Here is a 72,089-nt window from a genome sequence, read left to right on the forward strand (position 1 = left end):
ATTATGACTTTATAAAGATAAAAAACTATAAAAAGGGCACAGCCAGCATCACAAGCAGCAAAGAAAAGACTTATCAACAGCATCCGACAGCGATGCAGCAGACAAAAATTAAGCATTACACACAATTTGCTTAAAAGCTATTGCAAATCTCCTAAGACGCTCCGTTTCTTTACACTTGTTTAACACATATCTTACCGTATCTTTACGCCGCTAGGCAACAGTTCTAAAACTTTACGGCATTGTTCCGAACACTGCGTGAAAAGATGGGAATGTCTTCCTCCCGCGATACTTTCTCTATGAGGAGAAACGGTCCTGAGAACTAGTCTGAAACCTAAACTGTTACACTAGAAGCGCGCAAAATATAAAAGTATTGGTAACGTTTTTAATGTATTGTGTAGCCAAAATGGCGACCCCATATATGCTGCCAAGAACTTGAGGCTTGCAGTTCTCCTGCGGTGCAATACTAAAACTATGAGAACGCTTAAGTCGCTTTAAGATCGAAATGCGATGGGACAATGCTCCCAGTTGTTTCAGTTTCTATTCCTAGTTCTGTGTGTTTTTGGGTCAGTGTCATTTCAATTGTCGCCATACTTGGAAACGCCATACTTGGATTGCAAGCTGCAGTAGCAGGAACACGATATGCTGCAACGGTGCCGACATTTTCGTGCATCAAATTTTATTTATGATTTTAAATTGTCCATGTTCCTGTCTAGAAACTAGGTTGCTCAAACCCTAGGCCAGTTTGTGATGACGTCACAAGGTCACGTGACCGCTCTCGACTAGTCAACGATTTTAGTGGTGCCGGCCTTCGCCGGAGTTGAAATGTGGGGACAACTTCAATCCTTTCGCTTTAAAATTACTGCATCCCGTCTCTTCCTAAGCTTAACGCAAAAATACTACGCAAGTAGGCCTACACCGAACAGATTAACTAATAAAAGCGAAAATGCATTGTGGTCTTACTTCGCAGGGCAGTAAATCAGTCATACCCGGCGGATCCCTGGGAACAAGTTAGCCTCCTCGATCCCCTTACTCTCATAACGTGGCATTACTGTTTCGAAATACTTTGAGCTTCGAGACAGCGGTTTTCAGATCGACATCCGCTTGTCTGCGAAAATTCCTCCCGGCTGCTCCCACGAGTTCGCGGTGCTCTTACGTTTCGAATTCTTGTGTGCATCGAGAGAGCGGCATTGAGATGGCCGTCCGCAGCGTAGGAAAGTTCATCATGGCAATCCGCTTGAGTCACAGCGGCATGGTATCATCCGTCGAAGGCCATGTCGGGCACCAGTGTTCAGTGTGATTCACGGCGGAAGCAGCCGAAGTTGTTTACAGCGAGCCACGGCGCCTGAATACACGCCGCTCTGAAGAGACTTCTCCTCCTCCCCTGTGAGGAACTCTGCGCGCGAGTGCTGCTTCGACATTCCGTTCTCACGGAGAGCTGTGCTGCCGGTGTCTTACTTGCGCCCCACTTGGATCACCTTCCGTGCTCGTCATTACTGCTGCAGGAACAGCCTGGGCGCTGGAAGTGGCGAGTGTGTGTCGGGAACGTCCTGGTGGGTGGTTCCCGAATACAGGGAACGTTACCCAAACGATAGTGATTGGACGCTTTCCATTCAACCAAATTACCTAACCAGGGACCTGGGGACAGGGGATCGTTTTAAAACGAGCCGCAGTGCTCATTGTGAGGACCGAAATCTCTTTCATCACCATGTAAATAAATCTCTGTTAAGTCTCTCGATTGCTCGACTCGTCTCTGCATCGGCGTCAAACGCGATGCCCGAGTGCCTGCAGCCCGACTTCCGACTCGGCTCTTCGCTACTCGTTGAGTCCGCTATCGGAGCAGACGCAATGCAATAGCATCACTCACCGCGGCTTGGTCAGGCGTTGAGTTGCTCGCGCACGCGCACACCTTCCGGCCAACACGTGCGGTTTCTACACGCACTCCTGAACGTGCGAGGATAACTCATGAACAATAAGGAAACCTGAAGATTTACGCTAAAAATTAGGTACCCATAAAACACATAACTCATTGCGCGCCTAAATGCTCACTAAATACACGTTAAGAAAATGTCACTTTTTCTAAACTACATTTCATGCCATATGTTCGAAAGAAACCCTGTTTAACAGGTCATGTACAACTTGGGGAATGGTTGGAGCCCTTTCAGTACCTCTAAATGGGAGCTGTGCGAATATTACAAAATTTGTGATATCAAACTGAAAAACTTAATGTTTGATTTCCTGAACGAATCTCATAAGCTTAAATTTTGGAGGTTGTGTTCGCTGTCGTCAACGAAGTCGAAAAAATATTTTTTTTATAGTTCTTTGGTTATCGTCAGAAGACAGTTTTTGCATTGATACCTTGTTGCATGTCTCTACAGTGGTCATCAGCGTTCTGCTTTTCGACAACGACTGTTTCAATTAAAAGACGACGTCGCCACTAATGCTTCACTGTTTGACAAGAAATATTGGAGGAGGGGACACTTAAGCTCCACCTTAAGAGTATGACGGGATAGCTACTAGGTTAATGCCCATATGTGCGAAATTGGTCATTCTCTACTTAACATTCATAAGACCCTGGGAGTCCTCATACCACTCCTCCCGCAATGGTGCACAGCTTAAGGAATGCATCACTGGCCAACGATAAAGCGATGGCCGCACAAGACCCACCGTTGGCTTGTGCGACCATCGCTCAATTCCGTCACTTTCTGAGCAACCTCTCGCGATCAATGATTATTTAACAGCACCCGCGACGGTGGTAAGTTTGCTCACAGTTCGTTGGGCAGGTTTTGATGACGCCACAAGGTCACGTAACCATGACTCTAGACCACCCTGTGTTACCTCACAGCAAGGATGCAGGATGTTTTGATAAAACGGGCCTTTAACGCTACCGCGTTTATATTCTTTATGTACAAATTTTCGCGCAAATATCGAACAATCACAAATAATATTAGTTTCTTAATCGGTTCTTCTTCACCACAATACTCGTACTAAATTCAGCAGCAAAGCCAGCCTATTCTTATTTTGTTTTGTATCGAACAAGCACCCTACAATGAACAAAAAACTGCCAGCCGGCCAGGAGTAGCGCGGCTAGCCGTGACAGCTTTGTCGGGCTCCAATGCAAGCTCCTGTATGGTATTTAACGCTATTTCATTAAATTATTGTATGAATACGTGTGCTCAAAGTATTAATTAAGTTATTTTTTACTTGGTTTCACAATGAACTTTCCTAAGAAAGCACCGGCCGATATAAGAAATAGTAAACCTTCTACATTGGCTGTCGAGGGTATAGGTCATGTTTTGGTATCCATTTTTTGAGTGACTCAGCAAGGCCGTCCAATTGACAAATCGCAGATTACTCAGCTATATTAGATTAACCTTTATTCTAAACTATTCCCACCCCATTTCTCTGAACATATCTTGAAATTACACAGTGAGAAGTACGTAGGCACATTCCTTCTCGGCACCTTTTATGATTGATAGGTTACCGATTTCGCACTGCAGCAATGCAGGAGGTGTGCAGCTGCTACAGATATTTTCCCGTGACTCTACATATACCTCTGCTACACCTTGGCTCCGCAATGCCTGCATGAGTACTGAGGTTTTTAATGAGATGCTTTCTGAATTTCTATGGTGGCTATATAGAGCGGTTGCTTATGTTCTGCTAATTTATCTATCACTTGAATAAACGTTTGATTACAGCTGTAATTGAGTAGCCTTTTCAAAAGAAAACCTGGTCCTTTGGATAACTGAACTATGGAGATTTGATTAATTATATTGCTGGTTACCTTTGTACAACCTAGACAGCGGAGAACTATATAAGACCCGGCGTCACCTTCCTTGTGGATTAAGACAATGTTAGCTTTCCTCAAACATTTCAGTACGATTGAGGACCTGCGCCATCGCAGAGTTGCTCCGAAGAGAATCCCTCGGCTACCATAACTGTTTTATTCACATTGACAATGATATTGTGCTTTTTACATTGGTACGCACGTTAGATTTTACAGCGATAGCGTTGAGGCTCCCGTTCCTTGGTATCGCGTCGTAGTACTGTGCCGCTCTCTTCCGTTGCCTGGACGTCGGAGACATCGGCGTAACAGGCTGGTGCGTTGCCATGGGAACCACACTGAGGGTGGTTACTGTGCAAGTTGGAAGGTATGACGTGAGCGGAGAAATGCGCCACTGGTGAGTGGAGACCACAGGAACCAACTGGAGGGGTGATACCGTGTTACCCAACCGGAGGATGATTACACTGGAGGGAAGGGGGTATGGGGAGAGCGCAAGAAGGCGCAGCCAGTCGGCGATTTCCAAGGAAACCACACGGAGGGCAGTTACCCTGGAAAGACGAAGAGGGTTACTTTAGAAGGAGGCTTTATGGTGAGAGCGTAGGATGGGTAACCAGAAGATGGTTACAACGGTAACCGTCCTGAAGGCGGTTACCGCTGAAGGAAGTAGGGTATGGCGAAAGCGTGAGCAGGCGCACCTGGTACGTCGTTCCCATGGGAACCAGCCGGACGGTAGTTGCCCTAGAAGGACAGAGAGGGTTGCTTTGAGGAGGAGGGTTGGCGAGATGGAGTAGGTTATACAGATGATGTAGGAAGGCGTACGACGGTAACCATCCGGAAAGTGGTTGGATTCGAAGGAGGAAGAAAAGCATGGCGAGAGATGAGGAATATAGCATGGTCAATCTGGGACAGCTGCTGCGAAACACAACGCCAGCGGAGAGGATCATTGGCGGGGCTGCGTCTCTAGAACCGTGCACTAGACAGCAAACATAAACGAACAACGACTACGTGTGGAAAACTAAAAAGCGCTTTAGAACTATATAGATGTGAGATCGCTGTGATATTCTCTAACACAACTTATCATAATTCACAAATACCTCAAGAGCTGTCGCTGAATCATGGGTTAACCAGTGCTACCTCTCGGACAATTTTTTTACTGTATTCTCTCTTGGTAAATTTCAGGCTACCTCTTTCTTTTAGAGGATGCACATTATTTTCTATGTTACACTTCCTTATATCGCTTACCCTAGACTTATTGATTAGTTTTGACACTTATGCTATTTCTCATTGCTCTAAGGTGTTGGAGGCTTTCGAGATTTCGAGCTTCTTAATCTGATAATTATTTGGTAGAGAGGCTGTCAATATACGGTATAGCTGACTGCTACCAATGCGCACTTATTGTGCGCTTTTCCAGGCACCTTTAGAGTGTGTAAGGTTAAGGGTCTTGGTCTCAAAGGATATGCGTTCCACACCGCATGGAAATCTGCACCACAAAAGTGAAAAGAAAGGTAGCCGTTTGGTGCCCATCTTTAGCCGCACACAAGCCAAAGAATGGGGGCCGAGCCAAAGGTTCGCAAACTAAACAAGCTTTTTGTAGGAAAGAGATGATACAAAGGACTTACATACCAGACATAAGAGCACATACACCGTGCTGCCCAAAACAATGCGAACTATCACTAGAAAGAGGCTGCAATACGAATAAACATTTGCATCAACGGTGCACTAACACAAGACAGAGGCATACCGAAGAAGGCAATTTTCTCAACAGGTAATGCAGTAATCGGACTATCGACGACCAGAGAATCATGACTGGGGCCGTCATTCGTGGCTTGTCGAGCGATGTTAATTAAGAGAGATAAAGACGAACGGAAAGGCAGGGCAGTTCGCTCACTATTCTGTGGTGAAGTTGTTATGACGCTGCAAGGTCACTTGACCTAGCTTGCGCACCTACGTTGCTTCTCTGGGGTTGGCTGCCTGGACCACCCTATTAATCGCTCAGATCTGTGATGCTGACGCCAAATTTTGTGTGTAACGAGAATGATCTAAAGAATCTAGCCTTAGGTAAAACCGAGATGTGTGCTTTAAGAGACAAAGAGTGCAATGTCGTTAGCAAGATATGGAAGAAGTTAGCGCAAAACTTCGACAGAGAGAGAAGAAACACACAACACGACAGACGAGCGCTACTGTAGCGCTCGTCTGTCGTCTTGTGTGTTTCTTCTCCGTCTCTGTCGACGTTTTGCGCTAACTTCTTCCATATCATGCAAAGCCAACTTACCCGACAACACGCTCGTCGTTAGCAATAATGCCGCGAACCATTGTACTGTTTGTTCCCTCTTCAAAGCGGCCGCCGTGTCGCTTTATCACTTTGTGAATGCAAGACGGGGCCAGATTTATCTCGACCTGCCAGTACAGTATCCAATAACCGTTAGACCATCGCTGCAGCCGAACAGAGTCTAAATGTCATTCCATTGAACACGAACAGGTCATCCGGTGAGATGAATGCGGTCTTTGCTCTGCATGTTTCATCGACATCGGTTTGCCACTGGCTGTTCTTGAGATCATTCGAGACGAAGTACTTGGAGGTCCAGAGCCAGTCCAGCGTCAGCGGGGCGTCAACAGAAAAGTCGCAAAGCCCCAATCACCTGTATGGAGAGCGCCATAGAATGTGGCCGGAGTCACTACAGTGAAATCAGAGTTGGCGACGCTAGTCGGTGTCCCCCAGTGGTGTCCTTTATTTGGTGGGGCTTATTGAAACATTAGTAGATGCGTGGCCGGCTGTGGTCGTTGGGCCGGAACGTAGGTCTCCTGGCGTGGACTAGCGGGGGTGTGTTTGTCTACGTACCGCGGAGGCGTAAGTCATGGCGTGGAACTCTGCAGACTAGGCTTTCGCAGGAAAGACACCAACTCCTCTTGGACTTCCCCAAAAACGACGTCCACTATTGAAACGGTGTGGGGTGATGACTGTAGATGTCTGCGAAACTGCACCCGGACAACCTCACTTATGGCTTCCTGTAAATTTTCACTGGTTGTTGACCCGGTGCAAGGGCGGCTGTCGGAGAAGACGTTTAACTTCCGGTTGTATTAGCGAGGTGTTTTATTTAGTGTCCATTCAATTGTCGCCGCTTCCATCATGAATTCTGCGACGGGCAACGGTGGACTACGAACAACACCGGGGAAAAGAAGCTCCTAAACACCTCGAATTAGAACGCCCACCTTCGTCTCTTCGCTATTGTTGGGTGCATCTCCTGGTTTAAAAAGGCTTTTATGTCTTTTTTCACATACGCAGTCACGGTCTTATTTTGATGTTGAATTCGTGACTGCAGTAGAACCTCTGCTCTTTCTTTCCGAACGCAGCTGCTGAACCTCCCGTCTGTACGTTTCTTCAAGGTCTCCTAGGTCGTGAGGGAAATGTATTGGTTTTCAAGCCGCTATCTGGCTGGGCCGCCAAATACAAAGTAATCGTTGCCAAATTCGGCGTTGTCGTCCCGGGCATTCAGCACGGCAATATGGTAAACAGTTGCCTGGTGCGGCGATTGAAAGGAAGAACGAGGTGCGATGGAAGTTTGTCTGGATCGCTGGATGCAAGGGTTATTCGGTCATGAGGATCACTTGCATGAATGATCTCGAGAAGATGACAGCCGGCGAAGAGTGGAGAATCTGCCCTACATTTCTGCATGGCGCGCAACCAAGATGGAAACGGATATAAACTTCGAATACCATATTCGTGGTACTTTTAATTCATTCCTTGAAAGCCCATAAAATCGCCCGACAGTATTGCGTATAAATGCTCGCAGTATTCGCTATAAGCAATATAAACTGCATGATCAGATGGCATCATTCTCATTTTCAATTTATGTTCTACTTTTCTCTGAAACCTGGCTTTCATTGGGCGAGTCTCCCTCGCAATTTGTACAAAACAGGTATAATGGCTTAGTTCGTTCGAAAAATAAGGGAGGTGGTGTGGCCGTGTACATGCTGCAGTCTCAAAAACATGAGGCCATATCGTAGTTTTCAATGGCCATAAATGATGTTGAATGCCGCACGGTGCGCTTATTTGCAGCTGTGATTGTAGTATATCTATAGGCCACAATCAGCGAACAAGTCACACTTTTTTGAACAAGCTCTTCTTCATTACCTAAGTAGTTCAGGGCTTCCCTTCGCTATCATAGGTGATGTGAGTATTGACATGCTTCCTGACAACCCACTGGCAAGGCAACTGAATGAACTGAAAAATTCTTCTGCATCTGTGAACCTTATTACAAAAGCGACCCGACCCACGGCTGAATCTGCCACGCTACTAGATATCTTTTTTGTCTTTCTTTCTTCTTTCACTCCCTCCTTTATCCCTTTCCATACAGCGCGGTTGAGGTGTCCAGCGATATATCAGACAGATACTGCGCCATTTCCTTCCCCAAAAAAACTAATTATTATTATTAATATTACTAGATAACTGTATAAGTAATTTGAGTCCCCCCGATCACCTACCAACATTTTGTTCCATTCTACTTGTGCGCATTAAAAACAAAGAAAGAGAAGTTAAAGAATCATGTGTTAAAAATGGGCACGCTCTGGAAATGGTTCGCTCTGTTATCAGTACCACTGACTGGCAACATGTTTTAAGTGAAAAAGACCCGAACAAGGCGTACGATGTGTTTTCCGATAAACTTATGCGGCGCTACAAACAGTCTTTTCCAGTAAAGACGCAGAAGCGGCACAGTAAAAAAATAATAAAACTATAGTTCAGGAAAGCTATATTGAAGAGGATAAATAGAGAGAACAAGTAGTGTCATCCATGCCTTTGTTAAAAGTCGTTACCCGACAGAGTTTGCTTCCTACAAGATTATGTGGTTAACGCGCCGGTAAAACAAGCGAAAACTCAGTATTATGAGCAGCTATTTTCAAACATAAGAAGTAATTTTCTAAAATAAGGAAAGAAGTTAGAAATCTAACCAATGAACAGAAACCATGCGTAGACTTGAATGTTACAACGCCTAATGGCGTCTTGTCTGGGCTGTGCAGCTACAACAGCCATGAATAACTACTTTGTTTCTTCCTCTGAATGTACTGATCTTAATACAAAAACAATAACCCTTCTACCAGTTGCGCTGACCTTGCAAATTCGATAATGTTAAAGGTGAACTAAAAAGTAATCTGGACACGTATTTTTACCGCCGGAACACAATCTACACGTTCTGGGCATTCTTAGAAACTCCGAACTATTGTCTTGTGCGGCCGATTGCCCTAATTAAATCGGAATTACCGTCCTTGCTCCCGTCTTTTTTTTTTTTGAACCCAGCGCGGAGGTAGCAGGATTCAAGCAACGCGTCAGCCTGTCCCCAGGCGGCTTGCCGCTCAGCCATCGTCGGAGTGATGCGTAAATCAAAGTGCTCGCGTGCATTTTTATTTTAGCTGGCCTGATTTGCGGTTGTATTGTCTGTGACTGAAACTGTTTATTCACAAAAATCTAAAAAACAAGATAAAAGTGAAAGGGAAGCCACCACTGTACTGGCTGAAAGGCACTCCACGCTTTGCTTGACTCCGCCTACCTACCGCGTTGAGCTCAAAAAAAGGCGGGAGCCGGTACGTTTAATCCGATTTAGTTAGGGCAATCGTGCACAGAGGACAATAATTCCAAGTTTCTGAGAATGCCCGGAACGCGTAGAAAGAGTTCCCGCGGTAAGAAGGCGAATTCAGTTTCTTTTTTAGTGCACCTTTAACTCCTGGGCACCTTCTGAAGTGAAACCAATAATTAATACGTTAAAAAACAATACAGCGTCTCGCTATGATGGCATTTCATGTGAAATGATAAAATATTTCAGTGATTTATTATCTATTCCTCAAGCTCATATCAATTGTATGTTGGAGATCGGTGTGTTTCCAGACCGATTAATTATAGCACGTGTACATCCAATTTTTAAGGTTGGGAACCGCTATGCTTTGACAAACTGCCGACCAATTTCAGTCACATCGATACTGTCCAAGCTTTTTGCAAATCCCATCAACGTCAGGATACAAAACTTCTTCGATAAATATCGTGTAATCAGTATTATGCTGTGCGGATTTCAAAAAACAAATCTACAGATTCAGCCCTGCTTAACATAAAGAATGAGAGAACAATAAATTTTGAGCAAACACAATATACACTTCAAGTATTTCTAGATCTGCGCAAAACATTTGATTCTGTGTGTCACGATGTCCTTCTAGTTAAATTGAATAGTTATGGGATCTACGAAATACCACCAGAATTGATAAAAAGCCATCTTTCAAACCGCTAGTATATGTCAGTTAAATAAATATGCATCTCAAGTTCTGCCAGTTAAAACAGGCGTCCCAAGGGGATCTCTTCTCGGGCCTTTGCTGTTGATAACATACATAAATTATTTATGTCTATTCGTAATAGCCCAAAACTAATCATGTATGCAGATGATACAAACGTCTTTTTCTCTAGCCATTCATTCCCGGGTATTGAACATGCTGTCAATAACTGTTTGCTCCACCTATATACTTGGTTAAACACAAATAAGTTATGCTTTAACATTGAGAAAACGAAATACATATTGTTCGCGCCGCTAAATAAGTCTAGGAAGTCTGCCACAGAAATTTTGTTTGGTGGCTCAAAAATTTTTAGGTATGTAGCTTTGAACAAAACCTGTAGTGGAATTCTCATGTGAACAGTCTCATAGCGGACCTTAGTAAAACAATTGGCTGCCTCTTGAAGATTTGTCCACTAATCCCTCAATGATTGCGAACTGTTCTTTATTACTCACTCTTTTAATCCAAGCTTCCCTACTGTGCTTTAGTCTGGGGTACCACAACAAGTCACAATTACAAAAGATTAATTAGCCTGGAAAAAAAGTGTTCAGGAAATTTGAGCAATATCACGGCCCACCTGAATTACTGCGGTCAAGGCCCCTTTTCCTGAAAGACAAAATGTCAAAGGCCAATCAAATTTATTATTTCAAATTGCTTTAGTACATAAAAAAGCGAAGCTTTGCAGTGTACAAAAATCAAAAACTCCAACAACGATCACTTAATGGCACAGGTTCTAATGCAAGTTACTTCGTTAGGGATGCTGAATTAGAACAAGCAAGTCAACACCCATTGTAGATGGAACGTATAAATTAGCAGAGCTTCGTGCTTGGCAAGTTACGGCAGGCAAGTAGGAAAGATGACGTTTTTCGCTTAGTGTCCCAAGCGTCCTGCATTGCGTTATCATGTGATGGTCATGATGACGATGTCCTCATGCTTTAAGCATCTGTTCCACGCAATCTTTTTGGCCTCAGCTTTTACAGAGGAAACATATAGGAATCTATTCCATCCAGCTCAGTAGTAGGTTTCATAAAAGTAAGGTCATTGTTTCACGTTTAAATCTACACAAATTTCTGCTCTTTTACTTATTCTAGGCTTTCTTTTATTTCCGAAGGAAAATACTTTGTTCCTTTAGTTCGTTTATACATTTTTTTTGCCCCTTGCATTTGCAGGAACAACCAGTGCTGCCCAGCAACCAGCGGGCCTGGTTCCAGTGCCGTGCAGGAGTAATTACCAGCTATTCGATAGGAAAATACGTCCAAATAGCTTTTCGTTTTGCAAAAGGATACACGAGCCATTATAATGAAATCTTTAACTGCTGCGGATTACGGGAAATTTTGTACACACCGCAGACACACATGATTCATATAGTCTGCGTTTCTATTTCGCACTGCTTTAACAATCGGTTTAACAATCTGTATAGCCGCTGGTGCCTTTTGATGCAAAGGTAGTCCTTAAAATTCCTGTAACATTGAGCTTAACACAGATTTACCGAACATCATAGGAAGGAAACGACGATGAGAGCAAGTGCAGGATTCTTGGATGCCAATTTTATTTGTGACACAACTGGCGTAATTTGTACGGAACTGTTATGGAAATATTGAAGACAGTGGTCTAATCTCCCGATGAGTAACATGATTTAAAATTTGTTCATCACTCGCGTAGAGAAATTATGACTGCTTATAATACCAAAGGGGAACGTTTCAGATATATTCAAAACATTAGTAGCTAGAAAATTCCGGTCAGCAAGGGGAGATCTGCAGATAAATTTATTAAAACAGTGAAATTTTACAATTCATTAAAGGACTGCGTTAATAACAAAAATTCCAGTTGTAAACTGCGATTGTTCACAATTGCGGGATATGATGTAAAAGAAGCCTTGGGGAAGCTCTCTTTCGCAGTATATATTTTGTTTGGCCAGTGACCTCCAGCGCGTCAATCTCTATGGGTGCTGCGTGAGATTGAGTACTGAGTTATCGCTATCGTTAGGCGCGTAAATTAGGTATTGCTTTATAGGTGCTTCGCATTCAAAGCGTGGTGCCGGGATATTAATGCGATTCAATAGAGAACACGCTTGCACCACCTACAATACACAAAAGACACCTCTTGCGCTCCTGTTGGATTTACGTTACTTCGCGAGTATCGAGCGTGGGTATTTATACGCCATCTATATTTTGACATGAAATGGTGCGCCTTGCCCCTGCGTCCTTCGAAAGGCCAAATATAGGTACTATGAGTAGCCCTTAATTACCTTGCATTTCATCCTTAGCATCTAAGAAGGACTGTGAAATTCCTTTCATCTTTCCTCCTTTTCGCTTTCCTGTCCAGCACAACAAGGATATTCTAAATCGCATTATGCAAAACTGAGTAGTGGTGCCTTCAGCGGAATGGACTGAACTGTTCTCCTGGACAGCATTCTGAACAGCCTATTTACCAGGCTCAAGAGATTCGCAAAATATTTTACGTACTTAGCAAGCACCTAGCACGTAAAAAGCTATCAACTGCGCTCGACGAGAGGGAGGAAAGCTGAAAACGGCCAGGCTTATCAGCTTTTTCTACCTCCACGCTGAGGTATTTCTCCGCTTCGTCCTCGACAGAAAGCACGTGACAATACTACTGAAGTTCTTCTGATGTGATCAGAGGGACATATTGTGTGTCATCGATGTTTTTATATTAAATCTGCCATTCGGGCATACTGATACGTGCTGATCAGGCTGATTAAACATTGTTTCTAAAGAGAAGATTATAATATGCTTGATCTGTATAGAAATCTGTTGGAATTTTTTTTTGGTTATTGGAGAAGATAAATAATTCCTAAAGCTTGTGAAAGGCCCCTTGGTGCGTTAAGCCATTATGACACTAGGCGAAACAGGCGCCAAAGGCAACTATTTAACCGTATATGTCAGTCTCGACACTCACAGCAACTGCTTGAGCCAAGCACCGCATTTATGAACATGCTGAAAATTTCATGACCTTTTCAGGCTCTCATGCGAGAAATCCAGTGCACCTACATAGGCATACGCGTCTGGCATTCGACATTGTGGTTACAAGATTGCTCGGCGAAAATAACGAATTTCAAATCGCTGAGATGAACAAAGAGCATGATCTGTCTTTTTGCTCTGTGCAAAGCACCCGAGGTATTTCGCGATTGTCTAACTTCTTGTATGTATGAGATAAAGGCAAGAGCAAGGGCAATACCTTAGATTCTCTATCAGCATTTTCTGAAAAACACGCATGCTGCGTTCCTCTGTAGAAAAGGCAATATAACTGAAGCTGTAGCATTAAATGTGCGCGCAAAGTGACAACTGATTTAGAAGGATTTGGTTGTAGGCCAGTTGGTAGGACATCGTGAGGAGAAAAACCTCAAAACAGGACGGGACTGAGGTCTGAGGACAGGACTGTGTTGTCGCCTGCCTCAGTCCCGTCCTGTTTTGCGGTTTTGCTCCTCATGACGACTGATTGACCACAGATAGCAAGAGGCCAGATTTGGGAAGACCGAAAGAAGGAGCATAGCGATGTCCTGTTATGACCAAAGAATGTCACTAATGTGAACTACCTCAATCAAATCGCTACACTCTGGGGTGCACGTACAATGTAACATTCTGGGCTCCGCCCGCTCTGGAGCAGCGTGAAGAGGAGCAATCATTCTTGTAGTGGGAAAGCAAAACCTTTAGCGACCGAATAATGGAGCTCGGCCTGAATGCTGATTCAAAAGCAGTCTGTCATTTACTTAATAAAGAAAAGCAAACAAAACCTCGCATTATCTTCAAAGAGAGATGTAGAGATTTTTTCCTGGCAAAAAACGCCTAAGAGGTGCAGTTAGAACACGTACATGCCTCTGCTCCTATATATGCTGGTTGATCCTGCAATTCAGCCATCGCAGCTCAGGCTTTCATAATGAACGCAGCGAACCCACTATATGCCTTGTCACCTTTTTTCATTGCTTTTGTTTTCAGCTTTCCCCAAAGTGGAACGGCTAGTGGGTGGCGTGAGCCAGAAGACCTGTTCAAGGTATTATTTGTATTCCTTCTTGCTTGCTGTTAGGAACCACCATTCTTTTGTTCATGACTAAAAAAAGCACCTTAGCCGTTAATCGTTAGAAATCAACAACTAATATTCTGAATGAGCCAGGACAGCATCAGCGGCAGTGCTGACTAGCAGCGTTTAGAGAATACACCGTGCCTACTGCCAGATTCTTCCTCCTAGATTGCGTTCTTCTGTTTGTCTGGCTGTATATTGTCACGGACTAGAAGGAGACGAAGCAGGCAGTGGCGCGGACAGGAGCGCTCGCTCAAGGCACGAAGCCATGAAATCACGCCATCACTGTCTGTCATGTCCATCTGTCTTGATCGGCTTGCCGTAAAGTAACATTTAGTGTGCGATGCGGGGTATCCCATCATACTGGTCCTGGAACTCCGGCGCCCTGCGCATGTCGTGGTCGTCAGCCGCGTGTACTAGTCCGCGCTTCCTGGGATGTGCGCAGTCTGCCAGACTAGAACTTATGTCGCCGTCCACCCCAGCCTGGTCCTCTACCCCGACCAATAGACACGACTAACTTACGACACCGCAGAGGCCAAACCTTAGGACCCCACCGACCCAAGAATCTAGAATTGCATTGTTCCACATCATCCAGAAAATGTGAAGAAAAATTCATTAAGGCAAAAATAATAAAGGGGAAAATAAATTCTCAAATACGCCCTGTAGTCTGCATGCAGACGGTTTTGAAAGGAAATCTCGTGTGGCGAATTCTTAATGCAAGCGACCTTGCATTTCTCGGAACTGGTAAGCCAAGCATTTATATTGTTTCCCTGAAGAAATTTTATTGAGCAGACGAATCATCCCATGAGTTCCGCTCGATCGTTTGAAAAGTGAGGAAATACACCTGATATCACTTTGAGTTTCAGTAAGTACCTAAAGCACAGTGAGCATTCTTGTATATGTCAGGTACGAAATCAATGAAGCTGCGATCGAATCTTGCACTAGGATTTACATTCAGTGCTTTAACACACTATTTGGGACTTTCATAAATGTTCGTTTTTTCATGCTATGCGACGTTATTTTCTTTTCTGTCCTTTAAACGCTGAAGAGCTTTGTTTATCCGACTATAAAGTATTACGCTTCATTTCTTACGCGAAAAAGCACATCCACTGTACTTTTTTTCCTCGCACCTGGGGTTAGTTCATGCTTTGCGGGCGCTCACTGTTTCTTCTGTATTATGTGTTCAGCAATGCCAGTCGATGTTTTTGAATGGTCTGCGTTTCGCTCTTCGCTTGATAGTGCTTCACATAAGTTAGCTGTTGCCTTTCAGTACGAGCGCCATGATTCAGGAAGACTGTAGCGAGAGTAACAGAAAAAGAATTCGAAAGAAGAGAGCACAAGCAAAAACCAGTGAGCTCAAACCATTTACATCTGATCTTTGCAGTTTTTTTCTCCCGATGTGGAACGAGGCCTACGGAGGCCGCTGCAACCAGGGCTCAGGAGCACTTGATACGACATTAGGCTATTTCGTGTTCACTTACAGCGCACAGCACACGTACATTATTCATCTGTTGTTAGAAGATATGAAGTGAATTTGTCAACAGAAGACAACGAAGAGAAAGCGCGCAGTACAAAGGGCTAGCAGTCGCGCTCTGGATGTGACACCTCACTGCCTGCGGACGGCACCGCCCCATCAAGTGCTTTGGAGGGGGTGCTGACCCGGCATAGGAAGAATACAACTGGGCTGGGAGCCGCTTCGCTGCCTTTGGACTATCGCGTGTCCTTCTTCTGCAGTTGAGGCACGGAATCGGCGGTCTCAGTAGCGCCAGCGACATTTAGCCGTTCCAAATATTGGCAAGCACTGTCACCGATGACCAGTTTGCATCTTCGAGGCACCAATAGGTGTCTTGTTAAGGAGAAAGGCTTCGACAGTGGACATCACGGCCCATAGGCCGCCTAGGTACAGCAGCTTGGAGTGATTTTCACGTTTGCTGTAAAAAGTTTGCTCGATGTGCTCAGTTAGATAGCGGAATTCTGTGAGCCTATCTGAAAGCCGTAAAATATTTCTTTCTGTAATATGCTTCATCTGTGGCATTGGAGCGTATGTTTGTGGCCACGCTCGTCAATGCTTTGTTGCGTTTTCTGTGTGTCAAGGATTTTTGGTGCATTTTTTTTCTCAATCTACTGCGATAAACGCTCCCGTTTGATGCAGCGCGGACCAAAAAGGGCAGCTGTTCTTTGCTAATAGGGAGGCTTGTAAAACTCTGTTTGAATACAATAATTCACAATATTGAAATTTTCGTGAAATAACCTGCTTTCACTGCATTTATATTTCTCCTCTTCAAAGGCACAGAGCCTCTGCAGAATATTACCCTAATTCATTTCTATATTTCCAGTTTGTGAACACAACTGAGAAAATATGGGTGTATAACTCATCTGAGCTAAGCAATGTTCTATGCAAAGTGGACGTGATGGACCACATAAACAAGGCGAAAGACGACTATTACTTCAATCGAACGATTTACATGACTGACGGGAGGTATGTCTTTAAATATTTCGCTAATACGAAGTATGCCTCACAAAAGTTGAAATTTTGCTTTCTTTCAGAAACTCATCTTCATATCTTTGGGGCCTTGTTTTTGGAAACAAAATGCTCGTTGGACCCCCAGGTATGTTGACATGCTGCAATGTCTTCTATTTTTTAATTCCGTTCCCGTCGTATTTAAGACCATCCTGACGTTAAATTATCCTAAAATGTTACTTTTTAAATGTGTTTAAGGTAAACTCGGTAATCAAACTAAGTTATTTTTTCTATATAGAATCACGCTGCTCGGTGCTAGGTTGGACTAAGCTAAGACTGTAAGCGCCAATAACCCAGCGCCATATGACAAGCGTACTATCGTACTGTGAGGTACTACAGCGACCAAAATAACGAGTGTTCCTAAATAAGTTTCGTGTCTATTGCACTAGCTTTTTATTTTGTGTGTGTGTGTGTGCGAAAGCACTATTCCGATGAGTGGACCGCGAGCAAGATCTTCCGGTGTTTTTGGGTTTGTCCCATCACTGCCGACTGTAGCGCCATCCCACGACACCATTTAACAGTTCTAGCGCCCCATTTTGCCTATACACACCCTATGCCCTAACTAGTACCAACCCGCCCACCCCGCGTCGCTACCGCGCCGCGCCGTTCCCGATCCCGGTGCGCGAGAACCATCAGTGTCGGAATCACGCGGCGACAGACGCGCGCTGCTCGTGCCGTGTCTTTTCATGCCGCTGCATTTCAGGCGGTGTTGCCGCCATTGCTTTAGCTCGTCGTACTCGCTTTGACTGCGTTAAAGACCTACCATTCACAACGTGGAAAATCATCATAAGTCAACATTTCAAAGCTGGCAGTAAAGCAACAAGACAATCCGACGGTCATGCAAATCTGGTTTCGCTTGTTTAGAAATTTTTGGCAAACTTTCTCTGTCATTTTTATTATTAAATGCGAACTTGGTATGCGAGAATCTATATATTATTTCTTCTCAGGACCTCGCATATCTCGCAGGACGCGTTAAAAGGCCGATTAACTTTCTTCCCGCTCAGCGATGGGCCTGGTCAACTCTTTCAGCTTAATATGGGACGACAAAGTTCTCGTTTTTTAGCTACCGTAAAAGAATATTTCGCTTAACATTTAGTGGTCAGTAGCGGAGCCTGTTGTTCAGCATGCTTCGGCGTATGGTATCAGGTAACTTATTTCCATCACGGAAGTTGTGTCTTTGAATCTTTTGAACCCTGCGTGCCCGCTTATGTCTTCGATCACGTTTTATCTGCCCATACGGATGTCTCGAACTACTTCCACCATCTTCACGTGGGGAGAACTCACTTTTTATGACGTTATCCGCACGGATCTTTGGCGTTGCTTTCCTGCAGGCTTAGTTATCGGGTGAGACGCAGGGTTGTAGACTGCCGCTAAACTCTTGATAATGGCTCTCGGATGCTGCATCGAGTGGAAACGTAACAGCCGGCGAGAATGAGTCTAATTGCTCGATTCTTCTGTGGTTGACTGTGATCCGACCCATTGTTACATTCGCGGTGTAGCTGAAAATAGTACCAGGCTCAGAGGCCTCGTAGAAAAATAACAGCTTACGATGACCGATTTGCATGAATGAGCTCGATCACTGGTCTATTTTGCTTGCAGCGCCAGTGTGGCCAAAGTTGAAGTATTCAACGATGAAAAGAATTTAAAGTTTTCATTTTGCTTTGATGTCAAAACGACATGAAGAAGGAATGACTCTAATAAGTGCGCGAAAACGATGGCGCCATTTTTAGATATACTCTTGAACTACTCCAACCTGTCTCTTCGCAGTGTGTGTTTTCAAAAGTCATGTCATTCTGTAAAAAGACAAATCTTAAAATTCAATATTTGGAAAAAATATATAATATCATCTCATAAAACAATCAAAACGTTTATGTCTGGTTTCGCTAAACCTAGTGATTCAAGCGAACGCATAAAAAATGTTTTTTCTACTTTGTTTCAACTCTCGCAGCTTTATGTTAAAAGGAAAAAGACTTGTCAGTGACGAAACATGGCAGCATTATGACGCTCATTTTTAGCTCAATATACGCTATAGATATTAGCGGAAGTGAGATGTGGGGCAGAACACCAGCGTGCTGTTTTTGTCCTCTCCTGAGTATATCTAATACACGAGCGGCATGCCCCGTACTCTTTACACTATGATTTAAAATAGAACTGCTTACAATTTTTTAGCGTTAAAGCTGCATGGCGCCATTTCATTTATGTTTTAAGGTAGCTTTCGATAGTGAATAACTTGTGGGCTATTTATTTACAATGTGATAAAAACAAAAGCAACTAAAAATATTGTAGTCTTCGACAGGACAAGTATTATTTTTCAGAAAGCATTTCGTTATGACGAAATGCAGGTATTTACATACTGGCTTGTGTTCAGAAATAATAAAAATATACACTTCTTGAATATTATTATGATTAAGATTAATCCTAAGACTTAGGAACATGAAATCTTTTGGCCTCAATTTAGGTATCCTAAGCACAGCGCTTGCAGACACACAGGAGGGTACCATAATTACGCAGGAGCCATTGCGTTCCTGCGAGGCTCATTACAAAATTATTTCCTTCAATACCCTATGAGCTAATTCAGCCTACTTAGTTCTTGGATTCTAGCACGAAACGGGATAACACACACGCTAAACACTTGTCAGACTGGGAAAATCTACTGTTAATATCTGACGAATAAACCATAAGGAGCTGAAGACGATTCGGCTTCTACCCAGATTTCAGTTTGCATGCCTAAGCTAATAAAGGCTGTAAGAAACAATCATTCCGCATTCTAAGCAAATGTGTGCCTGATTAGACAGCCCAGCTTTATTCATCATCCGTGAAGAAAGGCTGAGGAGACTGTTCGTGGAGAAAAAATACCTACCTTTTAAAATAAGATGCGCATCCAGCTCCATTAAATGGAAGAAAGTTCCAGTCCTTGGTGTGAGGATATGAATCGAATAAAAATCGACCTAACAGTTATGATGCAAACCTCAATAATAGGTGCAACAGCCTTTCTGCTACCCTAAAATGTTAGTCATGGTCAGTCAGAGTGATTACGTGAATATATAGCAGACTGCTATTTTTCCACGCGCCATAGTATAGTAGAGTACCATAAACCTTTTACAGCCCGCATAGTTAATTAACAGCCATGTGAGATAATATAAGCCAAAAGAGTCTTCATACTAAATAATACGTAATAAAGCTGAAAAGAAAGAAATATTTGACCTAAGGTTCCTCTTCAAACTGGGATAGCTTACGGCGACACCTTCAAAAGCCACCGTGCTGCAGAAAAAAAACAACAGATTTTTCAATCCGTACGCGAAAATGATATATCCGACACCTGTGTCGAATTTTTTTTTCCATATTATTTTCGCAGGAGAAACATACAACATTTATTTTCATTTACTTCACCTTGCGTGCTTATGCGATGAAGCAGCGTTCTTTTTTGAAGTTAATGTGCGTTACAAACGCTTTAGTAGGAAAATAGCGAAGTAAGTCCGATATCACCGTTGTCATTGATCTTTGAATATTCACATTCGAGAGACATGGTTTTCGAAGTAGTAAGGGAAGAACTTTAGTGCAAGCATTTTCTGCAGCAGAAGCCCTGGCCCATGCTAGGGTCGAAAGGCACGATGACACTTGTGACGACAATCTAAACGAGCGAAGAGACCGCACCAAATCGAAAACGTTAAAGAACCTTACATATTCAATTTCAGTCAGGGACACCTTTATAGACACTGTGTTCCTTATTTTTCGAATTAAAAAAAATTGCAGGAGACCCTGAAGCTCCGCCTTGATTGTATGACGCGATAGCTGTAATGGTAATTCGGCACTTAACATTCATAGAATAATGAGAGTCCTCATAACACTGTTGGCGGAGTGGTGCAGCGATTTGCGATTGCAGGTGCTGCCATAGGTGGAGCTTGTGAGACCCTAGTGGCTCAGCGCGAGCAAACTTTCGCGACCAATCATTAATTTAACTCCCACCCGCCACAATGGGCATACTGTGACAAGCCCACGACAGTGATATGACAAGGTCACGGGACCGCCCCATTTTCCGACCATTGCGTTTTGTGTGAGATCGAGCAGAATCTTGTACCCGAGGGTGGCAATACGATAGCCATATGGCCACTATGGGTGGATGGGGAGGCCACCTCCGCCAACCCACCTTAGCCAATTTATCCCTCACAACGCCGACGACGCCCAAGATGATAACGCCGTATTTTCTGCAGAACACTAGCCCTAACGCTATCGTCTTAAAATACCTGGAGCACGCATATCAATAAGATCGAAATTAAGAGAAATACACCAACCTTCATAAACTAACAGTGGAATGCTTCGTAGCATCAGAACTCCTTTTCTTCTAAGACGTGCTGGATTAAAACGAAGTTATTTTTCTTTTCTCCTCGCAAGGTAGTGGGACCAACACCACGGAGGAATTGCTTTATCAAAATGAGAACAGCAGCTGCGGCGTCTTCGACGTCGCTTTCGCCGGCGGTATGTATTTTGCTTATTTGACACTTGGTTACTCATTGAACTAAGAGATTTAAGGGACGACAGTATGGAAAACGAAAGAACATGAGCCTTTCTGAAACGGACAGACAACCAAAGAAATCGATTTTAATTTTGGGTTAATTTCTAATAAGAAATTGATTTCTGCACCTTTTTGGTTATCGCACTTCTGCGCACATTGTATATTTTCTTTTACTAATATCTCTCAAGAAGAAGTAGCAAACAGGCAGGCCACATTTCTTGCAGAGAGGTGTATTGCTAGCCATTTGAAACAGAGTTCCATGACCGGAACCGAATGCTTTTCAGTTCAATTGAATAAGAATATCGTTAAGGACAATCTTGGAGCTCTTAGGCTCCCTGATAGCATTTTAGTGCCTATGGATGACAACACTAGATGCTCTCATAACATTCATCGGTTGTAACATAGGAGGATACAGCGTTCTTGAGCCCTTTGGGTTAATGTGAATGAGTAATTCACCCTGCCGGCTGAAAGTAGAGGACCGGCGACCAAATTCCACCACTGTTTTTTTTCTGCAGTTTCATAACGGGAACATAAGATTTACACATTCACAGGCAACAGGTAAAATATAGGACAGGCATTATTCCAATCGAAAGGCGTTGGTAACACCGTCACTTTTAAGACTGAAGCAGCATAAAACTAGTCTCTTAAGCTGGAGAAGCACGTAGTAGCCAAAAATTGTCTGTGTACCATCAAGAATGACCGTTCGAAGAATATACGGCAGGAAAACTATAGTGCCCGAAGAGAAGATGCCGAAGTCTGCGGTATGCCCTAGCTCGAGATGGCGTGAGCACGTGCCGCTGCAGACTTTTACAGAACTCCGGCCACCATTGACTCTTCAGCCTTGAATAAAACCGTGCAAGCAGCTTACCACGGCCGACTCGACATAGAAAGAATAATGAAATTAGTACCCTTCACAAGCTTTTACGGTTTCCTTCGTACCTTCCATTTAACTTACTTTAACGCATCTATCGCTTTGGCGGACGAAGTAAATCGAAATGTTTTCGACTGGCCTTTCGCGCAGTCAACAAGGCTTGTTTTAGTACGCAAGCTCCTCTTCAGAACTAGAGCTTCAAAAGCCGATTCCCCGCTGAAGCTTTTATCTTCACCTTGAATAAATAAAAAATTCAGGGAGGCACTTTCTTCACTTCAAGTGCGGTGATTCCAAAGCCATTAGCGCGGTGCTGCTTTTGTCACTGATGTGTGGTTAAGATATTGATTAAGTACACAATTGTTTGTGTGTCCTAAAAGCTGGAGACACTGGAGGGCTTTTGGGAGGCATTCATCTCTTTCGACGTCCTTCTGGAAACACTCTCCAGCGTGCCTACGCTAGACAAGAAGAACTACATGTGAGACGAAAAAAAGGCCGCCATCGTCTGGAAGACGTTGGAGTAACCAGCGTTAGCTGTTTGGTTTACTAGATGAAGAAAGCGAACAAGAACGGGCCACTCGTGTCGAGAAACGTAGTGTAATACCCTTTGAAACGGGGTGGATTTCCACCATGCTCAGCTATGCGCGCACGCACGCCGCCTAGCGCCACCTATCAGAGAAATTACGATGCACGTACGTCTACCCATTGTCGAGTTGCACCGCCCCCCTCCCCCCAAGACATGTCCCAACCGGAATTTTCTTCGTTGGGCGGGGGGGGGGGGGGTCAGGGGGTCAAGGTGGGCCTAGAATTCGGCCTGCGGTGCGATATGATGATGGTTCAATTAGAAATTGCATGTATGCAATATTTACGTATTATTTAAATGTGGTTTAATTTCTATACCACAACCCATAGGGTTTTATTTGCCTCCCAAATTCAGTATACAAGAGTCCCCATATGGGGGCAGGTTGTTGTCGGAGTATACATAGCAGAACGAATGAATACATGTATAGCGGTCCCGGAACGGGTCAGTTTTCTTACCCGTTTCGGGATGCTTTTTGGCGAGGGGGAAGAAATTAGAGGGCACAACCGACTTTATTTGGCCGCCATCTTGAATTCAAGAAACCGAAACAATGCCGCCATTTTGTCCCCTAACGTCATACTCACATAGTTCCACCTCTATCCACCATATTGGACCATGACATCATCATTTCACGCGGCATGCGGTTGTTTCCACAATGCTATTGTAGATGGCGCTACAAGTTTCAATTCGAGATGCGCTGTTTTCTAGTTGCAGCCACAGATGGCACTTTGATCTCAGGGTAGTAGGGGACCACACGAAATCTCGAAACGTGAAGGATAGTTGCTGCCACAGATGACGCTGTGATCAAGGGCGGCAGCAGACGTCACGAAATCTCGAGACGTGATGAGTAAGAGCTAACGCTCTTAAAAAAGGAATCCGTCCTGAACGGCTGGGTCTTGAAATGCTTCTAGCTGGAAGCAGCGCATCGGCCTTTGGCTGATGTCTCCCGACACCTGAAGACGTCACGGGCTCTCACAAAGTTGTCCTCCCTCGACTACCTACCGATAATGTTGTCCTCAACAGCGTCTTTCTGCATGCTTACCTCAAGGGTTTCAGATACCATGCTCCCGACTTCCTAGACGCGCTGGCGCAGATTCTGGACCTCTGTGACATTCTGTTTATATTCGAGTACCAAATGTGCCACGTTTTAATTGTTACCTGCGAGAGCAGCTCCTCAAAACAGAAGCTTATTGACAAAGCAGAGTTCCGCGTCAAAGGTGTTTGACCCTTGTTTGTCCCCGACACCAAAAACATGAAGCTTATCTACTTTAGCTGCCGCGCTGTATGAAGCACCGAAGGATTGTGGAAGCTTTGGAACCTTTTGGAACTGTACAAACTATCGAGCGTGAGAAGTGGCGGTGCCCCGTAATGAATCACATGCAAGCAGCGAACTGTAAAATACCGCTCACGCTTGAGGACGGAGTGTCAGCAAGCAGAATTCCTCACACGCTCAACGTTTTCGGAGTACAAGCTTTAGTTGCGAGCCCAGGTAGGCCCCCGCTGTGTCTTCGTTGTAGCCAAGCGGGCCATGTATGGCGTCAGTGTCGTACGTCTCGATGCACCCAATGCCGACGATTTGGGCACAAAGTAGACAACTGTGTCATGAGTTATACTGACAGGTTACGCCAGGGCAACTGGACACATGATGATGAAGTGATGTCAGGGCACATTATGGTTGTGTCGGATGTTGTGGAAGCGTCGAGTGAACTCAGTCATGAACTTCAGACAGAAGATGGATCAAAGACTTCTACACCAAATAACGGCCAGTGACCACATGCAAGTACGGTCAAACAAGAATCCCCGTCTCCGGACCCAAAGCCACCGCACCCTCGTCTGCCTGGGCCAGCTACATTTGAGTCTTGTGCTTGCTGCTCACGAGCCATCTGTCACCCAGCGATCACGAGAGCTGAACATCCCTTCAGTAGAGTCTACGGAGGCGCTACAGCCAGTGAATATGCGGCATGCCTTTATTCGCCGGCGATGCCCCTCCGTCGCCAGAGTGCAGCAGTGTGTCACCTGAAGTGTAAGCTTCTGGTGTCTTCAGTGCCCATCGGCTGTCAGCGTTGTTGCAAGTGACGTGGTCTACTCGGCTTCATGGGCCGAATCCTTGGCTGTCTCATAAGAGGCGATAGACAACAGCGCACCTCTGATGCATCTTACCGATGATTATGTCTTACCGGTGTGTCGGTGGCGATGAGCAGAAGGCACCTGTTGTGGTGGCATTGGGAAGGGTAGCCTCAAAACAAAGGGCGATGTCCGCCCTATAGGCGTCCGACTTGCAGGCCGGCCACCCCAGTACAAGGGATGGCGTTAAATAAGACAAGCACCAAAAATATTGGGCCTCGCAGCATTTCAGGTCGCTACCCTTAACATTAGGGGTTTGCATGACCGTCGAAGGCAACAGCAGTTACGGCATCTTTTAAAGAAATGGGGTGTGAATAGGGCAGCCCTCCATGAAACAAAGCCGTCCTCTGCTGAGCAGAGTGAAGCTGCTCTCGAGCCCTTTTTTTCAGAATTCAATGTTATCGTTTGTCACTCGTGAGGGTTATCAGGAGGGTGCATGCTATTCCTGGCCATCACACTGAGAATTACTGCCGTGTCATATCGCACAGATGATGCCGGGCGACTTATCTGCTTTTACCTTGCAATTTCGGGTGTACAGTGGCGAATTATTTGTGTTTATGCCCCTGTAGAGCAGCGCGATGGAAGGCTATTTTTTCCTGTCACTAGTCGACCATTTGTGCACGCATCATTAAAATTATACTGCTGGGTGATTTTACTTGTGCTTGTAGGGATGAAGCCCGAGCAGTCTTAGGTAAGCGTTATGACCCCCGTGCTGCATTACTACTGATTTGGCATGCGAATACAACCAGGTGGATGTTGGGCAAGATAAGGGACATAATATTCACTTCACTCATTCTGAGTGCTCCTATAGAGCTCGGCTTGACAGGATTTGCTTTTCAGCAGACTTATTAGCCAGCGTTCTTTGTTACTAGATGCGGCCCATATTCTTCAGTGATCCCTGCATGGTGTCTCTTCAGATAGTGACGTGTAGTCGGCGCATACTATATCGTCGATGGGAGTTGTGGATGTTGAATAGTTTTCTGCTTTCAGATAAAATCTCCAACCTTGCTGTATCTACTTGCTTGAAGGACATATGGTCACGGGGTATCTCAGTTTTGGAAAAATGGGACTTATTTAATGAAGAAAAAAAAACTTGGCTATTGAAGCCTCAGCAAGAGTAGCGTTTTTTAAGAGTCATCACCTTCGAGAGCTCAGCCATACTTTGTTTGAGCTACATGAGTTAGAGAGCATCAGACCATGTGCTTATCTAGAAGATATCACTGCCGTAAAGGCAGAGCATTCGCAGTTTGAACCCGGGAGATACAAGGGGGCCTTGTTAAGATCTAGATCTCGTAGATTTCTGGATAAGCAACCATCTCGTCGGGCCCTGAGCGATGGAAGGCAGACTGCTCTTGCTAAAGAAATATTGGAAATTCAGTGTGGTCGTTGCACATACAACGATAGTTCTGGTATTATTGATGCCTTCTTTTACTATTACCGGAAGCTGCTTGGTGGTTAAGCGGGCATAAATGTGAGATCAGATTACAGTCGCTTATACGAAGCCTTTCCTCGACATGAAGATTGAGCAGCATGCTGTAGAGGAGGGGCCTATCACTTTCGACGCAATTAAATGTGCCATATCGGAACTGACGTCTCAGAAATCTCCTGGGCCAGATGCTATTCCTAAGCAGTTCGTAAAATGTTTTCCAATTGCCTCGCGCCTGTTTTAATGGAGTTTTTCCAGGCTTGCTACGGTGTTGATTTTTTGTCCCACACTTTCTATGCTGGGCATACTATATTAGTTACAAAAAGCACAGATACAAATCGGTTGAAAACAGTTGAGGGATATCGTCCAATTTCCCTCTGCAATGTACATTACACACTTTTTGCAAAGGTTCTTTGCAATCGTCTGCAGCAGGGGTTAGCTGACTTAAAAGGCACGCACAAGGTCTGCGGTATCATAGACAGCAGCATCCAAACCCATATGCATAATTTACGGTCAGTATTGCATACAGTATCAGATGAGACCGGACAAGAAGCTCTAATTCAGATCGACCTTCCCAACGCATTTGGTAGTGTTCGTGACGATTTCTTACCTGCAGTCTTAAAGCATTGAGATATTAGAGATGTTTTGCTTAGAGGTATAAGACTGCGCTATAAGGAATTCTATGCAAAGCTAATTGTTAACCAAGAGCTAGCCAAACCTATTCCATTGAAGTTATCTGTTCGCCAAGGCTGTCCATTATCACCTTTGTTGTTTGTGCTATATCTTGCACCCCATTGCCTCAGTGTTATTAGCCGCACAACTATGCGTGGTTTCTCCCTGGCGCAATGTGAAATTAAGACTGAGGCCTACGCATACGATGTCGCGCTTTTTTGTTCTGACAAAGAGAGTGTGCTTGAGGCATTGCATTTGACAGAACAGTTTTGCGATTTATCAGGTGCGGCTCTTAATCTAGATAAATGCAAGGGGTTTTGGTTGGGTCATTGGTGTGCAACGCCAAGTGATCATGGAGGCATAAGCTGGGACTGCGGAACCGTTCACTACATAGGGGTTCTATTCATCAAATTCGCAACAGTGGCGCCTACTAAGATTCACAGATAGTTTCGATGAGGCGACAATCCCAGGCTAGGATAGGTAGGAAACAGTCAGTGTTTGCTCTGGCTCAAGTCTGCAACATTTTTTTTATTCGCGAAACTGGCCGATGTATTGCAGGTTTTCCACTGTAGAGGAAGAAAGCGCATCTGATGCACAGAATATTAGCTTCCTTCGTATGGCGTTCCCAATGAGAACCCATGTGTCGCGATAACCTATATATTTCTCCAGAGTCTGGTGGAATAGGCCTTGTTCCCATATTCGAGCATCAGCTTTTTCGCGTTTTTTTTTCTTTTTCAAATCGGCAAACCACCTTTTCTTCAGAAGCTGTGCTTATCAGGAGTCTCAGTGCTCATTTGCCTTTCCGGTTCGCACCGACTCTACAAAGTCGTGAGAGGCCTTTACGGGGATTCCTTAAGGAAATCGCTAACACCTTCAATTTCCTCACTGTGCGCTTTTCTTTACACTACCAGTATAGCCTCTCCAGGTGGTAGATGACTCAGGCACTTACAGAGTATTTGTTTCCTTACCGTTGTATCGGCAACCTTTTCTTGACTTTCTTGATACCAGTGTTTTAAAACATGTAAAGCGAATGTGCAGTGTTTCTGCTGCAAAAACATTATTCTTTAAACTGCACACATCCACGCGGCCTGGGAAGGCAAGGCTTCGTGCTAATGAGATGCTTGAGCCATGGACCGTGAATTGTCGCCTGTGCAATACACCAGAGACCATTGACCATTGTTTTATTCTGTGCATTGGTGCAATGGTTCTCTGGGACATATTACAACAAACAATTGAGAAGGAAATTGACATCACACAATGCAGTATCCATTTCTTGCCTTTGGAAAAAAACTTTGTTGTGCCATATGATCTCTTTATGTTGCTGCGACTATTTAGTCTCTGGAAAAGCCGCATGATGAACCTCCCCGCCGAATCACCACGGTCGTCAAAATCTTTGTTTCGTGAGCAATGCGCTTTGCTGCGGGGAGTTCATGCTGCTCTGGAAGAGCCGCCTGGCTGGCTCCGCTAGCTGGAGGCATGTGTGTGCCTCCAAGGCATTTGATGTTTTGGAAAGTTGGGTCGTGCAGCGGTATGGTGGCCTGGTGTTTCTTTTCAGGAACTATATCTATGCATTAAAGAAAAATAAAACTACATATTCATTGGGATGAAGTAATGTAGTCGCTAGTACACTCGGTTGCGGAACGGAACGATCGTGGTTCGAATCCCGCCGTGCACAAAGATTTTTTTTCTTAACCAACTGACAGTGTCACGACATCGGTGTGAGACGCCTTGTACCGAACATGACCTGAGACCGGACAAGGTCTTGGCCGCAAGTATAAGGCATTAACGACTATCGCCTTAATAATAATTCTGCCGCTAGTAGGAATCGAAGCCGTGGCGGGGCGAACAGTTCAGATTCGGTGGTGGCTGATCGCGAGCATTGTGCTGTCGCCGCAGCCGATCGTGACTCCTTTTAAACTGCAACACCATCTCGCGATGTGAATCGCACATCGACGAATTCATCAATTTTCGTATGCGATGCAAAAAAATCAGATCAGGTTAACCTCGATCAGAGCTTAACATGAGCCTATTATCGTCGCCAGACGTACCGACGAACCATAAAAAAAAAACAGGTTAAGCACATGCATTCTCACGTCTACGCGGTTTAACTAAGTTACCATTCTGCCATTTTATTGCTTTTTGCTATGCATCACCTGCGGTTTGCTCTTTCTAGATATTTTGAACTACTAGTTAGGAACTGGATTTGACGGCGAGGCGGCACAACTAGGCAACATTTTTTGAATTCTGTGACAGCTTGACAATTTGCGCCGCTACTACCTTTAGCCCGCTCTTAGCGTCAGCCTCGTAGATTCGCGCTTAAATTTACAATATTCTAAAAAGGCCGTCTGGGGCTGACATGAGAGTATTTGAGGGTCAACATAAGGCCTTCAGCAAACTTTCAGCTTGATGGTTGAAAGACGCAAAGGTAAGGTGTGGGCGGTTTTTAGCATTTCCTTACGATGGCTTTATTTATTAGCTGAGAGGAAGCGTAAATGGCAGAAGTGTCTTGTGGTCTCGTGTAACACGGCGCCAGTAGACACCAGCACTTTTATTCTAAAATCATCTGGAGGGTGTACGGGAGGCTAGGAAAGATAGCCACACTGCAGACAAGGGCAGCGTCTTTTTAACATAGGCTTGCAGTAAAAAATAATAAAGAAAAAATCGACAGAGCGGAAGGATGCGCCTACTGCCATGATTTATAGCAATGAGTAAATTGCTGATGAAAAAATGGGTGCGGCTTAGGTCGGCTGAGCCCGGTCATGCAAACTAACGCTTTGTTATGCGTGGTTATGTCGTGTTGCTAAGCCAGGTTGGACGCAACCTCTTCGTCCGTCGCCGAAGCAGAACTCGTGGCAGAGGCAGAAGCAGCAGCGACTGCGTCCACAGTTCTTCGCTGCAGCCTTTCGGCATCCTTCTACCACCGTTGAGCTATTCGAGTCTCCCATTCTGCGTCGGTATCTACCGCTAGCTTGGCACGTTTAGCTTCCCTACTTTCAGCACGCGGCAGCGAGCGTGGCTCGGCTTGAGCCAGTAGGCAGGCCCGTGCAGTTTCCTTTCCTTTCTTCCTATCATCAGCAGCAGCTTCTCTACCTCTAGCGGAATATTAGCATGATTGGCAACGTCAGCCAGAAAACCAGACACAGCCCGTTGTCTACGAGACCGTCTCGATGGCGTTTACTGTCTCGGCCGACTTCCTTGATCGATAGCGTCCAACTGCAATGGGGCTGTGTGTATGCACGTGAGAGCGGCGTTGTCTCCCTGTCAAATGAACGGAGAGTCACGTGTTACTCACGTGGACACAGCTGGTGAGGGGGTGGCACGGTGCTGCTCAGGCGAATCACGTGGCATGTCACGTGGCTGACACTCCTTTACTTTACGGTCAAATGCACCAAGCCGATCGCCTTGGCTCGTCGACGCCAGTAAAGGTTTTTCTTTAACACAAGTCAAATCATGTTCTCTAGGTGCAATTAAGGAGCCTATGCAGTCATTCTGCTTCTAGAAGCGACGATTCCTTTGAAAATTATATATAAGCGGACTCCATATAAGTGGTGAACTTCCAAAAGCCACTCTCTCGCTCTCCTTCATTTTAAACAGAATGAGCTCACGTCGATAAAGAGACTAAATAAAATAAATTGGTTTTTGAGGAAAGGAAATGACGTACTAATTCTCTCATATCTCGGTGGAGACTCGGATCACGCCGTAAAGGAAGGGAGGAAGGTGGGAGTGAAAGAAGAAAGAGAGAAAAAGGTGCCGTTTTGAGTAGGTATGTGGGTAAACATTAATGATTAAAATCGGAGGAATGTTTCTTAAGGCTTGTGGGTGAGGTCCTTATTCTAGGGCTCCACTGGCTTCAGCCGTCTAGAGGGAGCTTATGAGACTCTTTATTGCTCGATAGGATCTCTGGTCTGCTCATATCACGTGCACTGCGGCTGTAAGTGGTTTGGTTTCGCCCGCATGAGGAGAGCTTTGAAATAATTTCGATCGCCTGGGGATCTTGAATGTGCATTTACATAGCACATCAAAAGGCGCCATTTCGTTTCTGATCATTCGATAGGTGCCAGCCGTGGCCATGTTTGAGGTTGGAAGCTCCGGCTCAGTAGCCGAGCATCCTAAACGCAGGGCCACTACAGCGGGTAAACGAGCCTTCTCAATGCATTCAAGCAGCAGATTGCGAGCGAAGGGTCAAAAAAATGTCTTCGAAGTCCGTTGGCGACGCTTCGTAGATCTTAATTAGAAGCTAGCTAGATTCACTAATGAGAAATTAAGTATCCACAGGAAAGCGCTGAACTGCGTATAGGCGCAAAACGTTCTTATTATGTTGTTTGCTTGCGAAATACACTTGTAAGCAAGCATCATCACCTGTAACCCGGTTACGCCAGGAAATAAGCATAATTCGACACACTCTTTCATGCGGTTTGACTTAGAAAGCTGGACAGTGGTTATAAGACAAGATAACACTCAGTTCACGATCATTTGCCGCGAAAGTACAATATATGGTAGCTTTTTTGTTTACGGCACACATTCACCTTTTAAAAAAGCCGTTTCTCTCCTTATGCTGTCCTCCTGTAATAGCCCATAGCTGGGGACTATGAGGTGAGTTTTAAATAAATAAAATAAAATAAGTAGTGAAGTACCACACAATAAAGAGGGGATAGAACTCAGGCACATGACCTATTGACAGACCTTTTATAACAGCATGTAAGGCAGGGCAAGCCAAAAAGAAAACACAATATACAAGGCTGTTGCTACCTCAGGCACGAAATACGTGCTCTTGTCTAGTGATCTTATTTTCGTTTTGGAATGCCCTTCGGCAATAACAAAACGTACTGATTACTAAGACAGGCTACACTAAAGCAGGTTTGCACAAATATAGCGAATTTTCATAAATGTATGAAGGTGAAGAGATTGATCGCGAAAAAAAAAAAGATTGTTTTTCTTCCAATCATTCTCTACCCATTCAGCGTGCACCGAACAAATATAGCAGTGGGATCATTAGAGAAGCCAAGGGTGTTGTTTATTCCACATTTATGCACATTTGTTGTTGCTATACTTGCTAAACTCCTGTTTTACTGCATTGTCCGAACGGGAGTAAACACCAGCCTTCATACATCACATCTACTCACCCAATTTCGATAACTGAAGGGTGGAGCTTTCATCGCTAGTTCCATTAGATTGCGTCTTTCAGTAAAAAGATTTCAACATTTTCATTATCCACGTGGCAAAAAACAAAGGCGTTAGGTGGCGCTTATTTTGCGCCTAAAAGTGCTTACACATAATTTATGGGGATAATGGTGCTCTAAAAAGGCCACCATTCATTGTTTTGCACGTGATAATATATTATTAGAAATGAAATGATGCGTCACACGTCAAGTTCTGCGCTTGACTATTATCATGCTCTCTTTGTAAGGAGGCCAGGCGCGCCCCAAAAAAAGACGCCTGAATTTTCAAGTATTCTAAACTATCAAAAGAAGGCGACAGGGCTTATCGTTTCGTTTTCTTTAGTGCGGGAGATAGTAATTGACGTTTTATTTACTGCACAATGTAAAAGCTTGTGTTATTGCCTATTTCAGTTTTTTTTTTATTTTTCAGGAGGATAGTTTCCTATAATAACAATTCCTGTTTTATTTTTAGAGTACTTTGGGTGGTACGAGATTCGGGTCCGGAATTCCTCTCTGGAACAAGGGCCAAGCACGGACTGTGTGGAGCATTTCACAAATCAAACCCAAAAGAGAAACCAAACATTTTTCACAGGGTGTGCTGGAATGCTTTTCCTTTGATAAGACCTTCTTTTTTCTTGCCCTTAAAATTCAATGTGCAACAACAACACCACAGCTCTTTGGATTGTACTGTAGCTGAAGTCTTCTAAATATGTGAAAATAAAATATTTAAATTCTCTGCTGGAGATAATCTGTCAATTGGATTTAAAACGTAAATCTGAGTTATGCACAGTTTTCGGCTAGAGCTCAGTATTCACTGTATATCGCTGGAGGATTTTCTAGAAGCATGTGGCATTTTGAATGTTGTGCATATAGACACTTTACTCCCATGGTGGACAGGAAGCAAAGCTGGTGATTTTCACCTTGATAAGTACAAATGACTTGCAGGTTTTCGCAGCAATAAAGCTTTCAGATAGCCAGGGCAATGCCCAGGAGTCCTTTTTTCTCTCAGTGCTCGGTGTAAGCAGGTCTCATTACCTTCTTATGTTGTGTCATTGCGAGCAACCGTGCACATAACTGCTTGTGTCCGCAAAGAAGGAGCACCTTACAAGGCATCAATGTATTTCTTGGGATATGTATTTATGCATTTCTTCAATGCACTTTCTTGATAACCTCTCGAAAAAAACAAGAATTATCTGAATCTTTATAGTGTTTTGGATGTATCGGAGGCATAAATTACAAACTAAAACTAGTGCACACTGCCAAGCGTTCAAATAAACTCGCTACTTTCGATAAAGCTACGTCTTCACAGTGGCTATAGCAGCGCCAAAAGACGACAGGAAGGAAGTGAACGGGCCAAACGGAACTCCCGTAAGTCGTTTCTTGTGGAGCTGTCCTATTGCGCAGCAATAACTAGAATTTCGGATGCACCCTAGAATGCAGTGAAGTCCTTTAAAATTGCGAACACTATAGAAAACTCTGAATTAAAGCTGCTCAGTGCTTGTACATAAGAAAAATTATTAAAAAGGGCGTAACAAGGGCACAGATGGGCTTACAAATTAAGGAAATGTAATTATATAATGGCGTCCTAAACATTTATGTTATGTAACATATACTCTTATAGTTGTTCAGTTTTCTGTACGAGTACAATTTACTAGTTGCCTAGGTGTGCAGCAGTAAGCATCTGTATGTTGGTCGAATAGGTTAGATGACACCTGGGTTATAAATGAGATGTAATTCCATTCAACTTTCATATGTACAAAGATATCCCTGCTCACAACAACCGATGGAAAAAGAAATGCCATGTCCACAGTCGCGCATAGCCGGCCAACGTCGAAGCCAGCACTTCACCGTTCCTAAAGCAGTGTGCTCGACAAAGGTTGCTTCATGCTTTCCTCCCCTGTGCTGCAAACATGGAATGATTCTGCACGGCGGCTATGGACGTATTGCCAACCATAGCGCCGGACGGTACGAAGCTAGGCTCCGGTATTAAGTCATTACTGCTAAACTTTATCGTCACCACTGTACCAGGTTGGCAAACCACATCCAGGACGCGCTGCCTGAGGACGTGGTTCGAGTCAATTCTGATTGCATTCGTTTTGTACCGTCGCAAAGGGAGAGGTATCTGTCTGTCTGTCTGTCTGTCTGTCTGTCTGGTCTGTCTGTCTGTCTGTCTGTCTGTCTGTCTGTCTGTCTGTCTGTCTGTCTGTCTGTCTGTCTGTCTGTCTGTCTGTCTGTCTGTCTGTCTGTCTGTCTGTCTGTCTGTCTGTCTGTCTGTCTGTCTGTCTGTCTGTCTGTCTGTCTGTCTGTCTGTCTGTCTGTCTGTCTGTCTGTCTGTCTGTCTGTCTGTCTGTCTGTCTGTCTGTCTGTCTGTCTGTCTGTCTGTCTGTCTGTCTGTCTGTCTGTCTGTCTGTCTGTCTGTCTGTCTGTCTGTCTGTCTGTCTGTCTGTCTGTCTGTCTGTCTGTCTGTCTGTCTGTCTGTCTGTCTGTCTGTCTGTCTGTCTGTCTGTCTGTCTGTCTGTCTGTCTGTCTGTCTGTCTGTCTGTCTGTCTGTCTGTCTGTCTGTCTGTCTGTCTGTCTGTCTGTCTGTCTGTCTGTCTGTCTGTCTGTCTGTCTGTCTGTCTGTCTGTCTGTCTGTCTGTTGTTGCCAGGTAGAAAGAAAAGGAAAATGCACAGGCCTGCCCACTGGCTCAAGCTGAGCCACAATCGCTACCGCGTGCAGATAGTAGGAGAGTTGAAAGATGGGATAGAAAGACAGGATAGTAAAGATGCGCTAAAGACAAGGCCGGTCCCGGAGGCAGTGCAATACAGGGCCAACCGGTGGCGGAAGTGAAGCAACCTTCAAACGTTCCGCCACATTTCCAAAAATAATTCCAATTGGACCCGTAACAGATACTCTACGGGGTCCGAACTTGTGTTGCTGTGTGTGGGAGAGGTGTAAAGTTTGGCAGCCCGAGAGGCCAGTCAGCCTTTACTGAATACTATATGCAGGAAAGCAGTAATCGCTGTCATTGAGTTTTAAACCTTAATGCGGCATCTGGAAAAATGTGCCCCACTTGCTTCAAATGCCGGAAATTGAAAACGATGCACCTACGCGCCATATTTTTGTGCGCGGAATGCTACCTGTCAAACAAGCCTTTCATTGTTTTATTAGAAATTTCGCTAATGGTCTCCTTCGTTTTCTTCGTGCTTTTACAAGCGAGGGTACAGAGTTCGACATCACCCACCTGGGCAGAAAAAAAAAATTTAATTGTTAAGCTTTTGAGCCTTTTCGGTGAGTAATTGTCGTTATAACAGTTTTTGTTAAGCAATTTTCAATTCTATTACAAATTGCCTAGTACGTTCGAAAATTTGAGGTAAGGCACGACATCTGAGCTCTTTTTACAAAGGCATTAATAACACAGTACGCTTTCTTTCTACAACACCAATAGTCGGGAAGGCTTGGAACAGCTGTCATGCAATTCTTGCATTCATGTTAAGAGCACTTGCGCATTTGTATGCATGTTAGGCATATCTCAAAGCTTGCGCCTTATAAAGGGTTGACTTGAATAAGTTCCCATGCCTACTTGCTGAACGCTGTTAAGGTTAGGCTACACAAAACACCTCCGCACCTGAAGCCCATACACCTGGAGTTATAATGCACGAAATCGGCTCGATCGCCGAATGTCAAATTTATAGCGATCACAGAGGCACCTTGCTCGAGCGATCTCGTTCGAGCCAACCAGGCCCATATTGACACAAGCCTACATCATTCCTATCCAAAGAGAGCTGCGAGACACCTACTTTGTCAGAACTGCCCCCTTCTCCACCCTCCCTCATAAACCGCCAGCTCTCTATTTTTCGCCCCCAGTGGGACACTCCACTCGAGCAGCACGCTGCGACCGGTGCTGATGTTGCGAAGCTGGGGAACGAGGTTGCCTCCTTCCACATGCATCTGTCGGCAGGGGCGGTGGTTCAAGGGACAACACGAGGCCGGGCTGACGACGGGTGGCCTGCAGGTGGAGCAAGCCGTTCATTGCGCCCGCCATCGTCTCTTTGACCGCTGCCCCTGAGGCAGAACCTGCCAACTTGGCAGCCCACTGTTCGGCGGCAAGGACCTGCGGACTAGGTGCCAAAGGGTTAAATGTCGCCCTCGAACGACGATCACTATTGTGAACTGAAGGATGAAGGATTCGTTTTTCTTTCTCCCGCTCGAGATGTCTAACACTGTTTTCTGTAGTGCACCGGCCGCGACTCCCCGTCCCCTTCGGGCAGCGGCTGGCGGCGGCATACAGCAGTGCCAACCTCGTAGAGCACCCTACTAACTTCTTGCCCGCTTCCTTAGAATTGCGTGGTGCACGGAGAGGGCACAGCCACGGCAGAGAAATGGCGATGCATTCTGACTGACCGTGACTAGGCTGCGAGTCAAAGCTATCAAGGTGATGCCCCTTCATTCGCGCTGCTCTCCTCCCCTTTGCCTGCGCTGCCGAGGCAGGGTAATCTTTTGGTGATTACAATAAATGTTTTGCCTGTGGGCTATTCCGTGATGTTGTTCTTCGCGGCTATACAGGCGGGCGGAGCTACCTGAGTGGTCTTGCCATGAGAGCGAGCCCCAGCAGCGCTAGTCATCCAGAACGTCATAAAGCGGTAGGAAGAACAACAACCCGCATCTCGTCCTGAGGAGGCGCTGCTTCTCTTCCCTTCACTGCTGCCTAGATGACCCTATTCGATACCGCTACATGTGTTTAATGCCCGTTGTATCAAATTGAATCTTCGCTGCCGTTTCGGCATTCCAAGTACGAATAACCGGCATGCACTTCTTAAATACACCTCCGTATTGTGCACACATCGAAAGAGTGACCAAAGATAACCATGATTGTAAAACACAAATTGGAAGCTAAGCTTTTTAGGGATGGATCTTTATAATGTATTTTAATTTTTCCGAAGTCATGTTTCATTAAAAAATGTACATATTAGCCTGATGTGCGCACGATGTTCTCTTACTACTCCTCTAACTAAATGCCGAGGATTTCGCGCAAACATATAAGACCTTTCACATGTTTGTTTGATCAAACTGTGCCCGGGGAGTTTTAACAGAGTTTATTCCCTGTGGGCCTAACAGCGACTTTCATGACAAATGATATGAATATGCTGCTCCGTTACTGTCTATGTCTGTCGCGAATCGGTAACGCGTCCCCGACAGCCGAAGGGGAACGACAGACTGACTTTCCATAACTGTCACAAAATTTGGCGCATATTCGAAAAAAAAGTGTGGCGTAAGCAATGGCGCCTGCGCGCGGTAAAATAAAACAAAAAAAACAGCGGGGAAGGATTCCCGGAGAGCGCGTAAACCTTGCGTGGGCTTTCCACTCAGCTCGCCAGAGCGGCGCCAAAGTAAACATAGCCACGCGCGGCGTCGATTTCTCTAGAATGTCTGAGTAGTTTCTACACATCGTCTACGGAGAGGGCATGACCTTGATCGCGTTAAAGTGATACCCTATCCCCTTCGCTCTCGCGCCGGAGTATTCGCATGCGAGAAGGAACCAGAAATTTCTCAAAGGTGGTCTCCGCGTTCGACCAATGGGGTCGCGAGAAGGAGGAGTTTGTGCAGTTGAAGCTACGTGTATCTGCGCGCCTGCCTTAGCGCGAAGAACCAAAAGACGCGGTCTGCACCTATAAATGACGGGCTTCAACAGCTGTCGGTTAGCCCGAGCCGCCGTTTAAGCTTCCGTCAAGCCGGCCCGCTCTACTACCGGGAGAACACACCTCGCCCAGCCACAGACCAGCGAGGCAATGTGTGCCACTCTGCAGTTCGGCCCCGTCGTGCTCCTCAGGTCGGCGGACTGTCGCAGTGCCCGGTGAAGAAATTGTGTTTTGTTTATCTCTCTGTGTTAGTGCACTTCAGGAGCAAGTATTCTTTTGAATTGTAATCTCTCTCTATTGTTACTTTGCACGAGCTGCATTGAATTTGTAAATCACTTCGTATCTGCTCGTACGAGTGATTGTGAAATCCTCTGTGCCGTCTCTTCGCTGTATAAACTTTGTTTTTTTTTGTGAACCTTTGGCTCCGACCCATTCTCTTGCTTGCGACCGGCGAAAGCTGGACACCAAACGAGCAACCCCCTTGTCACTTGGTAGCTGGTCTCCGGCTGAGCTTGCCACGCTGTGTCGAGGGCATCTCCTGTGTGACCGAGACCGCTACCCACAAACACCCTAAGGGTGTCTGAGAGCGCAAGCTAAAGTGCGCTAAGTGGCGACATTTTGGCGTCCACGACAGTACGTTTCGTATTTTGTAAGCGCAGAGAACGGAGAAAGAGTCGGAAGGAGTTTACGAAGAGGTCGTAAACAAGTGTTTAGCAGCAGAGCGATATTGTGATGTGCCGCGCTGAAGCGGTTATTTAGGTTAGTGCCTTGAAAAGTTCAGTATCTGGAAATGAACTTTAAGGAGCTTGTTGAGATTGGAATCCAGATGAGGATGACCGGAGTCGAATTGCTAAAATGGGTGGACGAATAGGGAGAGAGGGCTGAAAAGGAAAGAGAAAGAGAAAGGCAGCGCGCTAGAGAAACCGCTGAGAGAGAAAGGCAGCGTGTAAGAGAAGCCGCTGAGAAAGAGAAACAAAGGGAACTAGAAGAAAGAGATAGAGAATGGCAGAGAAGACGAGAAGAAGCGGCGAGGCTCGCCTTGGTACGGGAAAGAGAATTTCAAATTGAGTACGCAATCCTTGCAAGGAAGCTTGCTGAGGTTCGGCGTTTGAACAACGTCAGGCAGCCAGTGGAGCTAATCCCCGGAGCGGCTGGGTGGAACACAAACGAGTCTGATTTGTCAGGAACCACGAAAGAGGTTGTAACTAGCTCCACTAGTGAGAGTTTGGTTGAGGAACAGCCAGTTCCTGCAGCTGAAATTAAAGAGAGGGAGGACCGAACCGGAGTGTCGCTTCCTCACAAAAGTGAGAGCGTAGCTACTACCGAGGTAGTAGGCAGTGTGGAGCAGACAAACCTGACACTTGAATCAGAGGGGACCTTAAGGAAGGCGCATGACGTTGAGGAAGAAAGCAGGAGCTTCACCGAGAAGTCAGAGTGCTGCACGCCTGATTGTTGCAGTAGCTACTGCGAGAAAGAATGGTCAAATGTTAAAGAGGGCGAAAGCTACAACGCACTTGCAGCTGAGGAGAGCACCCTCAGTGAAGAACCGGAATATTTTCCGAGTGAACCTTCGAACAGCGAGGAGGACTTTCCCGATGAGGAAGGTCGTGAAAATTCGGCCTGTGAGAAAGGTGTAAGTGCAGTGCAAGGAATGAAGCACGAGTGCATTGAAAGTGACGAGCTCAAGAGAGGAAATCAGGAAGGAACTTCAGTCCTCGAAGAACAAAAGGGGACTGAACCAGTGGCTTCATCACGAGAACTAATCTCGAAAGATAAGGAAACGGGCTTGCACCGAAGAAGAATGAGGAAGGAAGTAGGACAAAAACGAACCAAGCTGAAAACAGCTGAGTCGGGGGCAAGCAAGCTGCACGAACATCGCAGAAAAGTAAAAAAGAAGTTGCGACAAACCAGCCCAACTTTCAGAAGGGACTCAGTGTGGAAGCGGAAGCGAAAGCAGAAGAGCGCTTGCCGAGAAGAAGAAACACACGAAAAGTGGAGCCGTCATGAGCGAACTGGCATTAAATCTGTTCGCAACAGACGCGCTACCCGAAAAAAAATAGGAAGGGCTCATAGTCTGAGCAGGAACACTCAGAGGAGTACGAGTAGGAAGCAGAGCCAAAATCGCGTAAGGAAGACAAGCTTCAGTAAAAGGCGAAAGAAGAGCAGAGCTCGCGACAGGAAGAAAGGCCAGATTCGTGGGCTAAATGAAATTAAAAGACGACGGAAAGCTTGAGAGAAACAGTACTGTTCCGAGCACACGTCGGCCGAATGTGGAAATATAGGCGCAAGAATGACCTGAACTTGAATGCTCCCTTTTTTGTATTAAGCTAATGTATTTCCGAGTGGCGGCATGTATTCAAGTGAATTTTCACAGTTGCCAAGTGTTATGTGCGTGCAGGCATCATTGTATTGATGTGTGTATTTTGGCATTCGCCACTGAGTTTGTTTGCGTAAGCATGTGCGCACGAATATTGTGTTTTGTGATTATTGTTGCACAATATTCTTAAAGAAAGGGGCATTGCCACAAAATTCGGCGCATATTCGAAAAATACGGTGCTGCGCGTAAGAAATTACGCCCGCGTGCGGTAAAGTAAAAAAAAAAAACAGCGGGGAAGGTTCCCCGGAGAGCGCGTAAACCTTGCGTGGGCTTTCCACTCAGCTCGCCAGTGCGTCGCCAAAGTAAACATAGCCACGCGCGGCGTCCATTTGTATAGAATGTCTGAGTAGTTTCTACTCATCATCGACGGAGAGGGCATGACCTTCGCTCTCGCGCCGGCGTCTTCGCATGTGAGAAGGAACCAGAAAATTCTTGAAGGTGGTCTCCGCGCTCGACCAATGGGTTGCGAGAAGGAGGAGTTTATGCAGTTGAAGCTACGTGTATGTGCGCACGTGCCTTAGCGCGAAGAACCAACTGACGCGGTCTGCCCCTATAAATGAGGGGCTTCAACCGCTGTCAGTTAGACCGAGCCGCCGTTTAAGCTTCCGTGAAGCCCGCCCGCTCGACTCCCGGGAGGACACCACTCGCCCAGCCACGGGCCAGCCAGGAAACGTGTGCCAGTCTGCAGATCGGCCCCGTCGTGCTCCTCAGGTCGTCGTACTGTCGCAGTGCCCGGTGAACAAATTGTGTTTTGTTTGTTTGTCTCTCTGTGTTAGTGCACTTTAGGTGCAAAGGTTCTGTTGAATTGTAATCTCTCTCTATTGTTACTTTGCACGAGCTGCATTGTATTTGTAAATCACTTTGTCACGGATCTCCCCGGAGAACACTCGGGTCAAAAGAATGGACTTGGCGACAGGTGTACCCACACAAACGCACATTTAATACACCCTACGTGACACACACACTAGAACACAAAACTAATGAAACTAACACAAAATACAAATACTATAAAAACACACGACCCGGGCACACCGCTACCAGCGTCTACTACTAGCGTTCTACTATTAGCGGTCGGCGTTAGTGCTCACGGTTGGTTCGGTGTGGCTGCGGCGTTGTATGGATCCAGTAGGCGGCGTCGAAGCGGCGTTCGACGTGCTTGGACTGGCGTCGTTGGCGGCGCCGCTCGCTGCTTAGTACAAGCTCCCAGTCCAAGCGCCCGTGGAGGTGATGCCGATGTTGTTGGCGTTGGGGGCACCACCCGGATGGATGGCAACAGCGCTGGAGATACCCCTGGCCGTAGCAGGTGGTCGCGTCCTCCGTTGACTCCCCGGAACGGGCTCAAGAACGGCAGGAAGTCCACGATGCGATGCCGTAGAACGCGAGCTCACCGGAGCAGTAGCCGGCGTCGCTCTCTTCCAGCCGATGTGTCCCTTACCCGCCGGAGTCTCCGGTTCTCTGCTCTTCGCTCGTGCCTCGCTCTCGCTTGCCCTTTCATAGCCTTCGCATTAGTACACGTAAGCGTTGTCATCGTCTTCACTTCTCCACCAATCATCTCTCTCCCCCTCAAGGAATGCTTCTCCACCAGTCATCTCTCTCCACTTCACCGAATGCTTTTCCTCCAATCATCTCTCTCCACCTCACCAAATGCTTCTGCACCACTCATCTCTCTCCACCCCACCGAATGCTTCTTCTTCATCTTCTTTACTCTTCACACCTCTTTCCTTTAAAATTTAATTTAGGCATCTTAATATATGTGAAACACTTCGTATCTGCTCGAACGAGTGACTGTGGAATCCTCTGTACCGTTTCTTCGCTGTATAAACTTTTTTTTAACCTTTGGCTCCGACCCATTCTCTGGCTTGCGACCGGCGAAAGCTGGGCACCAAACGACCAACCCCCTTGTCACTTGGTAGCTGGTCTACGGCTGGGTTTGCCACGCTGAAACGAGGGCATCTTCTGTGTGACCGAGACCGCTACCCCCACATGCCATAAGGGTGTCTGGGAGCGCACGCTAAAGTGCGCGAAATGGTGACAATGACAGACTGTCCATGAGAACGATACTTCTAGACATTTGGTCCAGAAAAGCAGTTTCAGTTATCTAATAGCCATGAAGGACGCATACACAAAGGCGAAGCGACGTAGATTGCGGGGTTCGGGTGAGTATAGCCCGCCACTTCACTGCAGTGAGAACGAACGAGGAGGGACAGAAAGATGCTAAACGCGCTCAGATCTCTCTGTCCATGTCTGTCTTTACCTCCACCTTCGTACTGTGCTTTATGGTGAAGTGAAGTATGCCGAACCAACTAACCTTTAATTTGTATTGATCATCTACCACTGTCGTGTTTCAAGGATTGGCGCTTACGAAAACAATACAGGCTGTGTCACCACCGCTTTAAAAGCGGTCCAGTGAAGATGCGGCTCAATAGCCTTAGAGTTAATTCTCGCAAGCTCGCGGCACCTGTGTGAAACAACACGCAGCGATAGCTACCTTTCACTCAATGTTCAGGTGCACGACTCTTGAGCTGATAGTAGTAAATTAAAACGCTCTATTCCACAGCAAGGTAGACTGTTCTCGAATACAGATATTTATCTTATGTTATTGCAGAGATACCTATATTCTGACCAATTTTCTTTTGGCTGTTGTGGACTTCATATACTGTAGACCAAAGAAATAACCATCGGCGCAAAACTTTACTGCATATGATAGCAAAAAGATAGCGGCAGAGAACTGCTCAAATTTGCGAGAACAATTACCGAAGGTACGCCATCGAAAGCACCGTATGATGGCGAGTTGTATGATCTTGATTACAAAAGACAAGCTCAAACCTGCCGAACACATAACGAGAACTCATACGATGGCACAAACACCTTTGTTGTCTCTTTGAAGCTTTTTCATTGAGGTTAAAGCTCCGCCTTTTTTTTTCGCTACAACTGCTGCCACAGCCACCGATCTTCTTGCCTGTAATTGTAAATAACTATGCCGCTAACATGCTTTCACATTCATCGGATACATTGACAACTCAGAAAATATTTTTTTCCACAATATTATACTTTTTCAATGCACATCGCATTTATGCCAAATCCACGCGCACATATACAGTGGCGAAAACAACAGATATTTGGTCTGTTTTACTTTCGTTCTGCTAGAGTCTATCCTAATAAGTACGCGAAGTCAAAACGTCATCTGATTCTAAACAATACCGCTAAGTTGTTCATAAGACTACCATCAGTATTTCAGCAAGCGAATAGTTACGCGATGGCTTCCATAAACAGATCACCATGTCCAATATAGGAAGATTTGTAGCTCTCTCCGAAGCATAGTTCGTAACGAATACTATGTGACAATTTTCTTCTCAATAACGATAATCTATACAGAACGAGAATCATTAACATTGTCATGCAGTCAAATTAGCTGGCGTTTATGGAGTCGTGGACTTCAATTTAAGTTTGGTTTCTGGTTCGGTTCCCACTCGCCCTGAGAGGTGACAGAATTGTTTGCAATAGTTACAATGCTTCCCAATAAACCTCATCATGGATTCTTTTCGCCGTCACTGGAGGCGGTAAAAATAGTGACGATAGGGTCAACTATGTACCACCTGCTAAGTACACACGGCTCTTGATCAGGCGGCCATGTGGCATATCTCATGAGAAGAGGGCCGCGGCGTCGCCAGTAATACAGCATATCACCACATCACCATACCGAGTGAGCAGCCTGGTTCTTAAAACGCGTGCGCATTGCGACGCGGCGAAAAAAGTGGTCGCGCGGTTCTCCCTGACATTTGCGTCGTTTCTTTCAAATGCTTTAATCATGACGACTCAAGCAGAGACCGGACGCCTGAAGTTTTGACGGGACAGGATGATTTGAATTTATAGAAATGTCAGCATAAAAAAAGACTGCTGTATTCTGAGAAACTAACTTTTCCACGAAGCCTTGTTTCGATGTGCTGAGGTTTGTTTAAATTGTGCCCCAATTAGTGTACACTACCGATATAGGTAGATTTACGAGGATGCTAATAACTGCGTCTGGGGAATATATCCCGTATTGTTCGAAAAATATACGCTTAGTGTCTCTAGCGTTCCCTCCATTTTCAAGGAAAATTCTTGCGAAGCAAAGTCACCATCGCATACATGAAGGGAGAGTCTGACGATGCCGAGGGCCGCGTGCTGGTCACCAGTGATCTGCATAACTCGTCATCCTAGCACCTGAGCAAAGTCACTGTTCTGGCTGACCACCAAGTGAACTCGCCAGTCTGCCGAGCTATCTTGATGTGCACTATAAGCGTCTATAAGCCCGTTTCTAGGCACCTGCGGAGCCCTCCCAGTACCTCGCTTTGATCATCTGCCAGCTTAAAGCCGATATAGGGTGCACCGAGGGTGTTATCACTATTTATATCACTCAGGCGTGTCTCGATTCCAGTGGCGACACACAAATCCCACTGCGCGTCCGCTTTCATGACTTGATACTGCCGGCATCCCCACGACTCAAGGACAGCGAAATTGGGAGTCGACATGGCTCTTTAGACCACCGAGTTCTCGTCTTAACTAACGGGATGCATCTTTAAACGGCCACCAGAGTTCAACGCAGCGGGCTCCTCCACTCTGGCACTCTAGGCCATAAATTTGACTTGCTTCCGCTGTGGGCGACAAAACCCATATACGCAGTACTGCACCGGCATCCTCACGTAGGGAGCAAGCTAAACAGTACTGTGAGAAGTCCTGGAAGCTACACATAATTACGCGTCATCGCAACTCCTGTCACAAACACCTCGCTGATTATATGGGTCTGCTGTTATCTTCAATCTAACTATGAAAGCTTTGGTTTATTTGGTTTGGCGACCGTTAGTGTCTTCGACTGGTGTCAGGTAGGGAATCATGATACCATCATTTATTGCTGGCTGGTGTCCAATGTTGATATTTTTAGCACCGATACTGAAAATGTGGGGAGTCTGCCTGGATGTGGGCTTTATCGACAAGATATCCCTTTTACGTGATGTATTCTTGCGCGTGCCTGGTGCAAAATCAAAGGAATGACTTTGGACTTTGTACAGCACCATCAAGTTTTACTAGCCATAGTGCGTGAGACTAAATCGTCGCCTGTCATGTTCACAGAGATTTCGCGCGTCAGAGCTTACTTGACAGAGTGTCGGCAACTTGGTCTGACATGACAAAAAGTAAATAGGGCTTATGCAGCGGTACTGCAGGCGCATATAGAAGCGTGACTGCAAACTACTATGCACAACAGTTTAACCCTCCACGGCAGATCATATATTTTCTGCCGAGGTTCAACAAGGACGGAAATTGGTTCTCCCTAGAAACCATGTTTTTTTTTTGTGAACAGAAACGCCTGACGTGTTTGTAAGCATGAGTCGAAATCCAGTGCATTTACAGCATCACATTAGCCTCAGCGATGCACTGATGCTGACAGCCCTTCAAGGGAACTCCTCCGCATTGCCTGCCAAAGTCTCGCACGAGCAATCTTCATATGATGGATTTCTTTGGAGGCGTTATGTTTCGGACCATTCCTTTCCCATGCCGACACCTTGCGCAATAAGTACAGCCAATGCAATTTCTCCCTGGTGGAACTGGTCTGTACACCACAGGCTCTAAATTGCATAGACACAGCATCACACTGAAACGTTCGTTTTCAGGCTCAAAGAGTGGCGCGATCAGAATACTAAAGTTTGCATAAATTTATGTGCAAAGATGTTCAGAATGAACATCCTTTGCACATAAATTAATGCAAACTTTAGTACTTCTCGATCGCCCCCAGCCACTCAAAGTCCCGGCTGTACTTCGTCTAGCTCTTCGCTGCGCTGCTTGAACATGTGGCCGGTCTGTCCTATTACAGTCACTTTTGGCAGCTAGACGAAGCTTAGCGGAGCGCAAAGGCACGTCTCACAATGAAACTATACACAGTGGAAAAAGCACAAGTTCAGCACGGGCAAAATTAATCACAGCGCGGTGGGTCGTGAGGGAGTCGCAGCCGAAGATGACATTGTGAGAGCAGGCGTTGAGGAGGCAGATGAAACACTAGGCAAGGGCGGTTTGAAATCATATCTACATGTGCACGGCATTCCCAGAACAAGGAGTTAGCTCACGGCAAAGACATGCAACATGACCCAGAAACCTGCAAGTGTAGCATATTGGCCGATTGTCGGCAGCACGCCAGAGGATCGCAAGGTGTCGGCGGGGTCGACGAAACAGGGCTGGCGGCAGTGGCACGGACGGCAGCGGAGCATAACAGGCAGGACTGCTACGGTACGTGGCAAGGGTTGGAGAGCTCCGTGTACAGGTGACTGCTGAATCATAGGTGAGTGGTGAGGTGCTGGCACAGGGGGAGGTGGGGGGGGGGGGGGGGGGCTGGATGGCAGAAATGCAGCGACCTGCTCCTGAACATCAGCACGGCAGATCGTCCGCGCGAAGAATGGCGCTAGCTCTGGAGTAGGGACGACGGGGTCTGCAATGTGATGCAGCAGAGACATCTTGTGGGCGACTTCTTCATGAAGTCTATGATGCCTTGTATGAACAGGGCCTTCTGAGAAGACGACACACCAAACGCAAAGCCAGCAAGACCTTCTGCAGGTGCTCCGGACTGCCACCTTGCAGCGCGTTGGTTTCGTAATTCGTCGTAGCTTCGGCTAAGCTGGAGAATGGTAGCGACGGAGTTGCGGTTCTTTGCCAGGTGCATCTAAAAAGCGTCATCGGCGATCCCTTTAAGGATGTGTTTGACTTTATCATTTTCGGCCATGGACGGGTTGACACGCTTGGATATGTCAACGACATCCCCAATATAACTAGTGAACTTCTTTGGCGGGAGCTGAACTTGAGCACGAAGCCGTTGCTCGGCGTGAAATTTCCGGATGGCGGGACAGCGGACAACGTCGGCTAAGCTCGTCTTAAAGGAGGACCTGGTGGGAAGGTTGGCTTCATGGTTGCGAAACCATAGATTGGCAACGTCCGTGAGGTAGAAGAGGACGTTGCTCAGTTTAACAGAATTGTACCACCGATTGTAACTGCTGACGGGCTAGTAGGAGGCTAGCCAATCGTCGACGTCCTGGACATCGCTTCCACTGAAAAGTGAAATGTGATCCTGGCGCAGCACCCCAGAACAGAGAATGGTAGTCGGGATTGGCTGTGATGGTTCGTCCGTACCTACTGGCATGGTGGCTGGGGCGAGTAACTTTCGGCTTCGAAGTTCCAGGATAAGGACCAGGACGGGATCAAGACGCCTCCACCATGTGTAAAGGTGTTTATTCGAAGCGCAAATCGGTGGGCGTTGGTCGAAACGCGACGCGACGGACACTCTCAGAGGCGTCACTTGAAATTCATCTTCTTTTTCTGTACCTCAGTAAACATGACACATACTAACGCGGGGGGATCGTCCCTCGAAATCCTGGCAGCACTTCGTCTACCTCTTCGCTGCGCTGTTTGAACTGCGGCCTGTGGGACCCATCGCAATTGTTATTTTCATTTTGAGTTATAAGTAATAGAAATTATAAAAACAATTTCACTTTCAAAAGTGCCACACAGCGCCAGGACAGAGAAGAATGGGACACGCAGGGATACAACACGAGCGCTCTGTTGTGTCCCTGCTTGTTCCATTCTTCTTTGTCCAGGAGCCGCACTGTATATATCTAATATCGTCATCAGGTCGCCCAACAACTTACATTTCAAGTATGCTTTTCATGGTTTCAGCAACAGAAAACGCGAGCATCTTTTGTATCTCAAAGACCCCCTCATTTTCATACAAATCTGTGGTGAACATCGTAAAGAGGGTTTTGTTTATGGCATCTTGATGTCATGGGCAGCCTCAGACTCAGGCGCCACTGTGAGTGTTCGATCATGTACCACGTGGCATTAAAGGTCATCCGAGGCTTTCTATGCCCACCGCTAAGGTCGCAGGTGTGGCTGGTGAACACTCCCAATGTTCAGCCACACGGATAATAAACAACAAGGAAAGTAGAACAGCTCCGTTGGTAGGGCATACTTTAGAAACTGAGGTGCTGGCTTTGCATCCAAAAGGCGGCATGTAGTTTTTTTATTTACTATTTTTTGTTCAATTATCTTTAACGCACCAAACGACTGCACTAAGAATTGGTCATTCACCAACGACGCAAGTAAAAACAATTTTTCTACGTTTTCTATATTTCAGTGACTGCTTCTTCTTCGTGTATTCAGTCCAGGGCGAAGGCGAGGTTCGGTTTGCCTTGTGCAATGCTCACAATGCCCAACAGACATATTAAAACGATATAAAAGACGTCTTTCAGGCGACACTTCGAAAACAAACAAAGCACAGAAAAAATCAAGAGACTAGGATTTTCAACTCTCAGGCGTTCCTGTTTATCTAAGCAGCCAGCCGAATACTCGTATACAAACATTCAGCGGAATACATCTTCCGCCCTTCGTAGAATTTTTTTTCTATATCTGTGTTACCTTAAGAAAAGTGCAAAGAATATAACCAACCCCTAGATATAGCCTTTATTGAGTTCGAGAAAGTATTTGACTCGGTGGAAACCTCAGCAGTCATGCAGCCATTGCGGATTCAGGGCGTAGAAGGGCCTTATGTAAAAATATTGGAAGATGACTGTACCAACTGCACAGCTATGATGATAATGATCATCATCATCAGCCTTACTACACCCACTGCAGGGCAAAGGCCTCTCCCATGTCTAATTAACCCTGTCCTTTGCAGCACCCTCCGCTGCGTCTCAGGTCTGACCATCGCCGTGGTCAGCTGCTCCGCAGGCGCTGGGGACTGAGGGCCGAGAGTTAATTGTTTTGATAATAGAAGGTTGTGGCCCAGTACTACACCAGGGTGGCCAAATCCTGCACTGGTGACAGAGTGCGTAGTCGGTTCTGGTCATCGAGTTCAGGCCGCACTCCAGCCTGGTAATGCAATTCCATCGACACGCGGATTTTTTTTTAAACCCGGTGGAGAAGTGTGCGGCCCCAGGATCCGAAGCCCGGTCCTCTTGCACACAAGGCAGATGCTCTACTTCTCCGCCATCGCCGCCCCCGCAATCAAGATAGTGCTCCATAATGTCAGCAATAAACTTCCAATAAGGAAGGGCGTCAAGCAGGGAGACTCGATCTCGACGATGCTATTCACCACTGCATATTCTGAGGCGTGAATGGTGAACTGTTACGGATAAGAGATAATAGAGAATACCTTAATATTCTGCGATTCGTTGATGATATTGCTTTGCTGAATCAATCACGAGATGAATTGCAAATCATGATCAATGAGTTATTCAGGTAGAGCACCAAGGTGTGTCTAAAATTAAAATCCAGAAAACCAAATTAATGTTCGACCACCTAGCAAGGGAACAGCAGTTTACAATTAGAAACGAAGTACTAGAAGTGGTAATTGAATATGTCCACTTAGGGCAGGTAGTGACCGCTGATGGACTTATCGAAGTGTCGACTTATATTTCTCTATCACCTTCCCACCGAGGAAGGCGTTGTCATTGGTCAGTCGAAGAGAGAGACTACCGAATACTCTACTGGCTTCTTTCTGACACGGCGCCACCCTTCACGAGCGAAGTGAAGAGGGCCTCAAACACCCCCATCAACGTTGCGCGCTCTCTGTGGCTAATTGGAGGTCATTTCTCCTAGCTTCTCTATCTTCTGATGGCGCGCGTGGGTGAGATTCTGTTTGCGCTGGGATGGCTTTCCAAATGTGTGCCCATTTTTGTTACACTGGCAGTGCCTCTATACCGACTGAAAGCTTCGTAACTAAACTGCTGACATTATCATTCAATGCGTGAATAAGGAGGGCAATGTCATTAGAAATATGTTTAAGGTAGTTAAAGTAGCTGAAGAGTTCTAAACAAATCTGTACAGTAGCCAGTGTAATCAGAACGTTAATGGGAGAGAAGTAGTGCACAGCAATGCGTCATCCCACCAGTAACGAAACAGGAAGAAAGTCATAGGAGAAATGCATAGGGAAAAAGCAGCTGGTGAGGATCAGGTAACAGCAGATCTGTTTAAGGACGGAGGAGAGATTGTGCTGGAAAAACTAGCCACCCTGTATACGCAATGCCTTGTGACCTCGACTGTACCAGAAGCTTGCAAGAACGCAAGCATTATCTTAATTCATAAGAAAAGAGACGCCAGAGACTTGAAAAAATGCAGACCGATCAGATTAATTTCCGCTGCCTACAAGGTATATACTAAGGAAATCGCTAACACAGTCAGGGCACCCTTAGACTTTTATCAACCAAATGATCAGGCAGCCTTTCGTAAAGTATAATCCGGAGTAGATCATATCCACACTATTGATCAGGTGGTAGAGAAATGTGCAGAGTATAACGAAACCCTTTATATAGCCTTCATTATTTACGAGGATGCATATGGCTCAGTGGAAACCTCAGCAGTTATAGGGACATTGCGGAGTCAGAGTGTAGATGAGCCTTATGTAAAAATACTGGAAGATATACATAGGAACTGCAAAGCTACCATAGTCTTTCATAAAGTAAGCAAATAAAATTTCAATAAGAAAGGACGGCAGGAAAGGAGACGTGATCTCGAAAAATGCATTTCTCTGCCTTTATAGAGGAGGTATTAAGAGGCCTTAATTGAGAACAGTTGGGGATAAGAGTTAATGGAGAGTACCTAACAATCTGCGATTCGCTGATGGCATTGCCACGCTGAGTCCCTCAAGAAAAGAACTGCAAATCATGATCAGTGAGTATGACAGGCAGAGTAGAACGGTGGGTCTAAAAATATTCATGCAGAAAACCAAAGTAATGTTTAACGGCCTAGTAAGGGAGCACCAGTTCACATTTGGCAGCGAGATGCTGGAAGTGGTAAAGAATACTTAGGACAGGTAGTGACAGCTGAACTAGATCATGAGAAGGAAATAACCACAATGGTAAGAATGGGAGGAAGCGCATGTGGCAGGCTCTCTCATGAATGGCAGTTTACCAGCATCCTTCAAAAAAGTGTACAACAGCTGTATCTTACCGGTACTCACCTAAGGGGCAGGAACGTGGAGGCTAACGCGAACTAAAAGGGTTCAGAGAAAGGCAGCAGGCTATGGAAAGAAAAATCATAGGTGTAACATTAAAGGAACGGAAGCGGGCAGAGGGGGTGAGAGAACAAACGCGTATTAGGGCATTCTAGTCGAAATCAAGAGGAATAAATAGGCTTGGGCAGAGCATGTAATGCAAAGACAAGATAACCGCTGCTCCTTAAGGGTAACGGAGTGAATTCCAGGAGAAGGCAAGCGTAGCAGGGGGCGGCAGAAGGTTAGACTGGCGGATGAGAGCAGGACGAGGACGTTTGCAGGAATAGGGTGGGCGCAGCTCAGCTAGCAAAGGACAGGGATAATTTGAGAGACATGGGAGAGGTCTTTGCCCTGCAGTGGATGTAGCCAGGCTGATGATGATGCATAAACAATTTGTTGAGCGCCCATAGTTTAAGCGACATGTGTTTTTTGCAGCGAGATCCTAAAATGTCAGTAACTTGTCTTTTACTACTAAATTATTGATGTAGTCTAACGTTCGACAGAATACCGTCTGGTCAGGATGAAGCATAATAAAAAGGTGAAGCTTGGGTCACTGACCAAGACACAAACAAACAAAAATGACGTTTCGGGTCCCATACGGGACCCTTGTTCACAATAAGACTGTCAAGAAAGAAGGCGGGATTATATAGTCTTCAGGATCGTTCCTAATCTTTTTGTGTAGATATGATGAAGATAGCCTTGATTCCTGTTCAAGGTGTCTTTCATCGTCTATTGATTCGAGATGCAGTCGTTTCAAATTATTCCTTTCTGTGGCTACAATCTCCGCCTCGTCCCAGGCCATCTCGTGGCCAGTGGTCCGCACGTGCTCGGCGATATCGTTCTTTGATGCGTGGCTGTTCCTTACGTCGCCTTGATGATCTTTTATTCGTCGCTGGAGGTTCGCGGTTTCGCCGATATAGACGGATGTGCAGTCATTGCAAGGAACTTTGTAAACCACGCCAGGAAATTTGGCGCGTGGCAGGGGGTCCTTTACGTTGACAAGTTCGGCACGTAGCTTGCTTGTTGGCACGTGGGCGATGTGCACTCCGTGTCCTGAAGATTCGAGAAAGGGTTTCACTGATTCCAGGTACATAAGGACCTGCAGCATGCTTCATGGTTTTAGCGGTTCTAACTCGTTGTCCCCTCGTGTCTTGCAAGTTTTTTGTCATATTGCTCACAAGGTTCCTGGGGTAACCGTTTTGCTTGAGATTCCTTTTTACCACCTTAAGTTCGTTGCTGAAGCTTGCCGGGTCTGCGCAGACATATCTTGCATGGTTCAGTAGTGATGAGACAACTGATCGTTTGTGAGCCGAGGGGTGGGACGATTCAAAGTCTAGATATCGTCCGGAGTGCGTTGGCTTTCAGAACACGCTAAAACTTAAGCGGCACGCGTCATGCTTGACGTTGACGTCCAAAAACGGGATGCTGCCCTTCTTTTCCCCTTCCACTGTAAAATTTATAGATGGCTCCATGGCATTGAGATTCTCAAGGAAGATTTGTAGATGCTGCTTGTTCAGAATGCAAAAGCAGTCATCCACGTACCTCAGCTACACCTTTGAATGTGGCTTGAATGAGTTCAGGGCTTTGCTTTCAATGGCTTCCATTGTAAGGTCGGCAGCCGTCACTGAAACTGACGCTCCCATAGCAGTACCACAAGTGTATTTGTACAGCGATCCGTTGTAAACGATATGCGTGTTAGCGAGACAGAAGCGAAGGAGTTAAGTGGTCTCGCTAACTTCCAACGGCGTACGATCGGGGAAGGATGGATCCTTCTTCAGGGCCTCTTCGCAGGTGTGTACGGCAAGTTCGACCGGAATGCTCGTCAACAATGAGCAAACATCGAATGACACAAGTATATCGTTTTCATCCAGGGTAACGTTCTTGACCTTCTCAATGAAATCTTGCGAAATCTTGATGTGTGTCGCCGACTTTCCCACCAATGGAGCCAAAACTTTGTGCAGGTAGCTTGACAATTTGAAAAGCGGGGATCTTGTGTAATAATTATGGAAACAATGAATAACTGCGCAAAAAGGACGGGACAAGAAAGAAGAATCACACGAGACAAGCGCTTCTTCTTCTGGGACAGGAGTTCTGAGACAGGAGCACTTCTGAGACAGGCGTTTCTTGGTTTGACGTGATGATTATGGCTTTTGTCTTTGCGGTTGGTGCGCATGCGCTTTGTTTGTCGAAGGAAGGAGACGTTGGTGCAATAAACCAGTTGTTAGACTGCGCTTGTCTCGTGTGATTCATCTCTCTTGTCCCGTCCTTTTTGCGCAGTTATTCATTATTTTCTTAATGTCGTACGATCTAGTCTCTTACCGCACTCTTTTAGACTTGTGTAATAAACAATTGGGCGGAGCGGAGTTCCAATGTTGTGGCTCTTAGGCTAACCGTATATTGCGGGAGCCGATTCATTTGTGTAAAGAAGCCTGTAGTAAAGCTTCTTTTGAGAAGGGGGAGACCACTTAATATGTCCGAAAGGACTTTTTCGGAGGCTTGACTGCACTTTTGAAGTCAGGTCCTTCGTCAGGTTACAGTAGGTCCTTTCGTCCTCGAGCATCTGGGTCATTTTTGTGTGGTACGCGGAGCGGTCAAGGACCAACGTTACGTAAGGAACAACCGCGACGTACACAACCGCGAACAAGGCGATCAACCGCGAACAACCGCGAACAAGGCGACGTAAGGAACAACCGCGCATCAAAGAACGCTGTCGCCGAGCACCTGCAGACCGCTGGCCACGAGATAGCCTGGGACGAGGCGGAGATTGTAACCACAGAAAGGAATAATTTGAAACGACTGCATCTAGAATCATTAGCCATCCAGACGATGAAAGACACCTTGAATAGGAATCAAGGCTCTCTTCATCATATCTACGCAAAAAGATTAGGAACAATCCTGAAGTCTATATAATCCCGCCTTCTTCCTCGACAGTCCTATTGTGAACAATGGTGCCGTACGGGACACGAAAATTGTGACGGCGTTGTGCGTGTGTGTGTGTGTTATGCCTTTTTCCCCTTCTCTCTTCCTCCTTTTAGCCCCCTAATCCCTCTTCCCCAGTGCAGGGTAGCCACCCGGAACCCCTTTCTGGTTAACATCCCTGTCTTTACCTCCTCCTCTTTATCTATCTATCTACGGGACCCGAAACGTCATTTTCGTTTGTTTGTGACTTGGCCAGTGACCCAAACTTGACCTTGTTATTATGTTTTATCCTGACCAGACGGTATTCCGTCGAACGTTAGACTACGAGAATATTCGCCATCAATTTGGGCAAAAAGCTGTCATTGGAATTAGGCGTTTCATAAGTATCTCTGCACGCCTGGCTGCCCTCAGCACGCACTTGCGCTTCAGCCTGGAGTGCAAATCCAACAGCGTTACCCCAAGGTCACTGAAGCTTCGTTTACCAGTGAACACTGCCTTCGGACGCAAGGTGGTGACAAAGGCAGAACGGCAGCTCGTACAAGCCCGCATCGACGAATGTAAGTGCACCTTAAAGCTTCTGCAGCACGAAGCTTTCTTTGCGAAGCGGAAGATTGAGTTGCATATGCCGGATGTGTTCCCTGATATACAACTCGTTGCCAATCAAGAAATGAGGCGCTCAACCAAAAAGCTAGAAGTTTCTCAGATCAGGAAGCTTTGTTGTGCGGCTTTGGCGTCGTTTTGGCACTTACTTTCTCCGAACAAAACTGAAGAAACCGTAAGCATATTTTGAAGACATTTCGCACGTTTAACAAATTATTCATGGTCCGTAAATATGCCCAATACCTTTTGGTTTTGGGATTTGAAACGAAAGCTATTATATCTTTAATATGCAATAATTTGTCTTCAGTTTCATTTTAGAGCTGCAGCTTTAATTAACAATCTACTGGAGCCAATGGCTGCTCTCCGATTAACAAGGTTAGCAATTCATTTAAATGCTGCAGAAGCAGCCCGGATTTTTGTGCTTAGTTTTTTTGAAAAAACTTGACTCAGGCATGAGAGTCTAATCGAAGAATTTGCTTTATTTACTGTGTTTTGCTCACGCCACTCGTACCTGTAGGGAGGGTATTAAAAATTTCATACCGAATAAAAGTAAATGCATTTCTCAGTTTAGCGAGCCAAAACTTGTTCCTGAATGACAAGCTGATGGGCTACAGTGATCGCGAATACGCTCTAAATATATGGCGAATAGCCAAGCATCCCCAGCCTTAAACTGAGTAGTGTTTGGTTTTCCAAGAGTTTAAATTTTTGGTAAAGTAAGCGCAAAGTCAACTTAAGCTCAGCAACTATTTTTGAATTTGAAAAAAAAAAAACATTTGACAAGGCTGAATTTATAGACCGCGAAAGAAAGTGTTGCGTAAACTCTTCTTAAAAGACAGGTTCTATTTGTAGAATACGCTCAAATATAACGCAGTTCTTTCAAAGTAAATCAATAGCCCTGCCGACCAAATTGCCCTAAACAAGTCACTGCACTCTGTATCAAAATGCTGTGACAACTGGCAGATGGCCCTCAACCTGGACAAAACTGTCAGCATGACAGTCACTAGAAAGAAACCGCCATTAAATTACAATTATGAAATCGAACAGAAGACACTCACAAAGGTAGAGCAGTTCGAGTATCTTGGCGTTATTTTTACCTCGGACCTACGATGGAACGAGCACGTGACACACATTACCACAAAGGCGCATTCTGCTCTTTACATGATAAGACGTTCCCTTCGAGTTGCTTCACCGGAAACAAAGCTTTTGGCATACATTTCACTTGTTCGTTCTGTGCTAGAATACAGTATTATTACTTGGCTGCCCTATACTAAACAATATATTGATAGATTATAAAGTGTCCAGAGAAAAGCTGTCCGATTTATTTTCAACAAATAAAGTCGTCATGAATCCCCCACACTGTTTCTGCAAAAAGCCGGCCTCTCTACAATCCACATAGAAGCCAGACTGCTGCGGCTTGAGTTTCTGTTCCTCCTTTTGAATGATCGCCCAAAACTTGATAAGACTAGATATCTGTTTGAGCCTAACACACGTGTCACAAGAACAAAACATGAAAAACACCTATCTGAATACAGATACCGTAGTGATACATTCAAATTTTCATTTTTCCCACATGTGATTCATGAGTGGAATATGTTGCCTCCGGAAATTGTGAACCAAATGTTCCCTGAAGCATTTGTATCGAAGCTAACAAACCATCTTGAAAATTATTAACAACGGTGTCACCATGTGCGTTTACGTGTTCCTTTGTGTAAAATGAAAAAGTTCCTTCTCTGCTGTTTCTCTTTTTCTTTTTTTTTCTTTCGCACTTTTTCATATGTATGTAAACCCGATCCTGTTACTGCCTCAAAGTGAGGCCAACAGTATGTACTAAATAAATAAAATAAAAAATAGTTTATTAGCAGGAGCACGTGAAGTTGAAAAAGAAGTAATCAAATACTCGTTGTCCACGTACAGGAGGAAAAGGAACGTTAACTTAGTTCGTATGAGGAAACCCCATGGTACGACGCCTACTTGGTCCGAGGCGCAACTAAGGGCGAGATGCCGGTAGAACTTCAAACAGGCGCCCGCGGGAATGGTATTCGTACCAGTGTATTCTGATCATCTCTACATGGCGATGAGGCATGAATGACACTGTTTCTGTAGAATCTTGCACTCCAATCCAAGGTGTTCAAATGCGGACCATTACTTGGTCGTAGCATATGGTCGCTTTGGCGGCAATGTTCCGGAAATCACTTCAAACAATGATTTCTTAGTACTGCTTTCATGGCAAGTAAATAATTCAATGACGGTTCGCTCGCAATCCATGTACCTGTAGCCGCCGTTGCGAACCATGGGCACATCATACTGATGATATACAACTGCTGCATTAAGACGAAGATAAGACGCCATGCTCTTTAGGAGAAAGGCGACTTACGCCAACCAAGTTAATTTTGACCCGTGTCAAATGTTTTCTTTTGACCCTTGCTCTTTACTAGGAACTGTCAGAAAATGCACACCGTGCTGGAGAAATATATCAAGCTAACACGCTACATTAGTTACCTGATGTCTGGTTTATTTTTTCAAGCATACACTGGCAGTCAGAATCATATGATGATCTTCCTGTTTCAGTTCTTACGAGGTTAGATTCGAATCGTTGCAGGCACTCTTCACTAGGTCCTTCGTTTATTGCAGAATTTTTTAGCCGGAGTTCGGTATACGCTTCTGAAAGACAATAACATGCACACCGAAAAGCACAGTCATTTGAATGCAGGAGGAGAGCAAACTGCACGAACTCCTAGTAATAATTACAACAAACTTTACCTTGTGCTTCTGCGTTGCCGAAAGCCTCTCCACCAGAGAAGGCGATAACCCGAATTATTGGGATATGATTAATATTACTCTCAGGTAATACGAAACTTCCCTAAGCATTAACTCGAGTATTTCCGTATGTGTTAAGTTTTCAATTAATTTGAAAGGAGGTTTTAAATACTCTTTAGCATCACTAAAGTTCCCGGCTCCATACAATACTCACAAAGCGCTAAATATATTTTATTTCCTTTTTGAGACGCGGTATATTATTTACGCGTTCTCTACTGTCAACACGAAATAATGTTATCTGCTGGTTTTGCTGCCGTTGTGAAAACAAGCAATAGATAAAGCGTGTCGCTGCGGTCCGGTTTTGAATTTCTTATCAAAGTAATATCTGGCGCTAAATGCAGGGCTTTACGAACTGATGTTTATTCCCTAAACTTTAAAATTTTGAGTACGAACCAAGCTCCTGAATTCATCTGCCAGCAGCAGCCGCAGCAGTCGGTGGACCCTTCGCTGAGAGTTTTGGAAAGTTTCGTTTTTTACGCTTGGCCTCATTGTCTGTTACCTGATTAATTACAGCAGAATATCAGCTGTTTGCACGTGTGATGCCTTTCACCATTTTCTTCTTCATTGCCAGAGATTTCTTCTCTATCGTTAACAGTTTTGCTAATTTAATTCGCGCACCAAGACACTAATATGTGCCTACTGCAGCAGTGGCTGCTGCGAGACTCGCACACGGCGTTGAACCGTCTGCCTACTCGTGGTCGCGATTCCCCACTCGTGTGCGAGACTGCAATCAAATGCGGAACGCCACACAACGTAGCTACAAGTTTTGTGTGTACTGGGTGCACGTTATGTTTGCACAACAACAAATAAGTGCACTGAGAAACACGTCCGTGACGCAAGACAACGTAGCCCCCACTAGCTTCGACTCTGACCGAAATACTGACGTCTGTTGATGTTCGACTCTTCGCAACAGCAGTACTGAAACCCCCTTCGTGCAGGGCGGCGCGTTCATATCATCAGCATTATTTCTATGGCGTGCCACAAGCGCGGGTCCTACTACAACTCTGCGTCGGCTGCATCTGATGTATGGCCGCTAGTACTACCAAAGAATTAGTACTATCAACGCGCACTGTGCATGCATTGAATTCTAAGCACTGAACAAGTTCATTCCTTGCGTTGTTCGGCCTGGACGCGTAAAGACGGCTGGGACGAATCGTAGTTAACATTACGCTGCTGCTATGGCCACAAGGCCAAGCGCGTACGCGTTTTAGGCACTGGTGACCTTGTGAACATCTCGTCAAGGAGCAGAGCGTCATGTCGCTGCTTCAATGCGGAGGGTTGGCGCACTTGACTGTGAGAGCACACACAGATAAGGGCTATCTATTGACATCAGAGAACTTCGGCGTCACATGGCAGTAGCTTCCTAGCAACTGTAAGATTGGACAGGACGTGCGTGTGGCTTTTGCATGCCTTGTGTATACAGTTACGCCGCAAGCTGTAGAGTACAGCCAATGGTTGGCGGGACATTTCTGCGCTAGTTCTTACTGTACAGGGGGAGGTAGCAAAGGGGAAGGGGAAGGGCGTGGTGAGCGCGTGCCTGTTCGTGCGTGGTTTATGTTTATAAAATTCATTTTGTAACAAATAAATTTTTTTGTCGCCGCACGGCCATCAATTACTATAATTTCTTTCCTTTTCTCCTGCATATTTATTCTCATAGTCTGCCAGTTTTCGGCAGTCACCGATCAAATGATTAGTAATAAGTGGCATTATTTGGCGGTACTAGCCATGATTTTCTCTATAAAATAATTACCACGCAGTCATTCTATCATATCACATTTACTCCACTCGTGTGTTTAAGACAACTTTCCATGGGCAATCTTTTAAGCACTTCATCAATAATGTTCACAACATTCAGTTCCTTTTTTCTATGTTGCTGCAGTCCCGTTAGATGAAAAAATTTCTTTTAACACTTTTTATCTTTTTATTTAGGTTTCTTCTCTTTTTTGGTTAATGTCGCCCCACTTCTTCGGCCACACGGCGAAACGCAGCCACTTTCGCGCGACAGCCACGTATTGAGTAAAGTGAATAATTCCTTCAGGAAAAAGACGTAGCGGGCTATGATTAGTGCAAAGAAAAACGAAGCTTTTCTGTGGTAATTTTGTACTAAAACCACACATTCACTTTCTCCTCGAAACATAAATGCATCTGGCAGCCAATTTAAACAGCTGCAAATGGTCACCTTTTTTTTTTTGCAAAAAACGGAAAGTTTGGCTTGTTGTGAAAGATTCTAGTAAAAAAAGAAAATTGATAGTTTGTACTGATTAAAATTTTTTTCAATTGTACTAATTGAACAAAGGATGAATTCTGCGAAATATATGGCGCTTGTGATGTAAAGAGTTATTGTACTTAAAACGAAGAGCAAGTAGGAAATTCATTCGTAAAAGAAGAACTCAACACGCCGCCCTCACCAGCTACCGCACGAGCTTGCTACATCAGCGAAACACATTGTCGATTATGGCGCTCGACACTCGAACAGGCGCACTCATAATGCAGCTAAGATAAAGCCAACGCCCGGCAATGGTACTCACTTTCCGAAAATATTCCCAAACACAAAGCCTGTACATCCCTGTAAATCCCTAAAAAAATGTTTCTGCCTCATACACTTCATTTCCCCATATGTTTAGCGCCACAAGGGAGGACCAAAAACCGCCATGGTTGCAACGCCAGCTAAACATAACAAGTTTTCGCACCACCTCTAATGGTCAAAGAAAACGGAGGAAAAGAAAGCCAGCTCCATTTGCTGCCACCGCTCAACGAGCGAGCCCCGCTCACAGCTGGGGGCGGACGAGGCAGTCTTCCGAAGAGTACTCTGTGTTGCAATATTTCGAGAAACACTCACCTACGCTTGCCGTTCAGGCAAATCAAGCCATCTCAATTTTAAAAAACTCTCACATGCCTAACGCTATTCGAATAATAACTTTTATGCGGGCTGTACAAGGCGCATAAGAATAAATTTGGTTTACGAGATCAAGCTCACGCGTCATTCATTGAAATCTAGCTGTAGGTGAGAAGAAGAAAATTTATATGCATGATTTATGTCGGAAAAGTGTTCTTCATTCTTTAATGAAAAGATGGAATTCTACGAGTATGATGACCTTGAAGGTTTTCCACGCAGTGCTATTATGAGACAATCAATAAGCAACACGATATTCCGATTTCTAATTCCATGCTGCCTATTTCAGGATGGAGTGCTCCGTCAGAGAGCTTTCATTTCACCCTACAGCGACAAATCCTCCATAGCATTTGAATAATTCAATAATGATGTTACCAACGAATGATTAGGTCAATTCTCAAGGGTATTTGCTACAATAGAGAAGCCTCTCGTCCTCATGCATGAGTAAAATGTTTTACGTCGTTAATTGAAATTGTGACTCTAAATAACTTATATTCAGAGAATCAGACTGCCGTGTTAAAATGCTGAGGTGTGCCAGACATACTGCAGAATTTCACATACCTGCTCAAAACAAATTTTTCGACTGTTATAAGGGCAAGAGTTCCCCTTTACATTAAGCAATCGCTGTTTTACCTCCGCTCCGCCAGAGCATTGCAATACGTATAGAGTGTTCGTTCGTATTGTCTCTAAAACTTTGAACACTTCAGGCTGTTTTTGCTTCAGGCTGTTATATTACGTTGCGAAGTTAGCACTTGCAGCCAGGAAAGGGCAGCATAAGGAAAATGTGCGTCAGGAACACTCTTTGCTCCATATGTGCGTTATTTCAGCTTCAAAGTTTTGAGGTGATTGTTGAGTATAATGCTCAAGACAGAGAAAATACCAATATACCCTACCTTTTCAACCTATATGAGGAGTGCAGCTGAGCAAGAATGATAATAATTTCATTTTTAACTCGCACTTCGTTTGATGCACCGCCCGTATAGACAACCAAAGGAGGGTTATGCTGGGGTGTCTGACACAGATCCTGCTGTCAACCTTTTAATTACAACACTGACGGCTAAGCTCTCATAGGTACTCGAGTACAGTCATCGCAGGAAACTTATAATTTTGCTCTATTCATGAAGCTAGCCATGTTTTCGAAATACGTGAAAATTTTTGCTTTTTCTGGCGCCGTTATGGAACTTGATGCACGCAAAATTTGGGATCGCTTGCCATGTAGTGCGTAGAATAGTAATTCAGATGTGAGGATGCAGTCTTCATCCCATGAAAGCAGCCTGCAAGAAACAATTTTGGCGATGACTACAGTGCTGCCGCTTTGCTTCTTGTGCGGAAAAGAGCCCAGAAAGAATTTCTTGAATTCTTCCAATCGAAGGACAGTCATCATCTGTTGCAGCACCTTACTTCGGGAACTGGATCGGTCATGGAGACACTTCGAACGTTAAAAATGTCTACAGGCACATTGAGTAGCGGAGTACGTAAATCCTCAAAGATTGATACATTAACGTCATATGAATGTAGTTTTTATGATCCTGAATTGAGAATTCTGAGGAAAAAGTAACTAAATGCTGGAAACATGCAAAAGGTAATTAAACTGCATGTCCCTCCGATAGAACATATGAGCACATACCCGATCCGCGATCTAAAAAGGAGAGCGCCAAAGATACGAACCAATTACGGTAGGCAAACGATAACTTTTCAGTCCACTAAACTGTTGAACGGCTCTAAAATAGACGTAAACTTCAACAGATCCTTTGCTATTTTTAAAAGTTAATGTAGAAGCATCTTGGTTAACTCCGGAATTTCATACACGGCTCAATGACTTGCTTTAACGGTTGAATAACCATATTCTAGATTTTTTCTGGATGTGTACATGAATATTGTATTGCCACTGTACATGTATTGCGTTTTACATTGTTTCAAAACCACTATATTCTGAGATTCTGTTTTTTTTCTTTCGTGGTGTATATGCTTCTAACGTTTTATTGCGGGTTTCGCATTTGATGCATAATGTTGCCTTTCTTTTTTGTGCCGATTTGCGAGCGTAACCAGAAGTCTTGTTTTGTATTGCATGATTGAATTGTTTCGGACTGATGTACAGGGTGGTACATTATTTTTTTTCTGCCTTTTGAAAACTTGTATTTTTTTATCGCAATCGTTGTACTGACCCAAGTGTACCTGCGAGATTTGTTCATCGATGCAACCGCATGTGCAAGGCGCCAAGGCCTCGTCAGGCTCTTAGCCTTTAGCCTTGGCCTCATCTTAGGCACTGTCTAAGAAAAAATAAAGGAAAAATTGCTAATATATAAGCAAAAAGAAACTCACATTTTGAACAAGCCGTAAAGTTTATGAGGATAGCGCTGCAACTTTACTGAGAACTGCTGTTGTATCTCCCGTTTTAAACTGAGTAAGCAAAAAAGATATTTACAAAATTTATTTACAGTTACGGCTATGTAATGCGTGTCTGTATGTAATGCTTGCCTGTAGAAGAGAAGATTAATGCACTTACTTTTATTTCTTGGAGGCTGGACGAAAAACACTCCGCAAGTCCCATCCTTGCTTTCGTAGAGGAGTGTCTCATAATGATCTGCGCTATCTCCTATCAAAAGGAAGGAGAAAGGTTCAGGTTGATCATAGCATGAATGTTTCGCGCCTACTCAGTGGCACCATGGCACAATAAGTGCTTGCACACAATTATAAGTCAAACGATTTGTTTATAATTTTAAAAGAAAGCTCATGAAAAGCACACGCTAGCCTTGTTCGATACATTACTGCTGATGACGAAAAGGTTGCCTTTACCAGTATCACAGGGTCGATGTCAGATGTTAGTGAAATGTGAAATGTATGTATCACCACAGCAGGCCACTTCCAGTAATGAACAGCCCTGAAGCGCAGGGCATTTTTTTATAAAGATAGCCTCAAAATCGGAATAAAAGGTAGCAGTTGTTTCCCATATACTGGTGTATTGTTTTCACAAGCAACAAAAAGGGAACGACAATAACACCAGTATAACAGTCCTGCAAAACTCGACAGCGTGTGAAATACCAACGGTCAGCATAATGGCAGTGCGTAAAAGCTTTATTATCATTTGCTTCAATTTTGCAAGAATCGAATGCACTTTTTCATTTTAAACACCCGCAGCAAGCTACCAAAATGCTTCTTGGTCGAATTTCCTCAGAGAAAATACTTCATGTGTTTCAAAGCAGTGCTTCTGTTATGATTCTCAGGGCGTCAGTCCGTTGTCTGCCTGCGTGCCCAGCATCGGACTTGCGGCATGCATGGAATAAAGTTAGACGCCTAGGCGGCCATGCCCCGATCTTTCCGCTTACAGTAGCCTAATGCCTAATGTGCTATTGCCTAATGCATAATGTACCTAATACGCCAGAAATTCCACTGCCGCATCTTCATCGGAAGCTATGAAGGTAGTCTGGGCAAGTTTCTTATAGTGTAAAGAGCGCTATCGCTAGCGGAAGCGAACATGGACAGAGTGATAGAACGACGAGAGAGAAAGCTCTCTTCTCTCGGTGCTCGCCCGGGCAGGCAATATGTCTCTAAGTGGCCGAAAGCAGCCAGTTCCTTAAGCTTCAGCAGTCTGCGTGGCTGGTTCCCGTAAAACGAAGTCTTTTAAGCAGTGCGCCATTTTATCACCGCATAGGTGGCCTATGACGATGACTAGCTGTCGAGCGGCCGTCCTATATTCGCAATACCATCTGGCAGCCTTTCTGCAGCGAACCACAAAAATGTAATCTGAAAATAAGGCGATGTCGCGCATGCGCGGCATGGTAGCATGTCGAAGTAAAGCACTGTTTTCTTCCATTTCGTTTTGTTGATCGGGCTCAATATTTTGTATCCTGGTGCATTCCTGTGCATTCCTTTTATCCCTCGTTAGTACACAGCTGGTAGCGACAAAAGTCCAGATAATGACAGAAGCGGGAAAAGTATATGCTTGGCAGATTCTGCTGAGATAAGTCTGTCTGGAGGCGCGGAACTCCAAGCTTTGAGTAACCATTCACTGCTAAGAAGAGATAAACCAGAAATGTTTTCATCAAAGCTTCACTTAAGAGCTACGTACTTTTTTCCCCCCAAGATAAGTCCAACCTTTTGTGAAAAGATTCACGGCAGCCGTACCTTCACTGGGTTCCGTGAAATTAAGGAAACTTATCCGAGAAGATGAAGCTGCCTAAAAAGTTTAACTGTAGCTGGTCAGAAGACCAAACAGCACCGCTGCAGGCGAATGTACCAATCCGCAAACATTACCTTTGTACTACCACACTGCTTCAAAGTGAACGCAGTATTATAGTGCAGTAGTAAACCTAATGAGACGACAAATTTATTTTCTGTGATGCCTGCTGTGCTTATCAGGCATCCTAATACATCATTATGCAAAGGAGGTAAATTATGATACTCTCCGTTCACCGGTCGTTGAAAAACATTTGATTATGTTAGTATTTTTTGTGTCCAAAACGAGAAGCTGCATCTAAAAGTAACTGCTTTTATAACAAGTATCAGAGCTCTTTGGCCTGTTTTATCCCGGAAGACCTCCACTAGAAAGCCTAAAATATCTGTTTGTATATTAGAGTTAGTTCATATACGGCTGCACTAAAACAGAGAAATCCGGGGCCACTTGCTTACCTTCTTGAGCGTAGCACATTTCATTTAGTGTATTGTCCTCTCCCTCCGTGTGTTCGAACTGTTGAAATATTGCTTCGATTGTAGTTTTTGTTCTGATGAGGGTAAAAGAGATCATTAGTTTTGAAGAATATTTGAACCCTGACTATCTTACAGATTTCCGTTCAAGAAGTATCTGTCGATGATGGCGCCACTCTCATTTACACGTTCCACGAGGTCCATTTTGCACATGTATTCCCTCTGTTCGCTTGTGTTATAAACCCAAATAGGTACTCCTGGGTTCAAAAACTGCAAAAAAATAAGTCCATCACATGCCAAAGCTTTGTTTGCATTCAGGACCTCTATTATAATGCTGGGAATTTTTTATATCATACGTAATAAGCATCGGCGCGTAAACTTAGCTCCACTTTTTGCCATTGAAAAGCAGAAGGTACGTGCCAGGGATGTAGAGCTTATGGCGAAATTACAGTGAATCAATGTGAAAATGGAACTATGAGCTGCTGCTTGGTTAGTGTAAACCTCATGATGCTGTTGCACTGTATCCTGCCAATAGGTGTCAACCAAACGCCCTGATTAAGGTAAATATTGTGACGAGGAGGACGAGCTGGCAGTGGCGAGGAACGGAGCGCTCGAGCTAGGCCAGCGCCCATTAAATCATCTCATTGTCATCAGTCATCTCGTCTCATTTTTCAGCTGGCTGCCACGTAACAATATTGTTAATAAACATGGACGTACTCTTGAAAACCATAAAATTTGATCCTCCTCAACGGAACCATGCCAGACTGGTTGAGGTACCACGCCCATCGTGTTCCGCGCATCTGGTTGAGAATTGCGTGAATATCCTAGGCGTATGGCTTTCAAAGTATCTTGGCTGCAGTGAGTACAGTGGATGCCTAAGCTTCAAACTGTCCTATTCCATAGGTGTTATTTCAGCCATGCGCCGAAATCTTGCTGCTAATCTACAGCTCTTTTAATTTTAATTTGAACTCTATTTGGTTTTTAAAAGAGGCGATAACGGTAAGTAGCGCATGTATCCTTCTGTAACTCTAAAACACATCCTTTCCAAAATATGAAATATTTCCTGAATTTCTATGTACAATTTTTGGGTTTTGTTGCTCTCTAAATGTTTTGGAAATTCCGTATTGAGCTATGCCTGAACTTGCGAAACTACGACGAGTTTAATCATTAAACTTGTTAAACGAAGAATTTTTTTAATGCACCTTTGGATCAGAACTGTGTTAGCGAACATTTTTCTGGACGTATTACTTCTAACATAGCAGATTGCTTCTATTTTTCCTTGAATCGTTTATAATGATTTTTGTTCGTTACGTTGTTATGCTTATCTATTAGCCATGATTTGATGCGCTTTATAGCACAGCTCTTTGGCGCCAGTTCCTGCGTTCCGCGTCGTAATCGTCGGCGTAACACGCCACATGACAGGTGGCGTGTGGTGGCGTGTTACAGGTGGCATGTTGGCAGGTAATAGCAGGGCGAAACGCCACCTGCCACGGGGAGAGCAGAGGAATGGACAACGGGAAGGTGGCGGCCATGGGTAGATCCCGGAGGGTGGCTGGCAGCGTAACACGCCACCGGCCAGCGGCCAGTGGTGGCAAGATACGCCCGAAGAATTGAGCTCGAATTTCGCATTACCGGCAATTGTAATTGCCTGTCTATTTTTTACATTCTTGGCCTATTACCTAATACACGGTAGTGTATTTGTCCTTTGTAATTCCCATGCATGGCTGACCGCCATTCGGCTGCTTTGCCTATTGTTAGGGTTCGGGATCTCGTCAAGCTCTTCAAGGTTTTTTCCGTAGTCCTCTCTATAAGAATACATAAAAGTTGACTGGCTGGTCGCAAAGCCGATTCTAAAATGCGCTCTGTCAATATCCTGGCATCCCACTCGAGATTGTGATTTCTAGCACGGCTACGGTCGCACTCAGTGCACCGACCACTCAGCTAGCCACGACAAACTTGGGGCCACGAAAGACAATAGCTAAGGCATACCCAGCAGGAAAACTGTTTATGAAGATTTCCTCAAATTTTTATCCTCCTTCGGTAGCGCAGGCGACAGGCATGCGAGCAGTGTGAAAAGGAACGGCTTCACCTAGATTGTTGTAGTTCTTAGCGTGACTCCCATATCTTCACTCACCGGAGCGGATCATCTGTAACAGTGTCACTCACACAATTTCTCAGCGCAAGCGTGTCGCATGGCATGATCCTGTTATTTTTTTATTATTTCGCTCACTAGATGGTGTTGCTGGCGCCATATATGCAGGCTTCGTGTAAGCAGACATTCCCAGAATTGCATTAAATGCGTTATATCTTAAGAAGTGACCTTGCCGTGATTCTCGAGCTTTCAAAATGAGCAGTTATTCTAGTAATGTGCCTAAAATGGGGGTGTTCTTAGCGTACATTGCTCTAATAGCGTACTAATAATGATGTGTAGAACTAAAGGGATGTTTAAGCTCTTGTTTTAAGACATGATACCTCAACAAGTGTATCAGCAGGTATTTCCATCGTGTGTACAGGCTGCCGTTTGTGTGTACACAAAAGCTAGGCTGGCGAGTTGGCGATAAATATTAAAAAGAAATAGCAGCGGGAAAAACGGAGACAAAGGGTAGAAAAATACAGGACAAGCGCTGCCTCTCCACTAAACTTTAATCACAGGAAATAGATATTTTTTCTATTTGTACATAAAACTTTGTATTTTCACAGAAGAGTTCATTGTATTTCAGTAAAATCATTGCAGCGCAATGAATACATCGGCCTGCGCCACGTGAAATGTCGCAGTGTGTACCACATTATTTAATGGTATTTGCCAATCTGGAACGTTCGAGAGCTTCTGGTATTAGCTACGCGCCGTAGAGGCCGAGAAACTGCTTTGAAAGCAAGCGTCTGCTTCCAAATTGCCCCTCTGGCGAGGGGCTCTGGATCAGCGGTATCATTATGCTAAGCGGCTATAAACGCGCACTCTGGACCACGAGAATGAGACTCGAAAAGAGAAGATGGGATTCAGATGTAGACTTTATTCGCGGAAAAAATTATCCGTGCAATGGACTGGCTGTTGAGAGTGTAGCAAATATCATTCGTGTTGCTCTTAACGCATGAACGTTATTCGGCGGCTATATATCGGCTAGGTTCAACAAGTTTCACATTCGCCACCAATGCACAAAGACACATTGTCTTGGGTCGCGGTGCAGTAGCAAAGTCAGCGTATAGTTCATAAACTTTCTGAGTCGAGCAACTGTCTCTTGTATAACGCTGGCCTCGACATATTGCACGTGGTGGCAAGTGTTTTAATTAAGAAGAATAAGCACCAGCCTCAATCTCAGGGCAAGCTCATGTGCTCATGTGGAAGAGGCTTTTATTTGGCGTCCGTAGCTTACACTGCTTACCTTTCCTTGTAGAAAGCTAGTAAACCAGTTAGAATTCGATTTACAGTCTCGGTAATGCGACAGCTTTTCGTGAAAGACGCAGTGCTCCACTCCGTGAAAATTCGTGCCTGCAGTGACAGTAGACACTAAGCACCTCTTCATGGCAGGAAATTGCAGGCACAGTACTGCTCAAGAATCTGAAAACGTCAGTGTCAAGGTAACGTTCTACTCCAATGCCATTTCATTGTTTCTGCCGTGAGGGGTGTTACAAAATTCGGCGAATATTCGAAAAAGCGGCGCTGCGCGAAAGCAATCGCGCCCGCTCGCACTGTAAATAAAAAAAAACAGCGGAGACCTCATAACTGTGTGTGCTGCTGCCCTTTCCATTCAGCTCGCCCGCACGGCGCCAAAGGAAACATGACCGCGCGCGCCGTCGATTTCTCTAAAACGTCCGAGTAGTTTCTACTCATTGTCGACGGAGAGTGCGGAACTTTGCCCGCTCTAAAGTGATGCCCTCTCCCCTTCGCTCTCGCGCCGGCAGTCTCGCATCGCGAGAAGGACCCAAAATCATCTGGAAGGCGGTTTCCACGCTCGGCCTATGAGGTCGCATGCCCGGCGCGAGAAGGAGAAGCTTGCGCAGTTGATACTGCGTGTATGTGCACGCCTGCCTTGACGCGAAGAACGAACAGACGCGAACCGCGCCTATAAATGAGGTGCTGTAACCACTGACTGTTAGCCTGAGCCGCCGTTTAAACTTCCGAGAAGCGAGCCCGCTCGACTTCCGGGAGAACACCACTCGACCAGCCACGGACCAGCGAGGTGACGTGCGCCAACCTGCGGATCGGCCCCGTCGTGTTCCTCAGGTCGTCGGACTGTCGCAGTGCCCGGTGAACAAATTGTGTTTTGTTTGTTTCTCTCTGTGTTAGTAAACTTTAGGTGCAAAGATTCTGTTGAATAGTAATCTCTCTCAAGTGGTACTTTGCATTAGTTGTTTTGTAGTTGTAAATCAAATTGTATGTGCCCATACGAGTGATTATGAAATCCTCTGTATCGTCTCTTTGCTGTATAAACTTTGTTTTGTTTTCTGAACCTTTGACTCCCACTAGTTCTCTGGCTTCCGACCGGCGAAAGCTGGACACCAAACGACCACCCCCCCTTCTCACTTGCTAGTTGGTCTTCGGCTGAGCTTGCCACGCTGAGTCAAGAGCATCTCTTTTGTGACCGAGACAGCTACTCCCGCACACTCTAAGGGTGTCTGGTAGTGCACGCAAAAGTGCGCGAAATGGTGACAAGAGGGGACCAGTACATCCTACATATAGGCGATGAAAGTGAGAAAAGACAAAGAAATGCGTAGTTTTTGGTAGCACTGTATGCACTTACCTTAAAAATTGAAAGCGCTAGAGCTTCCGAATTAAGCATAGGTAGAGGTATTCTAGTATAACTTTTTGCTGGGCTAGTTGGTCCATTCTGATAAGTGAAGCAGCGCGAACGAAGGCGCCCGAAAGCGAAAGGAAGAAGGGACCGGAAACATTGCTTAACTAATCGCTTATTGAGGGAGATCGTGATGGGCTTATCGCGGCAGGTTGACCACTTGTTGCTGTTGACGAGGGTTTCCTGTTGTTCCGTAGGATAAGAAACGCACAACGAAGCTTCGACTGCATAAGAACGGTATTCAAATAGAATTCCTAGTTGGGCTAGTCGGTCCCTTCTCGTTTCGCCTTCGGGCACCTTCATTCGCTACGCTTTACATATATAATATAGACCAACTGGCCCAGCAGAAGGTTCTACTTAAATGCCTTTCTTATACATTGGGCTTATGGTTATGTGTCCTTCCGCTTACGGTACAACTCACAGCCCTCGTCGACCACATCACATGGGCTACCTGCCGCGCTAGTTACATTACGATCTACATCAAGAAGGGTTTGGTTGATCACTCTTTCCTGCTCCGTCTATATTTCACTTTCAGCCACTTTCATTCATGCTGCTCTACTGATGTCAGAATCTGCCAGGTGGCCCAGCAAAAATATCTACTCGAATGCCTTTCTTGCCCAGTGAGCCCTTCGTTACGTTCTTCTTCTCCTACCCTACAACTAGATGCCCTAGTCAACGACATCACATGGTCAACCTGCCGCGTCAGTTTGACCATGTGATAAGTTCTAGTGCGCTGTGCCTGCAGAAGCGATTGGTTCAGCGCTATTTCCTATTCGGTCCTAGTTTCCCCTTCGGGCGCCTTCAATCGCCCTGCATTGCTTTTGTCGGGAAAGGAAAACGCGGTGACTGTCTAATGATGTCAAATAATGAAGATTCAAGAGTGTCGCAAGAGTCTATAAAGATAGCGATGCCATCAGTTTTGCGGAATGTTTTTGAAAACAGATTACGGGTAGCGCCAGTAACATCACCACTACGGTGTACGGGCAACTGCTCTGCCTAGCGAAGGCGCCATTGAGACTACTGCTGTACATTGATAAGAAATAGGACGCTACGATCTAAAACATTCTTGAAATGTACTCGCAGGTAAGGATACAACACAGAAATGCTCAGATGGCCACACACCAGGCGATAGAAGCCGGAAATATTTCTTACTCTTTGAAGAAAGGTTTCTCGTAAGTATAGTATACCATGATAAGAAGCAGTGTCTTGCATGCCACCGAGCAGTTCCACATTGCGCGCTCCTTCGCCAATATAGTGCGATCACTGCAGCCTTGCTTTTCGCGACGGTGTTTGACGAATCGCTTCAAATCTTTTCTTCATCTGCTGTCGGAATCAAAAGCGGTCTGACAAATTTTCTTTCCAGTCTCACCCTTTCCCGTCTTACAGTGTCTGCTTTATAAAGCATGGGTCACATTTTCTTTCGCACGGGTTACAATACGACACTAGACTTCCGGAACGGGCAATTTTACCGCAGTCATTCTGGTGTTCTTATAGTATAGTGGTGGAACATCTCCCAGACTGTCCAATATGTCGCCTACAGCATGACATCGGAATTTCATTAATTACTACTTGCATTCCACGAACCTTTTTCGTGCGTAGCCTGGCATTCATTCTGTCTTTCAGCCCATTCTTTTGTTTCCTTTCTTTCATAGGACTATCATATATCTTGGTGTCTTCAATTCAACCTTCACCTCGTGTTTGCTTCCCGCAATTTTCAGCCGCGCGCTACATTATAAATATTGCCGACGCGGTGACTCAGTGGTTGTGGCGCTCGGCTGCTGGCCCAAAAGACCCGAGTTCGATGCCAGATACGGCGGTCAAATTTCAATGAAGGGGACAATTTCCAAAGGCCGGAATGCTGTGCGATGTCAGTGCACGCTAAAGAATCCCAGCTGGTCGAAATTTTGGCAGCCCTTCTCTACGGCCTTCCTCATGACTTGAGCCGCTTTCGGATGTTAAACCTCCATAAACCAAACTATAAATATATCTGCAAATCTGTAATACTGTTTGGTCTTCCACGCGAAAGCCGCAGGCATCCTGGTTTATCATTTTTTGTGCGATGCGAGATGCAACCAGGCTTATATAGATTGCACGCAGCCACACCCAACTGCTTCCACAATTTTCCATATTGTTGTCCTGTGGCCTATGTTCTTGTAGTGTTGCAGTAAGGTTACTCTCTAGCTTTAAACTGAGCGCAGCCAAGAACTGCAGAAATTTAGTTCGACAACAACTGCCAAGCACGCTTATGACTGCACTGCCACCGAGTCGTTCACTGCCTTGTGGTCGCAGGTGAGGCCATTATTTTCTCTTAGAAGTCATTTTCGCCATCTTCCTGACTGCCGGACTGCCGTCACCACTACATAACAATATATCTTATTGTGACAGGCCACTCGTCACAGGTGCGTACAAATCTTTCTTTTGGCCAGTGATTTAA

General features: G+C 45.2%; 1 protein-coding gene and 1 pseudogene across 1 annotated transcript; one reads left to right on the forward strand and one right to left on the reverse strand.

The window, feature by feature from the left end:
• The first annotated feature begins 13,923 nt into the window (after positions 1-13,923).
• On the forward strand, positions 13,924-32,622 carry LOC144135108 (uncharacterized). Its single transcript, XM_077667861.1, has 5 exons — positions 13,924-14,098; positions 16,462-16,604; positions 16,673-16,734; positions 21,039-21,122; positions 32,461-32,622. Exons 1-5 carry the CDS (start codon positions 13,985-13,987, stop codon positions 32,604-32,606), a joined length of 549 nt encoding a protein of 182 aa, XP_077523987.1. The 5' UTR covers positions 13,924-13,984; the 3' UTR covers positions 32,607-32,622.
• Positions 32,623-34,760: 2,138 nt separating this feature from the next.
• LOC144135557 (U2 spliceosomal RNA) lies at positions 34,761-34,924 on the reverse strand (annotated as a pseudogene).
• Between the last annotated feature and the right edge of the window lie 37,165 nt (positions 34,925-72,089).

Source organism: Amblyomma americanum, chromosome 5, assembly GCF_052857255.1.
Source record: "Amblyomma americanum isolate KBUSLIRL-KWMA chromosome 5, ASM5285725v1, whole genome shotgun sequence".
Classification (NCBI taxonomy): domain Eukaryota; kingdom Metazoa; phylum Arthropoda; class Arachnida; order Ixodida; family Ixodidae; genus Amblyomma; species Amblyomma americanum.

Bases quoted from the DNA above. Each gene is read 5' to 3' on its own strand.
- LOC144135108 (XM_077667861.1), top strand. From the start codon at position 13,985: ATGAACGCAGCGAACCCACTATATGCCTTGTCACCTTTTTTCATTGCT. The intron at 16,605-16,672 runs GTATGTCTTTAA...GCTTTCTTTCAG, and splicing joins ATTTACATGACTGACGGGAG to AAACTCATCTTCATATCTTT. The intron at 21,123-32,460 runs GTATGTATTTTG...TTTTATTTTTAG, and splicing joins CGACGTCGCTTTCGCCGGCG to AGTACTTTGGGTGGTACGAG.